At 25.9% G+C, this 72,089-nt stretch overlaps 2 protein-coding genes across 2 annotated transcripts; both read left to right on the forward strand.

Moving 5' to 3' along the window:
- The first annotated feature begins 16,923 nt into the window (after positions 1–16,923).
- On the forward strand, positions 16,924–39,086 carry LOC145834340 (integrator complex subunit 8-like). Its single transcript, XM_082941750.1, has 19 exons — positions 16,924–17,124; positions 17,277–17,504; positions 18,879–19,034; positions 19,297–19,480; positions 20,198–20,309; positions 21,825–21,946; positions 24,713–24,867; positions 25,455–25,608; positions 26,064–26,176; positions 28,273–28,393; positions 30,033–30,229; positions 34,052–34,131; positions 34,433–34,623; positions 34,909–35,045; positions 35,442–35,654; positions 36,795–37,001; positions 37,379–37,501; positions 37,741–37,845; positions 38,250–39,086. The coding sequence occupies exons 1-19, from the start codon at positions 16,960–16,962 to the stop codon at positions 38,508–38,510; spliced, it is 3,024 nt and encodes a 1,007-aa protein (XP_082797876.1). The 5' UTR covers positions 16,924–16,959; the 3' UTR covers positions 38,511–39,086.
- A 12,161-nt stretch (positions 39,087–51,247) lies between these two features.
- Positions 51,248–52,644, forward strand: LOC145834444 (GDP-D-glucose phosphorylase 1-like). Its single transcript, XM_082941877.1, has one exon. The coding sequence runs from the start codon at positions 51,348–51,350 to the stop codon at positions 52,407–52,409; it is 1,062 nt and encodes a 353-aa protein (XP_082798003.1). The 5' UTR covers positions 51,248–51,347; the 3' UTR covers positions 52,410–52,644.
- The last annotated feature ends 19,445 nt before the right edge of the window (positions 52,645–72,089 follow it).

Raw genomic sequence — 72,089 nt, forward strand, 5'->3', positions numbered from 1 at the left:
CAATGGCCAATATCCCAAAAAAGGTTAAGCTTGTATAAAAAACAAAAACACTGACTAATAAAGTTATTCACTATAGAATATTTGTACAAATTAATGAATATTTTCGAGATATGCTACGCAGACTAAAAAAAAGCCAAAAAGTCCTAATATTTTAATGGCTCTGACACCGACCAAATAAACTCGAGCAGAATTTATTTTAAATGTATCATTAGCTATAAAATTTTATAAAAAATATAAAGTCTATGCTTATTAAGAAAATAATACTAAATGGATTGTATTTAGAATGTTAAATTTCAAGTTTAATTTTTAAAATATCAAATGATTTTTGCATGCATTTTAAGTTTTATTATTTTTTATATAAAGTTAGGTTATTAGTATTTTTTTTGGTTGTTTATTAATTAAAACTTTGTAGTTTTATTTTTGAATTTAATTTGACGTCTTAAATACAACCCTTCTAGTATTTTTTCTTTAATACGCATTTTTTGTGAAAAGCCATTTTGTTCTGCATGGTAACATGACTATTTTAATTATAAGTTTAGTTGGTTCTAGTTTTAAGTAAGTTTTCTTATTTTTTTTTAATTAGTGTGTCTTTTAATAAATTAATGTTAGAATAATACTTCGCTTTTTTAAATAATTTTTACAGAGCTGCCTCACACTTGGGTACTCAGGATAACTCATGATATTTTGAAATTCTAGAAAATCTCAGGGTAACTGAGGATGTTTTGACTTTTTTTTTTGATTTAGGATTACTCAGGACAGTTTTGATTTTCTATAAATATCTCAGGGCAGATTTTTTCTAGATCCAGAGTAAGATTTAGTTGATCCTGTTTTTGTGCTTTGTTTTTTATTTAACCAATTTTGTTCAAGAATATTACTTTTATTGATTTCAGTTTAAATTTTTTAGCCTTGCGGCTAGTTCTCCAAAATTCTTTGAAATAACATTATTTTTTTGTTTAAATTATGAAATTAATGTTTATTATGATTTGAGTTTCTATAAAACTGTTTGAGTAAAGTTAGAATTAATAGTGAAGTTAATAAATATGCATTAAACTGAGTACTTTATGAGGTGAAATTTAACTTAGTAAATTGAAACTTTTTAAAAAAAATTTAACTTATTTTTTGTGTGTATAAAGTTGACCACCATGGTTATAAAACTATCGACAAGTTTTGTTCATAATTTCAAATAATTTAACCTTTTTAATTGTTTAATTGTTTAATCTTCGAAACAGTTTTTCATAAGTTGAGTAAACATTAAATGCTGAAGCATACACATATAACCTTCTTTTTAATCATTAAGTAGAAAAATGAACATGAAGTATAAGTAGCTTACGCCAAAGACAAAAAAAAAGTTTAAGGATAAAAAAACTCAGGATGACTCAAGGCATTTGAGGTCTATTTGGGCAATTTTTGGTCACTCAGGACTGGCAACCCGATTTTTATTATCATTGTCAGTGTTTTGAAACAACAGAGATTGAGCAGAGTTAGAGAAAAAAAATTTATTCACATCATTAACTGTATTTTCTGATTTAGTTAGTTGTATGTATTTTTCATCCAATTAACTCATAATTTAGAACTTCATTAAAAATAAATTATCATTTCTGAGATATAAGTTTGTGTGTCTATTGTTTTGCTTACCTAAAAAGATTTAAATATCAGTTACTGAGTCACTATTTAAAAATAACAAGTATCAGTTGTTTTAGTGAAAAAATTTTTAAAAAATTTATAATTAGCTATTATTATGTTGAACTTTATGTACAAAGAGAAAAAAGTTTGATAGGTTTACTTAATTTTTTTAATACTATGATAACTAAATAATTTTAAAATTAAAAAAGTTTGCCTTTTTTGCAAGATTTTGCTATATTTTGACATACTTGCCATATTTTCAAGCTTTGCAATATTTTTCCATATTTTTCATATTTTCCAATTAGTACTAACAGTAGTTAATTGTACAACAAATAACATTTATAACATTTACTTAAAAATTTCTTGTCCCTCATAAGAAATTTATTAAGAATAATAGTTGCTTTCCGCTTGTGTTTCAACTAGTGATGTACCGGACTCACTATCCGGGTCCGGCCGGATATTGCCATTTTTGTCTGATATCCGGATCCGGCCGGACTCTAATTTGAAAAAAAGTCCGGATCCGGTTCCGGCCGGATTCTAATTTGAAAAAAAAGTCCGGGTCCGGGTCCGGCCGGATTCTAATTTAAAAAAAAAGTCCGAATCCGGGTCCGGCCGGATCCTAACAGAGATCCGGCCGGACCCGGATCTTGTTAGTCAAAAAGATCATACTGAAAAGTATTATTTCAAAAACAAACCCTGTGTAAATTAATAAGAGTCATTTTCGTCAGTTAAAATTAAACACCTACCGTGATTGGCTCATTTTGTACATGTGACTAATTTACACTTTTTTACATTTAGACTATGAAATAAACATTTCATGAAATGCAACTCTTTACATATTTTGTAAAATTGAAAACTTTGGAATGAATACTTTCATTATTTATTGTTTAAAGTTGAGCTCAGAGAATATTTAGGGTTAATACGGTTGAATGTACGAGCCAATGAGAGTCATATGACGAAATGTTTCAAACTTAATACTGATGCAACAAAACATCAGAACATGACAGGCAGTTTATATGTAAGCAGTTAGTTAGTTTGGTGTGTAGCTTGAAGCAACAAAATATTTTGAACGTTTTTGTGAATGCTTATTGTAAGTAGTGTTTTGTTATAAAAGTGAATATTTCAACAGGTGTTTAATTGTTTAAATATTTAAGCCAGGTTTATAGTTTGTAGTTTATTAAAAATTTTACAGTTTCTTGTTTACTTAAAGTTTTATTTAATTTTGAGTTTTTTATTTTAAGTCTTTTGATATAGATTTAAATGGCTTCCAGTTTTTAAAGTGTTACCAAAGTAATTAATAGTCTTTTATATGCTAGTATTTCTTGTTGTGTTTTATATAAAAGATTCATCACTCAAAACTGTCGTGTCTGATTATTGAAAGTAGTCTCAGTTAGAATTTAGTATTTGTTAGATATTAATTAAATAAGGTAGGATTTAATTATGATGGGTAGTACTAATAAGTTAAGTGTACCACAATCAGTCCACAACTTTACTACCAAATTGTCAACCGTTGCTAGCTGTTCTACTGATTATTAGATTAAAGTAATTTTTTCAGTTTTTAAAAACCCCATTCTGACTCAGGCTTGTTTATACTCACTCTAGCTAGTTTTATTGACTTAAACAATGACAACCCCGCTAGTTTGAAAATTTTTTGGAATTTTAGAAAATCTTGGATTGCCTCAGGCTAGTTTAGTTTTTTAAAAAAACTCAGGCTAGTTTTTTTTTAGATTTTGAATGAGTTTGAGCTGATCCAGTTTTCAATATTTTGTAATTTTCTAGTGTATTTTGTTCAAGAACTTGATTTCAGATTTTTACTTGTAAATAATACCTAAATTTGTAAACCTTGTGGCTAGCTGTTCTACTTATTATTAGATTAAAGTTCTTTTTTTTTATTTTTTAAAAACCTCATTCTGACTCAGGCTAGTTTATTCTAGTGATGTACCAGACTCACTATCCGGGTCCGGGTCCGGCCGGATATTGGCATTTTTGTCTGATATCCGGATCCGGCCGGATTCTAATTTGAAAAAAAAGTCCGGATCCGGTTCCGGCCGGACTCTAATTTGAAAAAAAAGTCCGGATCCGGTTCCGGCCGGATTCTAATTTGAAAAAAAAGTCCGGGTCCGGTACATCACTAGTTTCAACATAACTCAAAATTGTTATTAATTCACTATAAATTTTTAGTTAATGAGAGCTTTTTGAAAATAAAACCATGCACTAATGTGCAGATAGTTTCCAATTGGAAAAACAAGTTAACGCAAACAATTACTATGATGCACTATCTCTAAACTAGATTTACTTAAAAAAAAATGATCAATGCAATGTTATTAAAATTGAGTTAAACTTATCTACTTGGTAAAAACAGTTTTATTTGCAGGCAGCATACTTTTTGTTTCAAGTTATAGCATTTAAAAATTCAGTTATACTAAATTAGTTTTCAACGCAAATTTTTGTAGCTTCATGAAAACTTGTATGAAATATTTCAGGTTTTGATTATTGTAGCTCACTAAAAACTGACCATGTCGTTTCACCTACTCGACCACGACATTAATATTGTAATATCATAACCTATTAAGAAACTAATGTTTTATTTATAAAAAGTAATTTTACACCACAAATAGTAAGATAATTTAAATTTAGAAACATTTAAATTTTTGAGTTAAATTTGTACTAAAGTGAACAATGCTATGCTATTAATGTTAAATTACACTATAAAAATGTAAAAAACAGGTTTATGTGCACTGTGCAGTCTATATTTTATTCTCTATGGTATAGAGTTAAAAACTTTAGTTTTATTAAAGTAGTTATCTACAAGCTGATTAATATTTAATTTTTTGTTATTAATATTTCCCAATTTGTAATCTATTCTAGTTCACTAAAATCCATTTCATTTTTACTACTCAACCACGAAATTATAATAATAGCTCACTACTTTTTTTAAACAGGTTTCAAACTAAAATAAAGTTGCTTTATCTTTTGATATAATTTAATAATGTTAATGCTTAAATCATTAAATTTGCTTATAGATATATTTGTAATTTCCTTAACATCAATAACTAAAACTAACAAACTACATTAGTTATAGATTTTAAACATTAGTGAAGTTAAACTCTAAGTTTAAAAAAATATATATCATTATTACAATGTCTATAAATTTTTTAAATTTAAAATATTAATATCAGTACTTTATAAATGAAAATTTTTTTGTTTATAATAATAGATTAATGTAAATTTCATCAGTTACTTTTATGTGTGTATAGCGCAATATTTTAGGTTGTGAATGACATTATTGCTTTTTTAAAGAATTTTTTTATAAAAATGTTTTGTAAAAAATATTTAGAAAACCTATAAAAGATTTTTTTACAAAACATTGAGAATAAATAACCATTTAAATATTTTGTAGGTGTGATAAGTGGTAAAAAGCTCTAATTGTATAAAATTTCCAAAAGTACAATATTCAGGTTTGCCACGGATTAGGCTAAGTTAGGACAAAAATTAACAATGCTATCTTCTTAATGTTAAAATACACTATATAAATGTTAAAAGCAGTTAGATGTGCACCATACTTTTATTTCAAAGAATTTATTTTAAAGTTGTATAGCTGTTATGTTTAAGTAGTTTACCACAAATTTTTCCATATTTTGTTTTTGTTTTCAATTTTTTTTTATTATAGTTCATTCAAAACCGACCATTTCATTTCTAATACAATAACTATAATATTTATTAATACTTTTTTTAAGGTAGCATCTAATGAAATTAATGTTGCTTCATCTTTTAAAAACAGTTTAACAAAATTAATACTAAAATCATAAAATTTTATCATAAGAACTATAAACATTTTCTTAATTGAGTTAACATTTATTTATAAAACTAAAGGATTTCATTAGCTGAAGATTTCATTAAAATAATATCTAAGTTTTTTTACTGTTCAGTGACAAAATCAGAATTTTATAAATTTATATTTTTTAGTGTAAAAAATTTTGATAAATTAATACAAATTTTAAAAATATTTAAATATTTTTGTCTATTTTTTTGATTGTGGACGAATTCATTGATTTTTTAGAAAAATATATTAATTTAAAGTTTAGTAAAAATACTATAAAACCATATAGGAGAATAAAACTATTAACAAGTACATAAAATTACATGTACTTTAAATTTTTTTAAAGGTATAGAGAGTTGGAAAAGCTTTTTTTGCTAAAAGTATAAACTTAAAAACAAGTACACCAAACTTAGTTAAACATGATTATTTTATATGTAATTCTCAATTTTAGTAGTACACTATTTAATTTCTTAAATAAGATTAATATTATGATGCAAATACATTTAATTTTTATTACTTTCAATTACTTTTTTTGAGAATTTTTACTCCAAAAGTTGATTGACTCTTTATATTATGTTTAAAACTAGTTTTAAATAGTTTAAAGATTATATTATATCTATTGGTTTTAAGAAAACAAATAAAGAGATCTAAAATTTAGATTCTAAACTACAGGATGAGGAATAATGAATTTATTCTTTCAAGAATTTATTTTACAAACTTAATTTAAAGATTATAATAAATTAAAATTTAATTTTTTTTTATATAAATTCGTCTCATTGAAATTTTACAATATTTCATCATAGTTTTTAATATGCTTATTTTTTAAGACTTTATTATGCAAACTATGTTTCGGTCTAAGACCTCGTCAGTGTTTAGATGAAAAATATAATAAGATATGTAACAGTCAGGGAAAATAGTAGTCCAACAATTAAATTAAAAAAAAAATTGTAATAAAAAAACAGAACGAGTTAAATTTTAATTTTACGGTCGAACTTATGGTAAAACTTAAGCTTTAGTTAAGTTTCGAAATCAATATAAAAATATAATAATAATAAGAAGAACCTATACGTAGGCTTCTTTTTTCTTCTAGTTAGTTTTCAAAATAAACAATAAAAATATAGTTAATAGTAGTAAAAATGCATTAAATTAAGATATATTATAATGAAGCTGATTATAATTTGTGAAGTAACTATCGAAAATTTAAAGAATTATACGCTTGTAATAACTAAGAAAATTTTTAATTTTTGCCTGAATGCTTTTTATAAAAACGTTTATTTTCCAGAAAATAGTAGCTAAATAGAAACTTTTAAGAGCATTTTAAAAACTAATATAACGAAAAACTTAAGACAAAGTTTTGAAGTGTACTTTTTTAAATTGGTGGCAAGAGTAGAAGAGTTAGTATCGTTTATTTAAGTTGTCCCTTTTGTCTGCTTTAGAGATCGCGACTTTTTCTAGTATTAAAGTACTGCAAATACTTTGTGGGTTTTTGGCTTTGCCTATATGGTGGATTATTTTCCAGTCTGTCTAACAATCAATGTTATTATTTTTAAGTTTCCAGATGTATTTCGACATTTCTGTGCCGTTTTCTTTGTAGTTTTTAAAATCACTGATATCGTTATTCAATCTTTTTTTGAAAGTCCCACCCGTTTTTTTTTTTTTTTGTTTTCTGATCTGATTGTTGCTTTATGTATGACATTTTCAATTAAGCGATTATTATTGAGAGGACATTTATTTTTTGTTCGACATTTGCAAAGTGTTTCGTTTTCTTAATCGTTTTTTTGTTTTTAAGTATTTTCGATTATGTTTTTTGATTAAATTTTTAGTATTGCTCATGCAGCTATATGAAATTTTATAACTATTTCTGTTTATTATTTTGTTTAACTTGTGCTCTTCTTTAAAATATTTTTCTGTTAGTTGCAGAAAAGGTTTTATCTATATTGGATTTTACTGACTGGCAGTAGGGTGGGTTGAAATATAATGTTTTATTGAACTTGTTTTTATATTTAATTTCTCATCTAGTAGTTGAGATCTCTTGATTTGTTTTCTAAAAATCAAATATGCATTAATATTTTATATTGAATTCCAAATATTTTTAAAAGCGAACATAAATACTGTATTTAACAAAAAAATATTACTATGCTTGCTCATCAAAAAACTTTAAATATGTGTATATATATATACTAGTATTAATATTAAATACTTTTGGTTTTATACTTTTTCATTACTGTTTTATAGAATAATGATTTTTTCTTAAAATATTCAGAATTGTTTCAAATAACAATGAAATAAAATGTTTTTACGACGAAGTTAAAATAAAACAATTTTCTAACTACATTTCGGGTATAAACGGTTTTAAAAGCGTTATTATGTACAACAAGCTATTTTATAAACTTCTAACCGATAAACCTAAACAAGTGGTTTTATTTTTTTTATTTTATTATGTTGTTGTTTTTTTAGCTACAGTTTTTAAACATTTGTTTTGTAACAGTTAATATTTTAGTAGTTTAGAGTAAAGTTGATACATTTAAGAAAAAATTTAGTATTTACTACTGAAATATACATCTCAGATAAAAATTTGTGCAGAAATTGTATTTGTTTCATAAGTTAGTTATCATTTAGTTTAAAGTAGTTAAAAAAAATTTTTAACATTCTTTGTTAGACTTACTTCTTTAAACTCATATGATATATCAGCAGAAAATTTGTAAGGTTTTAAAGCAATTACTCAGTTATAACGACAATTCTGAAATATTAATTTACTTTAATGAATTTTTGTTTTATGTTTGAATAAGTTAGTATGTGTTAAATAGTTAGTAAATAAACAAACATACTCTATAAATAAAAAAATTACAGCTAAATATAGTTTTTGTTACGTTCGATGTTTTTAAGTTCATAAAAAAACTGTACACCAGGGTTATCAAAAGTGGGCGATTTTTTCTATCAGTAGATTATAATAAGTAGGGATACAAAAAAGAAATGGGTAACTAATTAGTAATGTGGCGATACCAGTGAATGGCTGATTATTTTTTTATTTACTATGAGAGCAATTATGTAAATAGTTTTTGGAAATCTGCTAAATGCTAACATTTTATGTATGTCTTACACACTTATTTGTCTAGTTGTAGATAAACTTGTGTTGTAAATATTTTCGTTGTGCTTTCGAAAGAACTCGTTGACTTTTGAAAATATTCAAAATATTAACTAAAAACAGAAACAAATTTACAAAAAAATATTGTTAAGTAAATGATTTTTTTTAGTTTGCAACATAAAAACTTATATTTTAAGTTTAGTATTTAGTTATTAATCGCTTTTTTTTAAATTCTAAATATCATATTTATCTCTTACAGTTTATACTAAACAGCAAAGCATCATTAACGTGAAATATTTGTGTTTTTTATTTAGTTTTTCTGTTTGCATAAAACAGAAATTGGGCTCATTCAAAAAAGTAAAACATTACTAGGTAATTTAAATTTTATTTTATATAAACAAAAGAACGTTCTAGTATCTTAACCTACAACACTAAAATTAAAGCTATTATAAGTAAGTAAAAAGTTTAATTAAAATAAGTAAGTTGAAGTTTTAATTAAAAATTGCTAAATTTCCTACATCTAATTTTCTGTTTTATAATATATCTTCATTTGTAAAAAGGAGTTTTAGTAAAATAAAAGGAATATTATAAGTAAATATGACATTAAGTTCAGAAGTAGTAGTTTTAATATTAAATAGTTCACTTGCGAAATAAATTTACTGAGGTAATAAAAAGAATATTTCATTATTTAAAATTGCACTGCTTATGGATTTGTAAAAATGTATATTTGCTTTTTATTGCAAGCTAAATTGTTATTAACTAAATACGTCTTGCACTACTGTAAAAAATCTCTAAAGATCGGTAAAATCAAATACAAATAACATACTTGACAATTTAAAAACTTAATTTCATTTTTCAGAAGTTGCCTGAACTATTTTCGGACAGTTTCGACTAACCAATATTTCAGAATTTTTTTCAGACTTAATAAAATTGCAAAATGACATACCTCGGGGTCGCCACCGAAACATACCGTAACGCAAACGGCGAATGGATGCAAGTCGTCAATGTGACCGAAGGCAGCTATGAGTCGTACCACAACTCCCACACGGACGCAGACGGAAGCTTGGTCCAACGGAAGCAAATAGAGGAACTGCAAGCTTATTACCCGAAACTGACCTTTCTCTTTTCTAAGGTCGAGGCTTGTTTGAGAAACGGCCGTCGCACGTGCCTCGAAACGAACGAACCCGTTCGCAGCACGGTGGACGAGCTTGAAGTTGGTCCTGAACTGCTCAGGCAGCACATGTCCTGCTGGAAAAAGTACAAAGCCGAAGACCGTTGCAGGGACACTAAAAACGCGCTTGAAAAGGCAGGCGAAGTGATTTTTTTCACAACGAAAAAGTGCCCGGTGTGCCTGTCAAGCTACAAGGAAGTGATCGAGGAAGACCGTCACGTGGTCATACCACCGTGCGGACACCCGGTTTGCTGCGTATGTTACGATGGGTTGTTGCGTCATAACGGCGGCAAATGCCCGACATGCAGGGACGATTTGGCCATTGGGAGATCTGATATAATGAAGTTTGACGACAATCTTCGCCCTTTGCCGCATGAAGGGAAGCTTTATTATTAAATAATTTATAAAATGTTTTGCTGTTTTCAGTGATAATAAAACTTAATTTAACAAAATTAACTTTTTGCCTTAATGAATGACACAAAAGTATTTAAAGGCCATCGAAACTTTCTATTTTTTTGATAAAAATGAAGTTGGTTATTCAAAAATAGTTTAGATTATTAAGTAACTTTACTTAGTCAACAGGATCAGTACTATGAAATCTTTTGGTACTATATTGACACGGATAACTTCAAAAATAGTTTTAATAAGATAGCCTTATAATTTAAAAATCAAAACATATCTAATAATCACTGTTACTTTAAAAACAAAGTACAGGCTATAAATTTTTGTTGATATATTAAAACTAATTTTAATATAACGGATTAACAGTAGATAATACATACATGAGGTATTTTACAGCGTAAACATCAGGCTTATTTTTAAACTTTAGTTAGATAACTCAAATTATTTATTTTCCAATATATTTCATCAATTTACGTAAAGGAAAATACAATTTAATCAATAAACTAAGATAAAACACAAACATTATATATTGCATAAATATAATAACTAATCAATTAACTAAATTTAAGTGTAATCATCATGAGTAAAATTTAAAACTAAACTATCACAAAATGGCATTTAACTAAATAAGGCTAAAGTTTAATCAATTTTTTCACGTAAATTAGGTTTATTAAAATGTTAAGTTTCGGTCACAGACCTCTTCAGTGCTTATTTATAGAAAAATCTAGAAAGATATATGATAGTCATGGAAAACAGTACAATTTAAATGTGTTAGAATTGCTTGAACTCTTATTAATTCCAAAGTACTTGAACATTGTCTAATAATACTGAGTTTTGAAATATTAAAATGTTTTCCACAGCAAGTATTGTTTACTATATGTTCAGCTATAGCCGATTTTTTTATTGAATTTTAAACTGCTATGCCGTTTTTATCTTTATTGATGTACGAAATAATACATTTTGGAACATGCTTTGTTCTTGTTTTTAGATGACGGAATATTTTTTCAACTTAACTACTTTCACAGTAGCATTAAGACTTGTAAACTACAAATTTATTTTCTTCTGGTAACGTTAGGTCTTTTCCTGACCGTTGGTGTATTGGTTTAGACATAAAGAGAATTCTAAGATTTACTAAAAAATAGGTTCTGTTTGTCATGTCAACTTTATTTTTCTCAATTAGTTTTGAATCAGAACCGACATAATGTAGCTTTTAATAATATTGGGCATTTATTCGATCCAAAAGGTTTAGCTTTGTCTAACCTTATAAACTGCGACTTTATTATTCTTATACTAACGTTTCAAGTTACCTATTAAGTTAGAGAATTTTATTGTGTTATTTTGTTCATCTTCTAAAAACTACTCAGGTAAACATATTTTCTGTGCTCTACTTCATAAAGTTTTTATCAGACCAATTTTTCAGCGTTTGCTGCAAAAGGATTGAAAAATCTAGTAAATGTTTGTAAAAGTTGGTTTACTGTATACGTTAGTTTTAAATTTACCATCTTGTTTTACAACCAACACATCAAGAAAGACTAATTGACTATTTGCTTCACATTCGTTGGTGAACTTAATAGCTTCAAAGGCTTCATTTAGCTCTTGAAATAAAATTTCATTATCCTTTTCATAACTTTTTATTACAAAACAATCGTCGAAGTATCACATATACTTAGTGTAGTGTACTTAGTTTTAAATTTTGGAATTACTTTGAGTTCAATATATTTTAAGATATTAGCTAAAGTAGGGTCTATAGGAGATCCCATAGCGAATGCGTCCGTTTAATAAAACATTGTGACATTAAAACTAAATTCGACTTCTTTGTGGCATCTTTCATAAATTGAACAAAAATTTCTTCTAATAAAGGTTTGTCCATTTTATATATGTGAAGCAAATAATCAATTAACCCTTCTTAATGTGTTGGTTGTAAAACAAGATGGTAAATTTAAAACTAAAGTATATATAAAACCAACTTTTACTAATAATAAACTTTCAAACCTTTTGCTGCAAACGCAAAAAAAAAGTCTTACTTATCTAACACCAAAAACAGAAGAATTAATTTGATATACAAGAAAACTTCATTTAAAAAATTTTTTAACATCTACAGACCTTAACCTTATCGAAGAAGAAACTGTAAAGCTGTATGATCTTTATTTTAAATACTGCTTAGTATTATAATTTTACCCCAAAAGCTTGACCTTAGTACAAAAGATCGTTGTTAATCTAGAACTTAATTCGATTGAAACAAAAGCTAAAAACTTGCTTCTACTTTTTACTCGTACCCCTAAAAACTTACAAGTTCGCCATCAAGCTTTGACAACTCGAATAGAAGTTAAACTTGATTTCCTAGCAAATGCATCCAAAAGTAGAGCTCAATTGCTTACGTGTGAAAAGTTACAAAAGTACTATGAAGAGATAGGAGGTGGCAACCGTAATGTTGGTGTTTATAAAAAAGTCTTAAGAAAAGCATAGTGTCAAGAATATATATTTTTTAAGGTTTTATGCTTGTAAAAGACTTTATATTTGCTACAAAAAACTAAATAAATAACAAATCTAAATGTTAGTTTTCTTTTATGTTTTTCTTAGGTATTTTAGACCTGAAACTGAATTCGACTATGTTATAGAATTTATACTATTAAAGTAAACTATTTTATGTACAGTTGTCTTATAAACACTAGATACAATTTAATTTCCAATTTAAAAAACATATAATTTTAAAATGATATACACTTCAATCATTCATTCTCTTTAAAAATGTTCTTTTGTACACTACTTTAAATAATTCAAGATGCACTTTTTAAACCAAGTTCAGTTGCCACAGTTTAATTATTTGTATTCTAGAATCTAGAATGTAGGTAGACTGTCAGAGTGATAAACTTATAAACTTTAATCTTTTTTAGTCTCTATTGATATAAAACTGATGCAATTTAGTTTTATTTTTGTTGACCATCAATGTATTTTGTAAGTTATTGTAAGCCATAAATAGTTTTTTGTAAAGTATGTATAAATATCATGCTCATAAAAAACATGAAAAATAACAACCATTAAAATGTATCCAAAAGTTGTAAGTTCTAATGAAATTTGAACCAAGAATAAAAAGCTGCGGTTTCAAACTACCGTCTAAAAATAAGTAATCTTTAAAAAACTTAAACCAAAGTAAGTTAGTTATTTAATATAACTTAAATAAACTAGAAAATTAAAACTTTTGTGATTTTATACCATACTCTGTAATTATATACTATGACTATACTTTTTTTTCTTTTTTTGGATGTACGCATACTCTAGTGTCGGACCCTACGTTGTGCCCCTGATTTAAAACACTACTAAATATATTTTTCTGCATTTTTAACTTTCACAGAATTTGAAATGTGTCTAGATTCTAGTACTTAAAAAAGTGATACAGTTTTATGACTTTTAGTGCTTTTTGATTCGTACAGTAATGATTCTACATTTATAATGAAAAAATAAACACAAATTAGGAGCTAATATTTAATTAATAAGTTTAAGACGTTAAAAGTTTTGAAAATTTAAATTAAGTTGATCCTAATTTTTAAAATGAATCCAGGGACAAATTTAAAGTAAAGGCTAAGATCCGGTAGTTTACTAATAGGAATCATAAAAGCTGTATTTAAATCTTAATTTTTTTTTATTAAAAGCATCATCGTTAATTACAACTCATTATGATTTAAAAAATTTTTCAAGCATGACACTTTGAGTACTTAATGATCATTTTTAAATTGCCAGAGAACATCCTGAGTGGAAAAAAGTCTATTATACAGAATATTTTTGATACTTTAAGTTATCGCAAAATAATTAATTTTAGATTTTAAAAACAATTTATTGGCCAACTATAACCTTAACAGTATACTAAACTTAACAGTATAGTAATATAAACAAAATAAAAAACACTTTTTCAACTTTGAGTAGGTAAAGCTAATTCTAAAACCTTTATCAATCTAACTAAATTAGTGAGTGAACAAGGATTTTAAAACCAACTTTAATGTCAATTTATATAAAATTTGTCATTGTTACTATATATGAAATTACTATACTATCATATAACTTTTAGAATATATAAGCGGCGTGTCTATACTTTTTTGATTTTTACGGGAGTACATTTTACGTTCAATAGTTAGTTAATATTGTAGCAGCTTTTAGAAATAATTTTTAGAAAATAAAGTATTACATGTCATAAATTCAGCACTCATTATTTATTGTTTATTGAACGATAAAAAAAGCGCTTAAAAAGTTTGGTCTAAGTACCTGGCGTACAAAGGTTAAGAAACTTTTTAGTTATCGAGTAGTACCCGAGTTATTTGAAAGTTTAGAAAAAAGTACATTTAAACTTTTAATATATGTAAAGTTTTTGATTAAACAATATTTTTATTAAATAATCAAAGATTTTTTTGTATTATCTATAAGGGGGTGCACTGTGCACAAAAAGCAACTAGGTCCTAAGACCTTTTTTCTGAGTTTGTCGTTTAATAAACTTCTGTTAAGTGTAAAATAAATCAATTTTTGGTTTAAAATAAAATATTGAGATTTTTATTCTTATGTACATTATTGACAAAACATTGCATAAAGTATTATAAAAAAGATTTTGTAAAATATAAAATCAAATAAGGTTTTATAATAAGAATAACATTTTTAAAAAGACAGCGCTTCTTATAAACTGAAGATATTACTTTTAAGAACGGTAAAAAAAATATTGCTAGATTTTATTTAACACTCGTTTTTTTTTATGTTTTAACATATTGTATATACAAGTGTTTTTAAAAGTCGTATGTCAAAGAAGAGATAGTTTATAACTTGAAGACTAAACACAGAAGAGTGTTAAATTATAAAACATGTTAGTACGAGCCACCATTATTAAATCTCTTTAGTTGCAGTTGGGTTATCAGTGATAAGTGGGTGCACGACTATTCAAATTCGGACAATTCAAATTCCGACAATTCAAATTCTTAAAAAAAAATTGAAACAGCCACAAATAAAAAAGTAATGTATATTTATCAAATATAAAAAATACATATGTAGGTCATATTAATATCTACAAGCCATTTTTTTCTTTTCGCAAAACATTACATATTTTTTGAAATATAGGTTAAATAAAGTATAAAACTTAGTTATTTTTAGTAATTTTAGAATATCTTGAAAAGTATTTTAGATTTTGAAAATATGAAAAAAGTGGCTTGTAGATATTAATAAGATCTAAAAATTTATTTTTTGTTTTCGTCAAATTCGTATTACTTATTTAGATATAGTCTTTTAAATATTTTTTTAAGAATTTGAATTGTCGGAATTTGAGTTGTCCGAATTTGAATTGTCATGTAACCGTGATAAGTGAATAATAATGACAGAAATGAAAAATTGAATACCTACAGCCTTAAACAATGGGTTGTTGTGGAAGCTTTTGCTTTGTAAACACTTTTTGAAATTTATATAACAGTTAAAACTCACAACTTAACTATAAATATTATAATTCAAGATAAAGGTCTGGCAGCCTATAGACCAGGGGTCGGCAAACTGTGTTTCGTAGGCTACATTAAGTTTTTTTTTCAACTAGTTTGATATATTAATGTTCTCAAAAAAAAATCAAGTCTAGTGTTATCTTTAAAGAATAATCTATCTCCTAAATATTTTTTGTTCAAAAATTTATCTTTAAATATGTTTTTTAAAGCATACCAAAAACATTACTTTTTTGACTTGCCAACCCCTGCTATAGACCTAATAACAAGGTTCCCAAAAAACTTTGGATCCTAGGAATTTGACAATCTAGGCTTGAAAATCCTTGAATTTGAGAAGTTAAAAAAAAAAACAGGAATTTTTAAGAAAATCACTTTAAGATTTATGAAAACCAGCAACTTAATACAATTTTATTATTTAAAAAAATAAATTAGGATTTAACGCAAAAAACTGTAAAACAGATATTTATTTCTAGTTTTTTTATTATAAATTTATTTAAAGTAGCTTCATAACGTTTTTAATTGTTGCTTTACTAACTAAGACATTTTTTTACTTTAAGCCTTTATTTTTTACTAATTTATACCAAAAAACTTGTGCTTTTAAAAGCCTAGAAGAAATTAAGAAAACCTAAAAGAATTTTTTCAAAGTATTTGGCAACCCTGTAATAAGAACTTTGAAACTATCTAAATTCTAAGTTGAATGTTGCAAGCTCATCTAAACTAAGTGGTTAAAATATATATAAAAAAAAATCATACATTATTTTTGACCAAAAGTGATAGTTTAAAAAAAAGTTAAAATACTCAAGTAGCATTAAGCGGAAAAACCAAATTATTCAAAATCCATTAATACACATACCTTTACTTTAGTTTTACTTGCTAAATCTTTAAATTTTATATTTATTTGAATTTATTCATACGTCATAATTTAAAATTGTTTTTTAAGCTGTTTACTTACCAAAAATTATTTAAAATTTCATTTAAAATTTATCACTTGAGAATGAGACTCTTATAGTTTTGAGAAGCTTTGTGCAATAAAATATAAAACAAGAAGAATAATCTATTGATATTAAGTTGCAAATGGTATATAAAACGAATGACATTGTTTTTAAATAAAAAGTTATAGAAAATTTAATTGTCTTAATTTAGGTTTTGTTTTTTGATATTTATTGTATAGTATTGGTTGATATTAAGTTAGTAACAAGCTTCTTAAATAAGTTTTAATAGAAAAAAAAGTTTTTTTAATCTGAAATTTTTATGATTATAAAACAAAAATATTAGTAGAACTTTTCTAAATAAATATATAATCTTAATACAAGTATAACAATTACAAACTTTAAAATAAAGCAATGGAACTTTTTAGCTTGATTAAGTAAATACACTGTTGTAAACCTTCTTAAACATAATGTCATCAGTTGTTAAAGAACTTCTCAATGCTTACATAAGTGCAAAAAGCACAGTTCCAGCTTGGTTTGATTTTGTCTTAAATCCGGAAAAGTTGAACAAACATCTTAAAAAAGAAAATCCTGATCCTTCTGCTCTTTCCTTAATAATTTTGTTCTTTGACCAAGTTAGTTTGACAAATCTATATTAAATACTTAAGCAAATAAAAATGATAAATGTAGTTATTTTTACAAAGTGTAATTTACTTTTTTTTATTTAACTTAAACAATAGTTTTCAATCATTATAACATTTAGTATAGTAGAAACATCCTTTTTTAGGTTAATAAAGACAAAAAAGTCAATGAAAAGCTAAAGGAAAAGAAAGATGAAATAGTTACAGAAACAAAGCATTTTAAAGAAGAAAAAGCTAAAGTACTCAAAAAGCTGGCATTGCAGACTGCAGCCCACCTTAAATGGGATTTAAAAGTTTTTGAGGAAGGGCTTCCGTTAGCTATTCAACATCAGTTGCTTAATGAATATGTAATGACTTGCAATGGACACTACAATGTATGAAATTTATAGATTGAAAGTTTACTCTTTTTTTCTTAAAAAATTTTTACTATGAAAAATCAAATTAAATATAATTTACTGTTTGTATTAAAAAGCAATTAATGATAATTTTAGTAAGTAACATAAAATTACTATTTTTCTAATTTTAAACTAAATACACAATTTTTATTTATAAAATTTATATTTGTTAATTAGCAAAATTGAAAGAGGTCTCTACTAATAATAGTATTTGATTGAGTCTCTTGGTTTTTTTTGTACTTGTTCAGTTTGTGATGTAAAGAGAAAATAATTATTGTGTGATAAGCTCTTTTTTGTAATTTATTATTAAAAAAAAATTAAATTAACATTTGTCTCCATAATGTTTTTTTCTACGAAATAAAAAAATAATACATTATAGTTTTAAATAAAGTCTAAATGAATCAATTGTTTTATGATAAATTAACAGGGTTGCCAAAAAATCTGGAAAAACCTAGAATTTGAAAAAAAATTAAAAAAAACCTTAAATTTTGGAAAAAAATCACTAAAAAAATCTGAAATTCAAAACAATTTTATACAAAAATCAAAATATTTTTTTATTAAAAACAAATTTAAAGTAGCTTTACAGTATCTTTTCAATGTTGTTATAATACTTAGCACAGTTTTTAACCTTAAACTTAGCTTAAAACTAAGAATAGACCTAAAAACGTAAACTTATAAAACCTGGAAGAAATTTCTGAAAACCATTTGCCAACTCTTAGTTAAGAGTTTTGGCTATTTTTACAAAAAAAGTAATATTTGTTATATTAAAGGTTAAAAAAACTTTAAGATTTTTTTATAGAATATAATAGTTTCATTCAACTTTTGTTTAATTTTTTATAGAATATAATTTAAGATGAAGTTCTTTTTGTAAACACACTTGCCATACAAATGTTATGTTTAAAAAGCGTTTTTTTCATAAAAAAATTTCTAACATAAAAAAACTTTTTTTAACAAAGTACTCTCAAAAAATTAAAAAAAATTATATGAATTTCTCTTAAGAAATGTTGAATATTTTAATTAAAAAAACCTGAATTCCAAAATAAAAACTTAATTTGCGGTGAAAACTTTTTCTAAAATTTATAAAAATGTCTTAAAATAACTATAAAAAAATTAGGTAAGGATAAACTGTAGAATTTAAATTTATCTGTAAAATTAAAGAAATAAAAAATTTGAAGTATAAAATTCTTTTTCTTGCCATCTATCAATAAGCTATTGAACTTAAAGTTTTTCTCATATTCTTTTTAAAGTAAATACATACATAAAAAGTAAAGAATGTGTAAAACTAACTTATCGTAGCCAAGTATATATATTTTTTATCTTGTAAATAATTTTATAATTTAATTTTTTTGTTAGCCTCCTGAACCAAAAAATTTGGAAATTTCAAAACTACATAGTCATGCCTTATCTTCATATATCCTGTATTGTAGATTTGCTGTAAAAACTTCTTACAAAGCATTATTTGTGACAAAAAAGAACAAATCTAAGCACATAGCAAATTTGAAACCACATGTAAGTATACTATTGTAATTTTTAACCATTCTTTTATATTACAATACTAATGCGGTGAAATCAAACTACAAATTTTAAAGTATATTGTTTTACACAGAATAATAAAGTAATATTTAAAGTACTTTTCAGTTTTCACTACTCCATTATTTTTATTATTAAAGATAACTTATATTAACTTTATTAAAATAAAAGTACCAAACAAAATAAATAAATTACATGAAACAAAGAACAAAAGTAATTACTAAAAATTATTAAAACGCAGGTAAGTAGAGGACAACAAAAGTATGAAGACTCTAGAGAGATGGTCAACACTTTGGTTCAAAACCAGTTGATGCAAGCTGTGCCTGTTCTAGAAAAAGTTATACATGAAAAGCAGATTTTCCATTTACCAACATATCAAATAATTGAAAAAGGCCAACTTTGCTTTAAGGATTGTAAAAATTTAGGTATGTTTGTAAAAAAGTTTGATTCAAATAACAATTTTTGATCATTAATCTTTTTAACAATCATGTAACTGTAGGTGTACATTCTTTAAATGTCAAAATAAAACAACTTTAAAATTGTTTTGATTTAAATAGAACTATGTTTGTAAACTACCACTTCTTAAGTATTTTTATAGTTTGAATACTTGCACAACTTTTGTTAAATAGATAAAACTTAAATTCAGTTTTTTTTTTCATATCTAGATCATAGTTTATTAGAGTGATTTTAGATGTGTGTATAGAAAAGGGGTTAATTCAAAAAAAATAAATTTATACTTTTGTTAATTAGGCCTGGTTTTTAACCCTAAACATCTTGCTAATAGCCAACAAAACTTATCTTATTTTTGTAAGAATAAGAACTAATTTTAGTGCCTAGTGTTTTAATTTTACTGTCAATTGATAAAAGTGTTTTCCTTTTTAAATTTCTTAAACTTTTCTAAATTCACAAGATACTTTAGCCTTTTCTTTATAGTTTTTCCAGAGTTTAACTAATAACTCAAATTTCAACCTGTAATTAAAAACTATTTAACCTTATTATGTTTTTATAAAAAATCTCACTAAAACCGATCAAAAAATATGTTGAATTAATAAATTTAAGTTAAGTTTTATTGTAAGATACATATTCATTTTTATAAATAGTTATTCAGTTTTGATTGTAATTTTGTTTTATTGTTATAACAGGAACTGTAGTAACAAAAGACGAAATAGAGGCCCAGGTTTGCTTTGAGCTTGGATTAGTTCATTTTGCTCATCAGTTTTACCAACAGGCGTATGATATGTTTCGTAGAGTGAAGTTAGTAAGCTTGTGAAAAGTGCATGCTAAAGCTTTTAATATATGTACTTCTTATATATTTTTTTATACATATAACCTATAAGTAAAGCAAGTACTGAAAATTGACAAGTATTTCTAAATTTAACCTTCTAAATTGTTGTACACTTTTGCAATAGAATACAAATTTACCAAAAGCACCTAACTAAGTGACTTTTGCTAACGATTTCTAAACGATAAAAAACCATGTTCTATATAATGATATATTTTAACTTCTTAGTATTAACTTTATTATTTCATCTGTTTATTATTTTTTGTTTAATTTTTTTTTGTATTGTAGATTCATAAACAAAGATTAAGGTGTACTTTAACTTGCTATGGTCTAAATTCATCAAAAATGTATTAGGTTCATACAATAATTTTGTTATAGTGCTAACCTGCTTACAAAAATGGATACGTAAACATACTTCTACAAATTTTGTTAAAATCATTAAAAACATTTACAAGTGTAAATTACAGACAAATTATTGCTTTTCAATTCTTGTTAATAAGTTTACAAGACTTTTATGATTTTTATAAACCAATGTAGCTGATGATTTAAAAAAATAGCTTGAGATTGATTTTTTTTTTATTATTTGGATTTTGTTAAAAAAATCTCAATACTTGTAGACCTACTTAAAATAGATACTTTATGAAAGTATTTAACTATTTTTAGTGCACTTGGTATTTATAGGAAGTACACGCTTGGTAAAATAATATTTATTTAAAGAATTAATGAAACAAAAATATTCTAGTATGTTATGAGTTTAGGAACAAAAAAAATTTAAAAGCATAAAAATAAACGGATTAAAACCTATTTCAAATTTGTTTTTACTAAAAGATAATAAAATCTGTTACAAAAGACATTAAAAAGTCATAGTCTTACTTGACACAAAATCTATATAAGTTTATAAAGTTATAGACAATAAAAGTCTGTAACTGGATAATAATAAAGTGCTCAAACACAAAAGTGAGCGATAATTATAACAAGACGATCAAATACCAAACGTTTTTTAGTACAACTACAGTTTAAGTGCTTTACAGCAGATCTTCAAATACAATAATTAAATGACGATCTAAAGTACTTTATATATATAAAGAGGTAATAGGTAATAGGGAGGTAATTAGTGGTGGTTATTAATTGTTTAATTGTTGTACCTGAAGATTTGCTACAAAGCAGTTAAACTGTTGTTGTACTAGTAAACGTTTGTATCTGAACGTCTTGTTATAATAATTTTTTAACCTTGTTAACATAAAAAGCTATATGAATTTATTCTTTCAGGAATTTATTTTACAAACTAAGTTTCGGTCAAAGACCTCGTCAGTGCTTAAATAAATTATTTCTCCTGTAGTAGTTAAGATCTCTTTACTTTTTTTCTTAAAACCAAAATGTATAATAAAAAACTAAATTTGAGTCTCAAAAGTTTTCAAAAACAAATAACCGTATAACAAGACCTAATTAAATTTATAATGCGAAAGTAAAAATTGAAATTGTTTTAGAGATCAAATGCAAATATTGAAGGAGAAAAATCAAATCTTAGAAAATTCCAGTTTTTGTTATATTGACGAAAATGTTTTGTCAGGCTATTTAGTTGCTAGCGAAACTATAGCCAAAAAAACAGGTATTTGTTGTATTTCGTTTTATTCAAAACTTTAAAATTTCACTAATTTTTAATAAATATATTTATCCGTAATACATTTTATTATAACTTTTTATTTTGTAATTAAGTTATTTAGTACAAATCAAAAGCTTAAATGTACAACTGAAAATTTTTAAATTTTGATCTGTTTTAAGGGAACGGGTCAAAGTTGCACGAAGACAAAATTGCACGAGGGCACAAAATTGCACGGAGACAATTTTGCACGAGAGTAAAAGAAAAACAGAAAAAACACATATATAAAAAAATTGACCGAGGGTTAGGGGTAACAGTGATAGTAAAAATAAAAAAATAACTTATAAAAGTTATTAAAAAAAAAACAAGAAAAATGATTTAATAAGAATTAATAAATTACAAAAAAAGCTACCGACCAAGGGTTAGGGGTAACAGTGATAGTAAAACAAAATTAATAAAAAGTTAAATTTTTTAAAGATAACAAAAATTTTTTGAAAACAAAATTGAATAAAAATTTAACTCGTGCAAAAATGTCCCCTCATGCAAAAGTGTCTTCGTGCAATTTTGTACGCCCGTGCAAATTTGACTTTACCCATGTTTTAAAGTCTTTAAACATAGTTATAGTTACAGATTTAACTCAAAAATTATATATTTCTTTTTTTGATCTATTTAAGCATATTTACCAAATTTTTATTAAAATTGTTTATGTGTAAAATAGTTTATGTTTTATATCTATTATAATATTAGATCTTTATAATACTAAAACTAGATTTCTCAAAAAAATGATTAATTAGTAAATTTATTTATAGTTGTTAAAGTTTCAGTTAAAATAAATTTATTGTAATTTTTGTAGTCACTTCTTTAATAATTCAAATTTTTGTAATGTCTAACAAGGTAAAGGATACACAAATAAAATACTTAACAAAGTTCCCCATAAGTATAATTTTTAATCATTATATACATTTTTGTTTGGAAAACTTAGAGTATTTAACTACATTAATAATGTTAAAAACTATAATATTTATTACCACGGTAGTATTATAATAATATAAAAAACTTCTTCATAGTCAAAAATAAGTACTTAAAAAAATTTCTCCTCATCTTATTGTCTATTTTCATTGGTTTAAGTTAAGGTCATAAAGGTATTCTTGATTTTTAGCATTTAATCTTTTTTTTGTGTCTGTTTTTAGATACTTTTTACAATAAAAAATTCCACGTAACTTTTAAAATATAACAGTTATAAGTTAAGTAGTTTAGTATTACCGTTTTGTAAGGAAATAAAAAGACTATTTATTTACAAATATCTTTATTTAAAAGTTTAAACTAATCTTCTTTAGATTTTTATTGGTTGTTTAAAACTAGTTTGTTATAATTTACATTTGGAACTTTGAGAACTAGTCTCCAGTTTTGGCTGATTTTTTGAAAGGAACATTAAAATTTTTTTTCTTGTTTTTTTCCAAAATCTAAAGTTTGAGTGTTTAAAACTTGAAGCAATGGGGGGTCTAACAATTATTTTTGCGAAAATTAAATTGCTAAAAAGCATTAAGTTCAAACTACAAGCCAGTTTCTATAGATTTTAAAAATATTATTTAAATTTTGAGATATTTTGATTTTTGTAAAAAGTTTCCGATACAAATGTATGGACCGCAAAATTTTTTTGGTCAATTTTCTTGGAAATTTTAAATACCACTAAAAATCTATCTCCTTCATTTTTCAAGCAATATTATTCAAATTTTCAGGAAATGTTCCTTATATTATAAATAAAAAACGTTACTTATAAGTTTTAATAATTTATAAAATAAAAAAATTTATGAGAAAAATAATAAAAAAGATTCTTTTTTTAAGTATTTTTACTTGAAATCTTTTAAAGTTCAAAATAACGTTTTTTTTTATAATATAAAGATTAGACTGTAAAAGTTTAAAGAAGATTGCTTGAAAAATGTAGGATAAGATAGATTTTAAATGAAATAATCTTTTTTCCCTGTTTCAGTTTTCACATCCCATAGGGAGCCTATTATGCGGCCCGACTTTGACCTGTCATATCTCAAAAAATTATTCGAATTTTTAAAAACTGTAAAAAGCAACTTGAAGCTAAGTAAAAACTCTATAAAATAAGATCAACTTGTAAAAAACATGGCTTACCACTCCTACGGTCTTGACGAATTCTTAAAAATTTAAAATCCCCCATTAATGACTACACATTAGAAAAAAAATTTTTGATCAATTTCTTCAAAAAAAATATTGACTCGAAGAAGCTAAATTTGTTATTTTAGTACTATTTTAGTAAAGCTAACTAACTAGTACCAATTTTTCTTAAATATACTCTGATATGCTTGAATTTTCGAATATGCAACATTTTTGTTTTTGTTTATATTCTTCACGCATGAATAAGTTTTTAAACAACAGTATAATTAACTAACATTGTTATATGCAGTTTAATATTTTATTTTTTGCTTGAAAAGGTCGCAATCTCTTGCCACCGAAACCGGTCGCGAATAAAATATAAAATTTGCATAAATCTGTTTATGTAAAGCTAACTATAAATAATCTCATCCAATACTTGATGCTTGGGATTTTTATTTGAACTTAAATGTAATTTACTTGAAGAGAATAACTAAGAGTTACAATTTAAATCTTAGTTATGTATACCATAGGAATATGTATTTTATTTTAAACGGTTTAGTTTCCTTTTTACTTTAAAGCATAATTCATACGATTTAAATTTTTTTTAAACCGAAATCTTTGCTTTTTTGAGATATTCTATAATTTCAACAGGTGCCCCTGGAATTCCTAAAAGAAGTGTTAACGCATCGATATTTGAAAAAATAGAATCATTAATGGCTGAACCAAAAATTGATTTAGAAAGTTTAATAAAACTAATTAAATTAAATATAACAAAAAAAGAAGTTTCACCTGCATATATTGATCAGGTGAGTTAAATGCAGTTGTATCTATTAGTTTTAAGTATATTGTCAAAAGGATTTTATAAATTTGTTTTTTTCTTAAAGGAATGGTTGATGATTTAATAAGCCAAACTCGATTTGTGATTAAGAAAATGATATCCAAACAAGAAATATATAATATTTTAATAAAAAACTCTACAAAAATTTTAGATAACATTTTTGTTAAATAGAACAAACTTGTTAAGTTTAATAATACATGTTTGTTATAAGTTTTTACATGAGAATTTGTATAAATAAAATAAAGTAAACTTAAATTAAATATATATAACATTATTTTTATTAAACTTGTTCATCTTCTGCAAGTACAACTAGTTTAATGATTAAACAATGGATAAAATATGCGTATAATTTTTTTTACCTAAGTTTGTACAGTAAAATTGTTTAGAGTTTGATAAACTTGATAATTATGCCTTTAAACAATATACTTTTTTTAAATACCATAAATACTAAAATTAGATTGAAGCAGCCAGTTTTAATCAACTTGACTTACACAAAATTAGTTTTTGATAAAAAATGATTATTTAACTTTTCGAAGTCTAAACTAACCCTTTTAGGTTGAAGAAAAAGTTTTTGAAGTCTTTAAAAACAAATCAGAGCTCTTTGGTTTAAAGTGGCTGTGCATAATTTATCGTTATCTCAACCATGCACAATGCACTCCTGGAGTGTGGATGACTCCATTAAATCTGTCTGAAGTAATGAAGGTTAAAGGTAAGAAGAATTAAGAAGATTTGCTCTTAAGTTGTAATATCAGTTGTTGTTTTTCTGAGTAATAAGAATTTAATTGTGTATAAAAGTTGTAGAATTTTATAGTTTAAAATAAAGTGACTCACTTTTTAATAAATATATACTTGAATTTATAATTTATGTTTTAGTTTAAACACTTTTTTTTGTATTACGAAGTAATTATAAATAAATAATATAACTTCTTTACTTTTCTAAATAATTAATATTAACCTCTTTTATTTTATAAAAATCTCAGCTTTGCCGATGAAAGCTAAAAACATTACAATAGTTAATAAAAACAAGAGGAGAATTAAGCCAAGTGTTAATTTTTCAAAAACTCCTTGGACCCATCTTCTATAACATTAATCAGATTAAAAGAAAAACCTTATTTTATACATTTTCTTTTACAAATGTAAATAAACTTATTATGCTTGTTTCAGATATCTACAATGAAGTTGTTGTAATGAATCCCTTGCATAAGCACAACTTGAAGCTGTTTTATGAACTTTTTAACAGTAGATACAATAATGTGGTCGATTCTAGCACTGACGATGTAAGATTTTACAACTGTATCTTTACTTTTTTTTACTAGAATTTAAGAAATATATTAACTTGTTCTAACTGTACAATATGCAAAATCATAAAGTAATTGAAAATTGTTAAAATTAATAGTTTATAACATAGTTGAGTTTAGAATTACAATATTTTGATTAAGAAGTATCTATGTTGTAGGATAGCATCAGATATTTCCAAATTTTAACTTGTTAATTAAAAAATAATTAGTTCATAGTGTGCTTTACAGAAGTAGTTTGTTACAAGGGCATGCCAAAGGTTTTTTAAGTTGGGTAGCACCACAACTTTTGTTAGATGTTGGAACCTTTAGTAAAAAAGTTTCTAAAATATTGTAGGCATCTACTTAAATAATGTTAAAGCTTTTAATTATTATAATAAAAGCATGTATTCATAAGAATATTAATAAATTGTCAATAATTTTTTAGTCTGTTATTATATTATTTTATAAAAATATTTCATTTACAGTGTCTTACTCCATGATCTTATTAGTATAAATAAATCTGAAAAAATATTTAAGTCATTTAGTTTAGAAGATTGTGTCAGCACAACATTGACTTTTGGCTAAAATTTAAATACATAACTAAACAGTTTATAATTTTGAAACAAGTACTAAACAAGTTTTAGTTTTATAATGTTAATTGTGTAGATATTTATAGTAGACAGTTTCTCTTGGTTGTTACTTTAAGACAAAAGAAATTTTAAGTTAGAGACAATAACTAAAAGCTATTCAACTGGTATCTTTAAATTTGTAGAAAAAATAGTTGATACTGACTATTTGATTTAATTTTTTAAAACAAAACTAAATTGGAAGTTTGAAACAAGATACAAAAGTCCCTAGTTTAACTTTTATACTAAAAAATTATTATTTTTAGATAAAAAATGAAAACAAAACTTATTTAAACTTTAAAGTAATTCAGTTAAACTAATGAAAATTAAAAATTGTAATTATGAAATGTATACTAGATTTAATATTAACATTATCAAAGTAATTAACAACATAAAATGTTTTAGGTTGAATGCTAATTTTAGTAAGATGTTGAAATATCTATATAATGTATTAATTTCGTCGTCTAGCAGTTAGAATGACATAGTCAGTTTTCGTAAGCTCTAAGAATTAAAACATGAAAAACTATTAAAAATGTTTAAGGAGTATAAAGTATAATAATAAATTATATGCGAGAATCTGTTTTGATATAACCCAGTATTAAATTGCACCATAAAAAATAAACTAAGTTTGCTTCACACAAATTTATTTTCGACAAGTGTTAAATTAAACTTTGATAACCATGTCATTTAATTAAAACTGCAATATCTATTTCAAAAATAGTGCACAGTATTAATTTGTTAACTAATATTTATGTTTTTACGTACTTATAAACGTTATGCAATTTAGTTCAGAGCTATCTTTTACAAACAGACTCTCAAAAGTTTAAATGATATTTTGAAATAGTAATGTTTTATTTTTTATTTTTATTAGTATCAGCTGTTGTTAAGTAGTGCATATAACAAAAGTCAAACTTCTTTAAAAATACATAACATAAATATTTTTTTTAATGTTGCTAATTATATTTTTAAATTAAGTAAAAAAGAACAACCCAGAAGTATAAATTTTGTTTTCTCTTTTCTTATTTTTATCAGGGATCGCACAGGCTTTATGAAAACAGTAGAAAAACGCCCCTAGTAAGTTAGCTGAGTTGAAAAGTGTTCATAAAGTTAAAATCGAACAAGTTCCTAAACATTTTTAATAACCTCAACTGCTACAAACTTTTCTGTTTAGACCAGTGTCTCTCAAACTTTTTTGCAAATGTTCCCCTTTAAAGAAATTAAAAGAGCTATGGCCCCTTCAACAAGATTACTCAAAAACTACCATTAAAAATCTATTTTTTGCTCTTTATCTGCAACTCAAGAATTCCTAGTGTAAGTTTCAAAATATGATCTCATGGCCCCCCTGTGAGTCCTTTACTGCTCGTTGCCCCCTGAGTATCTGTCATGGCCCCCAAGGGGCCACTTGGCCCACTTTGAGAAACCCTGGTTTAGACTGGAACAAATGTCGCATAAGTATAACAATTATTTTAGCTTGAAATGGGTGAATTGCCAGTAGAAGAAAAAGGTGTTTCCAGCGTACAGAAAATAATATCTTCTTGCAACCCTGCTCAACTGAACAAACATCACTTAGGTGTTTCCAGAAACGAACGTGGTAAGTTAAGGGTGTTAAGGTTTCTAAAAAGTATTTCAAGCATTTTTAAAGTTGTTCGTGAGTTTATTTTTTGTTTATTTTAAAAATTCTAAGTTTTACTTGAAGGCTAAATAAATTAAACCTATTAAACTTATAATTCTTTAATACTATAATGAAATTTTATAGAAATATAAAGTGTAGTAAACTAAACCGAATGCTTTTTGTTATTAGTTTCTTTTACACTATATTAAAAAATGTTACAATACTAAAACGTTTAAAAAAAATTTACAATTTAAAAAAGTTGTGCATTTTAGTAAAGAAGTTTAGAGAACTACCATTTTTTTATAAAGGTCTTTATATTAAAACTTTCGTTTATCCGTTCTGCTTATTTATTACTCCACAAAAAAAATGAATTAAAAATTAGAAGTGTTTTAATTAGATCATATGAGGGTGGAAGAATTTAAAAAGCTTGGTATTTTAAAGATTATGAAAACAAAAAAAAAAGGGAGTCAACAAGAATATTTGTAACATAAACTTCTAAAAATCTACTGATTCGTGAATTTATTTATAAAACAATGTTTCACTCAGATAAAAATATAAGTAGTGAGAACCTCACTTATAATAGATATCTAAAATAGTAGATTAACATTTATACAGACACAGAGGGTTAGCTTGTGTTTACAAACCATTTTTAAACTTTTTTTTTTTAATGAATTCAAAAGTCAATAAATTTTTAATTTTTTTTTGGCGCAAATTAGATTTTAATTGTTACTCTTAAAATAAATTAAAAGTATATAATATAAACTGTGATGGAAATGTAACGATAAATTAAACATTTGTAATCAGTTTCATATTTGTAATCAGCCAAATAAGTTGTCATTACATAAGTATAAAACTATATTCACGAACATTTTTTCTACTTTTAACTGAAAAAAAAATATTTAATATGTAGTTAAACTATTTTAGTACACTTTTAATCAGACATTATAGTAATAATTTAAATACAACAATTTCACAAGCTTTACTCAAAAAAGTTTATATTGCAAAACAAAAGGTATTTAAAAAACATTTTACACGTTTTAAGTTTATAAGTTTTTAAGTAAATATAATATGAAAGTTACTTAAGCTAATTGGAAATAACAATTCATTGTTTTCAAAAGAAAAAATCAATAATAGTTTAACTAAAAAAGTTAAAATACAGAGTAAAGTTTATTGTTTAAGTATTTTGTCATCAGGTTTGCCAAAAAAACCTGGAAATACCTAGGATTTTAGAAGTTTTGAAAAAAAAACCTAAAGTTTTTAACAATTTTTTCATGTTCAGTAGTAAAGTTTTGATTTGTCACAAAAAATAATCATATAAAAATTTTTTTTGTCATCAGTAAAAATTATTAAAAAAAAAAACACATTTAAAGAAGCTTTACGGTATCTTTTCAATGTTTTTATACTGTTTAACACAGTTTCTTACCTTAAACATAACTTTAAACTAAAAATAGACCAAACATGTATGCTTTTAAAAACCTGGAGCAAATTTTGAAATCCTTGAGAAAATTTGCCCTAAAACATTTGACAACCCTGCATCCAACAACACTTTTTACTTCAGGAAGGTACTCAAAACCAAAATGGCAATAATCAAAAACTGTATTAACTTTTTATTTTTCAGCCAGCCTCAACAACCTGATAGAGAGCGTGCTGGACAAGTTTCCGCCCGAGTACGAGCAGGTCAAGCGCGATTTGCACCCGAGGCAGGGCGGCGAGCGGTTCTTGCACCAGAGCAAAATCTTGCACCTGGCCAAGGCGCTCCACTGCTGCCAGAAGCTGCAGCATTCCGACGCGTTGGCTTTTTTGTCGAGCAAGATGGTCAGTGATGTTGTTGTGCGACAAAATATTAGTGTTGTTAAATACAGTTTTGTGTACATTATAAAAAACTTAGTTCATAGTCTTTTATACATATGTTTTTTTTAAATTTTTTGTCAAAAAAAGTTAGGTATCAAATTTTAATATCTGAAGTATATTATTGAATTCACTATCGTATGCTTACAGATATGATCCAAAATGTTATTAAAATTAAAGTCTTTATTAGTGCTATAAGCTTTTGTGCTTGGAAAAAAAAATTAAGTTAAGCTGTTAACACTACATGGAAAAAAATGTGAACTAATTATAGGCATAAGGTTATTTTTAAAAGCAGTTAAAATTCGTTAAAATGTGAAAGCTTCAGCTATAAATTATAAGTCTGTGTATTTACAGTCTAGAACTTAGTGGTCTGAAATAAAATGTACATGCATACATATCAAAATCAATTGTTTTTGACATCTTTAAAAAATGCACAAAGAACCACTAGTAAGAATTTTTCGCACAATAGATAATATAATTTCAACATTTACTTGATAAAAAAATAAAATAAACTTTTTCAAAGTTTAAATTCCTTTATAGTTGAATAAAAACCTTACTAATTGTTATGAAAAAAAGAGCAACACTGATTATGCTTATAATTAAACAGTCACACCTCTTTTTACTTCAAGCTTTTTTCTATGTAAACTATAATATGTTATTGAACATTAGTTTACACAATTCATTGACTAAAATATTATTTTTTGAGGTAATTAAATAAACTCAGGCTGCAACAAATAGTGGCAACCCCTGTAGGGTATTAAAAAAAAACTTATGAGATAAAGTTACAATTGTTAAAAACTTTACGATACAACTGTATGAACCGCAGATTTTAAGTTGTTGATTTCTTTAAAATTTAATAAAGATAAATCCGATATTTTTTGAGCCAAACACTTCAGGTTTATAGATTACAATTTTTTATTATAATTTTAAAAATACTGAAAACTAACAGTTTTGCATAAAAAATATCATTGGCTAAAACATTACAATAATGTTTATTAACTTACTGTAAAAAAAACGAAGAAGATTTGTTAAAAGTAGTGATCTATATTATCCTGCTATATCAGATTTTTTTTGCTAATATTCGGAGCAGCCTTTAAAAAAAAGTAGGTCCGATTCTGGCTGGATACGGATAGCACTAGTAAAACAGGGTTGCCACTTTACCTGGAAAAGCCTGGAATTTGACAATTTAGGCAAAAAAAAACTGGAATTTTAACAATTTTCACATGTTCAGTAAAAAAATTTCGATTTGACTCAAAAAACCTGTCATATAAATTAAAAAATTTTGTCATCATCAAAATTGTTTTTTATTAAAACACATATTAAAAGTAGCTTTACAGTATCTTTTCAATGTTTTTATACTACTTACTTACCTTAAACTTAATTTTAAACTAATAAGACCCAAAAATGTGTACTTTTAAAAACCTGGAAGAAATTTGAAAATCGTGGAAAAATTTTGAAAAAGCGATTGGTAACCCTGGTAAAAACAAAATAAAAATCACTTTAAAAAACAACCACATTAAATTTATAACAAATAGTTTCCCAAACAGATTAGGGTTGCCAAAAAACCCAGAGTCCCGAAAAAGCAATAATTTGACAATTTAGTTAATTAAAAACCTGGAAAACCCGGAAATTTGAGGAAATCATGTTTTTTAAATATACAAAAAATCTATTTCATAGAAAAATAATTGTCATAAAATATTTTTTGTTAAAAAGCATAATTAAAAGTGGCTTTACAATATCTTTTAAATGTTGTTATACTATTTAAGACAGTTTTCCCTTAAATTTATTTTTAATACTAAAAATGGACTATAAAACTTGTTCTTTAAAAAACCTAGAATAAATTTAGAAAACCTAAAAAAAATTCTAATAACTTTTGGCAACCCTGACAGACAAAAGTTAAACATAAATAAACTAAAAATATAAGATACTTTTACAAATTATAATTGGTGTATATTAATTGTTTTTTTGTTGCTCTAAAATCTACAGAAATTTCAAATGAAAAACGCAAAGGTATTTTTAAACTTGCACTTTATTGGCATATGTAATCTCTAATTGGATCAATAAAATCGCGTTGACTTGATACCGAAATAAAGGAAAAATCTAAGCTAGAAACTTTTATAAAACAAACATAATTTTCCGTTTTATAACTACCACACGTACACAAAATAAAAAAACCATAAAACCAAAATAGTAAGAATAAATTTAATTGGTTAATTACTGTATTAATTTCTACTTATTATTAAAAACATATTTTGGGTAAATTTTGTTATCTTTAAAATAAGCGTTAAATACTACTTAACACAAGATTGCTGGAAAACCTGGTATTTTGAACCAAAATCTCTAAAAAACCTGGAAGTACCTTTAATTTTAAATTACTTTTACATGTCAAGTAGTAAATTTTCTTTTGATACAAAAAATCTATCGTATAGATAAAAATTTTTTTGTCATCATCAATTTTTTTTTAAACACATTTAAAGTAGCTTTACATTATCTTTTCAATGTTGTTATACTAGTTAACACAGTTTTTTATCTTAAGCTTAGTTTTAAACTAAAAATAGACTAAAACGTGTAATTTTTAAAACCTGGAAAAAATTTGCCAAAAACATTTAGTAATCCTGCTAACATATTTGTCCAATAGTTCATAAAGTGATTGATACATAGTTTTTGTGTATAAAGTTAGCATGTAAAAATAAATTTTTCAAAAAAAAAAAAACTATGTACAGTAACCTCTCGCATCTTTACGCACTCGTGACGTTACGCACTCTCGTTTACTAACGCATTTTGGAATTCTAAAAAAAAATCAAAAAACAAAACTTTTGATTTTTTTTTAATATTGCACAAGTTAAGTTTATTGTATATTTTTTAATTTAAAATATGTTTTTAAATGCTAACTCACCTCTCTATATCTTAAGACTTTGTAAATTTATGTTCCTTGTCTATATGATAAACAATTATACCTCAGTTTATCAGAAATTTTGTTAACAATAAAATATTATTAAATTTCTTTTAATTACAATTATATTTTTATTTATTTACAATTAAAAAAAGTTGTAGTAACATAAACTATTTTTATTATACATTTTTCATATATTTTATATATTTTTGTTCAAAAGAAGAAGTCCATTACAGCAGCAAATACATGTTTTTGTAAAAGACTATAGAAACAAATTTTAATATAGACACCACACCATTTCTTAATTGTAAACAAATGCTTAATTATAAATTTAACTTGCTAAGTAGTATAGAATATAAATGTAAAATATCTAATAAGTCACATATAAATGAAGAAAAAGATAAAATCTACTTATTATTAAAATTTTTCTACGAGTATTATTAACTTATTAAATTTAAATCTTTCTTTTTTATGTATAGTTTTATCTTTTGTTTTCATATTTTTAAATATAGTAAACAAATGTTAAAAGTGGGAAAGTCCCCAATCTGCTTTTAATTAGAAGCAAAATCAAAAAACAGCCATTATAGTAAATATATTTGGTACCTCTCGTATCTTTACGATCTCTGATATCTTTACGCATTTTTTTCTAAGGACACAATGTGCGTAAATAAGCGAGAGGTTACTGTATATAAATAATAAATTTTATTTCTTATAATTTTATATATGTTGTATATATGACTTAAAATTAATAAGTCATAACAATGATTTAATTTTTCAAGAAAATCTTGTTGTATAAATTCATTACTTTAAACATAAAGTATTATTAGAGAAAAAGTTTATTTGATTATCTTTTGTTATTAGTGTTTATGTATAGTATTTTTATCATTTTATTTCAGGAAAGTAAGCGTTTCGAGACAGACTATTTTTATCAGGAGTCACTGAAAATAAAACTGTTAAGATATGAGTATCAATCAAAGTAAGTTTATGAGTGTAACATTTTTTGTTTATAAGCTCATCAAGCAAAATAAAATTTTAAAAATAAGTTCTTGTAAGAAATGGTCATTTGAAATAAAACATATTTGTACATTTAATATTATAAAAGCACAAAATATCTACACATTCTGCAATAAATTATCAATGAATATTTTTTTACTTGTTAAGTTTTATAGACTATACAGTAAATTACTTTTATTTTTGGTAGTGCATAAGTTTGTAAATTCATAATTCTTGCAGTTAATTGCTTTCATGAGTTTAGTTTATCAGAATTTTTTAAACAGACACGAGAATGATAATGGTGACAATTTGTCGGAATTTCAAAACGCTCAAACAATAGCATCTTTAGTTGAAAATTGTAAAAGTTTTCTAATGGAATCTAGAAACTCAAATTTCACTTTGTCTCCTAACTTATTTGAACTTTCATATGCTTTCCTCCTCAATCAGTCGGAATATGATTTCTTGGAAAGTTCGAGTTAGTATCTAAAAAAAACGCTTTTGTAGAAAAGTAGAAGAAAGTTATAAACTGGTATAGGATTATATGCAACCTAATTAAACAAAACTAATATATTTTATATCTAATTTAAATAAGTGCCTAACTATATTTTTGTATTAATTGTTATAAGATTAAGACAGTGATAGTAGTATTTTTTGTATCTGTAAAATAGTTTTTGGCGTAAAATTTAAGTAATTGTACAGTTGTTCATTAGCTATTATGTCAGGTTGTATAGATGAAATTAAAGATTAATTATTGTTTCAGACCACCGTCCCCGTGATAACGAAACAATAAAGTTGTTCGATTTTGTTCAACGTTTTTCATCTGTTATGAGATTTATTGAAAACCACAACAGTCAGGCTGGAAATCAAGTTACAAAACTGTGGACTCATGTTAACGAAGTATGTTGTTATAAATTATTTACATGCACTAGTAAAAACCTAAATTTTATTTCAAAATAGTTTAACAGAAAGTTGTATTTTATCAAATAAAAAATGGTGTCATGCTGTATTATCTGTGAAGATAATGATTTAGTTATTTAAGTTGAATTAAACGGGAAGCTTCAAGACATTGTAATTTAATTATTCTTTATTTTAACGTTCTAACCAGTTGTATAGTATTTAGATTTAAACTAATTGCAAAGTATTATCTTTTTATTTGTACACAACGTTTAAAACAATGAAAAAGAAAATAATGCAATGTTTTAAAACTTAAAGTGCTTTGTTCAAGCTACGCACACAACTACGATAACAGTTATTTTAATTTGCGCAACAAAATGTCAACCACGAACTTCGCAGATACTGACGTCGCCCGCCATCAAGCAGCTGACGTGGAAGCGGGAGGGCAAGAGGAACATTTGGATGACGTCACTCAATGACATCAGAAACAAGAACGGGGGAGCGGGGTTGGTGGGGGGCGACGACACCCACAAGCCGAACGCGAGAAGAACGATCAGCCCGCTGCAGCTCCGAAAGTTCACCAGGTTCATCAGGAACCCTCTGGCTTTGAAGGTGGTCGTTTTCGAAATGGTGTTGTGTCAGGGTTGCCGCACGCTTTGCTAGTTTGAATTTTTGAAACCAACTCAGGCTAAATTTATTTAATTTTGAGAAACTCAGGTTGATAAAGTTGATTTTTTTAAAGCTCAACTGCGATCTAAATAAATTGGTGTTCAATGTTTTGTTTGAATATTTGTTAGCTTATGTTCTACCACTTAAAAGTTTATAGTATTGATTCCCAATATCAATAAATTTATAGCCTTGTGGTGAGCTACACTTTGATATTATATTTAAAGTTTTTATTTGAGTGCTGAAATCAAGATGTATGACGATAACATAAACAATTCAAATTAGGAAAAATTAAATTTAAATTTCATTAAAAATTATTTAAGTTAACGTTAAATATATAACTTTTCACTGTTTTTTATAAAGATAAAACGTAATTTGTTTTTAATGTTCACTTTAGATTTTAGAATAAACTCAGGATAAACTACGGTGATTCAGACTAGTTTTTTTTGAAGTTTAGCAACCCTGATAGAAGTAAATTAAATATAGAGATGTAGAAAAATAATTCTTTTTATAGTAAATAACTGAACATTAAAAAATATTTTAAAAAGCGTTGATGTGCAATCAAAACTTGTTGTTTTTAAAAAAATAAATAGAATGACAGGGTTGCCAAAAAACCTGGAATCCTGGAAAAACTTTGAATAACATATAATTTGACAACTTAATCTAAAAAAACCTTGAACTGAGAAATTATAAAATAAACTTGAAATTTTGAACAAAAATAACTAAAAAACCTGGAATTTCAAACAACTTTTACATGTGAAGTTATAAAATTTTGATTTGACACAAAAAATCTGTTATATAGATAAAATTTTATAGTTATCTATTTTTTATTTAAAGTCATCCAAAGTAGCTTTACAATATCTTTTAAATGTTGTTATACTAACTGAAACAGTTTTTTACCTTAATCTTATACCTAAAATAGACCTAAAAACTTCTACTTTCGAAACCATGGAAGTAATTTCTCTAAAACTTTTGGCAACCCTGGGATGAAAAGTATTGTAAAACAGCTTTATGATTAGTTAATTTTAACGTAGTTCGATAATTACATCACATTCCTAATGTTTACGCGAAAATAAAAAATAACAGGTGCTAATGTCGATCTTGCTGAGAATAAACAAGCTGAAGTATTCCGAGGGAGTGTTCTTGATGACGAACATGGAAAGTGTGAACAAACTGTGGCCGCAATACGTCACTCACGATGGCATCAGCGAAATTTCATTCAACAATTTGCTGCTTGAACTCTCCGCTCACGAATTGACCCCGGCCAGTGACAAGGACTTCTTGCGTATAGTTGTGAGTTGTTGTATGTTTTTTTAATCCACTCAGCTTTAAAGTATAATGAATTGTTTACAAATTTTGTTCGCATTTTTTTATTGAATGAATATACAGTTTTAGGTTAAATTTGTAATGACTTATTTTTATTTACATGTATGTTTTGTTCATTAAATACAATTTTAATATGGTCGTGTCGTTAGTTGTAGTACTTCTTTGGATTTGTGGTTTAAAAATGTACTATTTTCAATAGTATTTTGGTAATGAAATATTGAGTTCAATATTTATAAATACATAAGTAGATAATTGATACCTTACAATAAAAAAAATACTGAAACTAAAAGTTTTTTTTGCATAAAACGTATATATTAATGAGAATTTGTTTGTTACATATAAAGGGAGATTTGAACTTCAATCAGTCGCAATACATGCAAGCACTCAAGTGTTACATTATGTTCGGTTCAAGCAAAACTAATTTCTTCACTCAAATAAGCAACATACACCTTATATACGATGATCAGGTTAGAATATTTTTGAAACTGTTTTATGTTATTGTTAACTGTGAAATTTTTAAAAAGTTATTCTTAGCTACTTGAAAGTAAATGTAATTAAAAATTTAATTTGAACTTAATCAAAGAAAAACATCAACAAAAGCTTAAAACTTTCACTTTTAAGTTTTAATTGAACAAAAATTGATATATAAAGACATAAAAAGTTTGTTTTGTTGTAAAATTTTATACAATTTTTTAATTTTTTTCAGATGATTGAAAAGATGGTGAAATGTTTAGAACAATTAAAGCATTACACCCAAGCAGCTGTTATGTGCCAATTCTTTCTAAAAGTTGACTACACCCGTGCATTTAATGTTAGTTATAGAATTTTATACCTCTTTACGTTTTCTTGTTTAATTAATTGCTTTTTAACTTTTGGCGATCATATAAACTAATACTTTTTGGTTAATTAATTAACTAAACAGTTTGTTTTAGAAATTTGTTAGAGCATACTTAAACTAATTTTTCGGAATATTCTTCCGTAATAATATGGCTAAATAAATCTTAAATCTTTGGAGTGTTGAATAAAAATAACTTAGATACCAAAATCTAAAAAACAGAAGCAACACATGTTTGCTAATGTTTTTAAAGTTGGTTAATAATTTAATTATCGTAAATCGAAAGCAGACTTAATAAAAGTAAGGCAAGCATTTTAAAATAACATTTGTAATTTTTTTTTTTCAACGAATAAAAGCAGCAAACAAATATTAAATTTCAGGCGCTGCAAGAAAACAGGAGCCGATGCGACGACGCTCCCTCTCACTACCGCCACCACGTGCACGACATGGAGCTGCTCGAGCACGCCCACTACTTCCACCACCAGTCGGGCGAAAGCGGCCGTCTGAAGGCGCTGACGAGCACCGCTCTTTCCAGGCTGCACCTCAACACAGCGAATTACCCGTCAGTGAGAAACAGGGTGGCAAAGTTGAAGACGGCCCTGTTCTTCCAGCACCTCATGAACAAGCACATGCGGTTGTGAATCGGGGTATTTTTTTGTGTGAGGACTGTTTTTTCTTGATCACGGTTTTTAGGAAGTTTGGACGTTGGAGCTTAAGAGAGTTTTGGTTTTTTGCGGCGTTTTTTTGTAAAATCGTATGTGGAACCAATGGTTGTTTGATAAGACTTTATATAATACTGATCCTTGAACTTTTTTATGTTTTGACGTTGGTTTAAAGACTAATTTTAATCATATTTTTATGTTGTTAGTAAAAAAACATTTTCAATATTTAAGAGATTTGGTTAACGATTAATAATTATTTGTTGTTAATAAATAATTAGTTGATGAGTGTATTAAGATGAAGTTTGGTTATAATTTAGATAAAATCACTAAACAAAAAGTAGTTGTAGAGGCACATTTTTTTTACTATGCTAAATTTTTATTAGCATTTTCGTTTTTAAAAGGGTCTTAATTTTGTTAATACAATCTTAAAATTTCATTTTTGATAACTTTTACATATAGTTATATCTTTTTATTTTGTTAGCTGTTACGTAAATGTTTTTACAAAAGAGTTATTCGAATAAATATCTTTAACATTGTCAATAAACTTAACTATTGTTCCAATATTCGAAGGTAGTCTGCCTTTTTTTTATAAGAAGTTGGACAGCTTTGAATAATTTGAACATACAAAAAATTGGTTTAAAAAACTTATAAAAAATCTGTCTCCATTCTTTAGAAGTAAAAACAAGAGATTCAAAGATATTTTGTTTTATTAAAACATTTTCAATTCTGCTGAAAATTGTTTGCCTATAGAGAATTATAAAAATGATTATTATTTTTTATTTTGGATGTATATAAATAAGGTAATAACATTTAAAGTTATTAATAACAGTACTTAAATTGTAAAAGTGTTAATTAATTCACTGTAGCTTAAGACTTATTAATATATGTCTAAAAATAAGAACTAAATAAATTATAAAATTTCTTTGAATCAAAATAGACAAACTGTATTTTAACTTTTGTATTTTACTGCAAGTACGGTATCTAGAAACAGCAATTGTAAACAAAGTTTTAAAGTATCCCCTAAATAGAACTTAATAGTGAAAAACTTTATACAATGTTTTTATAATTTATTTAGTTATTGTTTGAACACATTGTTTAATTAAGTTTTTTTTTTCACCATCGTCTAAAAAAATCTAAATTATTTCTTACTGGTCTCTCTAAAAATTTTACATTATATGCATCTTCTTTTTTTTGTATGTTTTTTTTATGAAACTTTTTGTAATGAATAGTCGGTCAGTATGTTCGTAATTTGCGTTGACTATATTTTTCAAATGTTTTTTGTGTTTGTTATAAATATCAGCTAGAGACAAACATTTAACTTTGGTTGATATTGGCAGCTATGTATTATTCGCTCTATACCTTTTAGATATTGAAATCAGACTAAGTTAAACATGTTTTTTAATATTGGTGTTTTCTAAATTAACTTGAAAAAAAATTAAGCAAGTAAAAAGGTTAACAAAAATAAGACTTTTTAAGAGTAATTTCAAAGAACAGTTTGTCAGTAAATTGATGATCATAAAAATTTATCAGTTAGAATAATAACATTCGATATACTAGTTTGTTAGAAGTAATCTTTATTCAGCAAAATATTTTCAAAATACAACATATAGAAGGTTAAGTTTGTAAGTTAACTGTACATAAAGTTGTTACTAATTTTCCTTAATATTGTCTATAAATGTACCTCATTTTTTATTGTTATATGTATAAGAATAAAATTATATTTTCATTGTAAATTTTAGATTAAACCTACGATAGTAAAAAAGTTCACAATTCTTTAATTGATCCAAAGCGCGCTCAATATTTGAGCAAAATAGTCATGTTCTAAATAAAACTCTATTATGAAGACAGCTATAAAAACAAAGTCAAGTGTTTTTTCTTTGAATTTTTTAGGTGGAACAACCGCTCTAGTGCCACACCCGACGCGTCACCCCTGGTCTACGCTATTTAGTAAAAAAAGTTCATACTCTAAATAGTTTTATGTGTAACTTTTAACAATTAACTTAAAAAAACTTATAAGTTCTTAATTGATCAAAAACTTTAACCAAAATTGCTATGTTATTAAAATATAATAAATAGTTGTTTTTAGTTTTAATACTTTGTCTCTTTAGTATACTTAGTTTTGTATAGAAACTCATACAACTGCTATAAAAATTTTATATAAACTTTTAATTTTTTGAATTTTAGTTTAGAAATTTTTATAAATAAGATGTTTACAGCCTAACGTTAAGAAAATTTAAAATAGTAGGATTTTTCTGCAACTATATTATGTACTTTTCCATATTTTTTATAAGTATATTTTCCTGTAGTCTTTTTTCTTTATTTTGTTTTTTCAGGAGCTTTATGACCAACAAAATGTTTACGAGCTTTCAAATAAAATTTAAGTTATGTGTTTCTAAAAACATTGCTATAAAACACTTTAGGTTTACTATAAATCATGTTAAACTTTTTAGGTCGAGTGAAAAATTAAATTGGGCAAAGAAACTATTGAGACTTACTTATGTGCTATGAAATACAAGCTTCATCAATGATTTTTAAAGAAATCTTAACTCCGAGAGAATTGTATACAATTACAGAGTAAACTATACAATCACAAAAGTTTTAATCTTCTAATTTAAACAAAATTATTGTAGAACTAACTTACTTTGCTTTGAGTAATATTATTTTTTAAAGACTACTTAGCTTTTTATTCTTAGATTATTATTTCATTAGAACTTACAAATTTTGGATATATTTTAATTGTTGTTATTTTTTACGGTTTTATATGAGTATGATATTTATACATACTTTACAAAAAGCTATAGATGGCTTACAATAAAATAATAAAATGCATTTGAAAGTCAACAAAAATAAAACTAAATTGCATCAGTTTTATATCGATAGGGACTAAAAAAAGATTAAAGTTAACGCTCTGAAAGTTTAGATTACAAATAATTAAATTGTGGTAACTGAACTTGGTTTAAAAAGTGCATCTCGAATTATTTATAGTAATGTACAAAAGAACATTTTTTAGCAGAGTTGTAGATTGAAATAAATATTAATTTAAAATTGAATATAATTTTTAATTGAAAATCAAGTTGTACCTAGTGTTGATAAAACAACTGTAAATAAAATAATTTACTTTAAAATTATTATTTTAATAAAATGATAATTGAATTGAGTTTCAGGTCTAAAACATCTAAGGAAAACATAAAACACCACTAACACTTAATTTTGTTAGATATTTTGTTTATTATAGCAAATAAAAGGCCTTTTACAGGAATAAAACTAAAATAATATTAAAATCATCTATTCTTGACACTAATCTTTTCTTAAGACTTTTTAAAATTACCAACATAATGGTTGCCACCTCCCATTTCTTCATAGTACTTTTGTAACTTTTCACACGTAATCAATTGAGCTCTACTTTTGGATGAGTTTGCTAGGAAATCAAGTTTATCTTCTATCCAATTCGTCATAGCTGGAAAGCGAGCTTGTAAGTTTTTAGGGGTACGAGTAAGAAGTTGAAGTAAATTTTTAGCTTTTGTTTTAATCGAATTAAGTTCTAAATTAACAACGACCTTTTGTACTAGGGTCATGTTTTTTGGGTAAAATGATTTTACTAAACAATATTTAAAATAAAGATCAAATAGCCTTACAGTTTCTACTTCGATAAGGTTAAGGTCTGTAGATGTTAAAAACTTTTCAAAATTGACGTATTCCTGGTTATCAGTTATTATTTCTCCTATTTTTGGTTTTAAATAACTAAAAATTTTATTTCTTTTAGATTTGTCTACGTTATCATCTTTGACACCACAACTGTTGGCTTGATCATCATGCACAATTACTTTAAAACCAGGTATAAGGGACTTTAAATTCTTTCTGAACACTCTAAAGTCTTTGAAATACCATAAAAAGCGCTTTTTAATTTCATAGACTAACGTTTGACCAGCTGCTCAGTTTGTTGTCCTTCGTCAATAAACTTATTTTCATCGCATCTTTGGTAGTTTTTTTTGCACTTATCAGCAACACGTTCTTTGTTATTTTTATTATAGCTATCATCATTATTTTCTACTTCACCATCTATTTTATGTTTTTTATTTCTATTTTCGTCATCACCACCTCTACCATCTTCTTTGTTAGTATTGTTCTTAGAATGCTTATTAAACACTTCACCTACGTCACTTTTAATTATATCGCAATCATCATTTGTATCAATTTCATCATTATAAACTAACATCTGTTCACTGAGAATAACAGAACTTGTTTTCTTTGAGTATTTCGCATCACAACTTGCACTACGATTTATCAACTGCTTAGATACTTCTGCTCTAGATTTAGGCGAAGAACGAGCATAAGCCAATGCTCCAGAGTTTTCTTCAACTGCGGCAATAAAACTGTCAAAATCGAAAAGATCTTTATTTGCCAACTGATAATCGTCTGGCGTGTAATCAATATAGTTTTTATCTTCTTTTTTAATTTGATTTAACCTCCTTTCATAAAAAGAAAGCACTGTAGAAAAACATTTCGATATAACAAAATCTAAATCGGATTTTAGAAGTTTTTCTGAATAATTTGCAATTTCCTTTACAACCATTATCTTTTCTACAGCCAAAGCCAACAAGCTCAGAGAACTGTCTAACGGTATTTTCAAGGTCTAACAGTTTTAAGGTCATCTTCTTTTCATGTTCCTGACGGTGTAGAGGTGCTAGTTCGTTGATATATTGGTAACGTTGACAGACTTCCGCTATATATTTCGATATTTTTTGAGCTTTATTTTTAATGACAGCAAACTGATATGGTGTAAAGAAGTCTTTATGAATAGTAACTTCGTCAAACAGATCATCTACACCAGTCTGATTACGGTTGCTTTTAAGTGTACTGTTTGTATCCATGATCATATTTAAACTAACCTAATAAAGTATTTATCTACTTAAAAAACTTATTAGAGAGAACCTTTTTTTTGCTGTTAAGTTACAAATTGAACTTTTAATACTTTAAGACTTTATTTAAAGTACCCTTTAAATAAAATAAAAGATATCATTATTATTAGATAACTTTGGAAAAAACCTGGTAAATATCTAACAAATTTAAAAAGTTTTACAAATTGTAGAGTATAAATGTTTTGCTCTTAGTTGAAAACTGCTTAGTATAAATAAATTTTTAATTTGATATACTATATTTTACAAAAGTAAAGAAAAATTAATTCTTCATGTAATTTTTTTAATCAATATAAATATTAATTTTGTATTTTAAAAGCGCAACGAAAGTATAAACATTCAAATTATAAAATAGTTGTTAAAGAGTAAAAACTTAGCAATAAATACTTTTTGTACATTGCAAGTTTACTCTGCATTTTAATTGAGAAGTTTAATGGTGAACACAAAAATTTCAAACAAACAACTTGCAGTATATCAGGCAACAAGTTTAGAAATAGTTACTTTATGTAATGTTTTATTACTTTTAATCCTTTTACAAAGTTAAATAAGAAATAACTATCAAGCATAAATAAAAACATAAATTTGCTTAATATGCTCTTAAAAATTTTTTAAATAACTTGTTGTACTATTTCTATTTCTTCTACTTTAACTATAAAAAGATATCTTTAAATTGTAAAACAAAGACAAACATTGAAACTTTTAAAAAAATCCACAACAAAAAACTAACAAACAACAATAGTATAAACAAAGACGATTCATGTAATTGCAGAAAAAACAAACATGTCACTTAGAGGAGAATGTTGGGCAGAAAATTTAATTTACCAGGCAACAATAAAAACTGACAATTCATCAAAAACATACGTTGGGCTAAGCTTAAAAAACGTACAGCAAAACACAATATCACAATTAATAGCAAACCAAACAACAATAACTACCTACAGTACAAACAAGTAAATGAACATTTCAAACTAACACACAAATTAAAAAATGAAAACTAGATTTACAAAATAACTTGGAAAATACTAAAAAGGGCAAAAAAAATTATACCATGAACAACAAAATACAGTTTGTGCTTAAAAGAAGCTTTATTGATACATGAATCTGATACAAATTGCATTAACAAAGTAACAGAATTAATGAACTCATGCAGACACAGAAACAAATTTTTGTTAACAAACTGGAAAGCATATAAAACTTAAATCAGATTATAATACTAGTACAAAATAGGTTTTTGACTTTTTCATTGAGTTTTTTTGATATTTGGTTTAAATTAAAAATTTTAGACAGTTCTTAATTCAATTTAGATAAATTTTTAGAAATGTTTTTTTTAGATAGTTCCTCATTCCATTCAAATTTTGACTGTTACATTAACTTATATGAATTAGATTTTAAAATTTACTATTACTTTGTGTGTTGTTAATGTTTGTTGATACCTGGCTTAAAGTACCAATTTTAGATAGTTTTTAATTCCATTTAAATACATTTCTTGGTAAAAATATACTTAAATTTTTTTTAAGCTCTTAATTCATTTTAAATATTTTTTTGACTCATTAATTAAATTAATTTTGTTTTAAAATTAGTACCAATTAGTACTAGTTTTACCTTGTTATACACTGATAAGCTTGAATTTTCGAATATAGAACATTTCAGTTTTTGTTTAGATTTTCATGCATGATTAAGTTTTTAAATAACATTACAGATAAGCAACATTGTTATGTGCAGTTTATTATTTTATTATATTTGAAAAGGTTGAATTTTTTTGCCACCGAAACCTGATTGTAAACAAAAAATTTAACTTGCACATCTTAATTTAAACAAGTTCCTTACATTTCAGTAAACTGAGCAATCTTTTTGAGTTAAGACAAATAACTGTATATTTAAAAGTTATAAAATTTGTTATAGATTCCTACTTTTGTTGAAGTTAACTCTTACTACACATGATTAAGTTTTGTATAAAAGTATTGTTAGTTATTATCTTCATAGTTAATTTTACACCTGCTTTAAAAATAGATAACTAGTAACTATATGTAAAAAAGCTAAACTGTGCTGAGTAATCCTGAGAAGTTTTGTTTCTGGCGCAAACAACTTATTAGTCATATTTATTTTTATTCTTAATATTTAAAAGAAGCTTATTATGCGTATGCTTCTGCATTTGATGTTAAATAAACTTTTGCGAAATCTGTTTTCAAAGATTAAATGTTTTAAGTGTAAATCTAAAACAATTTAAAACTGGCATTTTATAATCAATAAACATCATATTTTAAAACAAAATAGGTTGTATAAAATAGCGAAGTATTGAAACAAGATGAACTAAATCTCATTCTAGATCTAGAAAAAGTATGTTCTGAGATTTTTATAAAAAGTCAAAAATGAGTCATTCATAGTTAAAATAAAAAAGCCAAAATATTCTAGCTTACCCTGAGTTATCTTGAGATTTTCTAGAATTTAAAAATATCCTGAGTACCCTAAGTGTGTGGCACCCCTGTAAAATCTATTTAAAAAAGCAAAGTTCTATTCTAACATTAATTTACTAAAAGACAAACCAATTTAAAAAGTATTTAAGTTACTAAATAGTGAATTACTTTACTCATTTTAACTTGCTTATCTGCACATTGTACATTAATTTTTTTTTTAGGAAGGTTTACCTAAACTAGAACTATACTCGACTTGCATAAAGCAACTACTATGCTTAATAAGCTGTTACTCCTAGCTCTTTTATTTACAACTGACTTATTTTAAATGTCTCCTGTTAATTTATAACCTATTTACAATAAACAAAATGGCTTTTTATGGCAAATACTAATTAAGGAAAAATACTATGAGGGTTGTATTTAAAATGTTAAAATAAATTCAGAACTTCACATTTTTGCTAAGTAAAATAAATATTAGTTTTTTCTTTTTTTTTTTTGAGTAATTTATTTATACTGCATATAAAGGACAAGTTTAGACTAAATTTTACGACTTGATTGTTAATAAATATTTACTAGGGAAAAATGTTAAGACGTACTAAAATAAATTATTTTCTAGCTTGTTGATGTCGCCGACATCATGTCAGCGTCTAAATACTTTGCATTGAAAACAAAAATAAAAGCTTTAACATCTATCGACAAACATAATGCTAAAAATTTTAATCACAATTGAACAATATACTTTTCTGTATGAGATAGAGAAATAGTTTCTATGAAAAATAATTGATACAACATTGGCTCTGGCTGCATTAATAAAAATTTTAGACATAAAATTAGATGACTAAATAGTACAAATTATTAAAATTTTGTTTTAATCTATCATATCATATAACATTTGTATAACAAGCACTTTTTGGAAAGTCAGACAACAATAACCTATTATAAAATTATTTTTATCAGGGTTGGCTATATGTTCGTTTTCTAAAGCTTATGCAAAATAATAATAACATGCGTTATAAATAAATAAATTAAAAAGATAAACTATTTTCAATTAAAAACTTGATATTTATTTTTGCGTAGTTAAAACTTTTTTTTTGAGAAAGTTTGAACATATTAAATCAAAGACTAATTTGTGAAACTAAAAACAAGTAGGCCTTCTCAAGGAGCTCTCTTTTTCCATTAATTATATCTCTAAGAAAAGATCACAGGAGAAAAATATTTTTAACTTTGATATAGTTTTAGACAAAAATTTAAAACAATCTACAAATATACTGAGTGTTTGAACGAAAATAGTTCAAAAAATTAGATTGAATAATTTGGGGTTAGGATGGGAATAGTAAACTAAACAATGCATAAATTTATAGAAAATTTGTGTCTGAAACTTGAAGAAAGTTTAAAACTTAATCAAAAAATAAGCCCCTTCAGTAGAACTTATGACTAATGGTTTTAATATGTTGTTAAACAACTTTGAAAAGTAATAATAACTTAGATTTAAAAAATATTTCCTAGACAACAAAGTAGATTTACACATGTCTTATTTTACTATTGCGAAAATAAAAATAACATTTTACTAATAAAAGTAAAAAAAAGGTACTGATTAAATTTTTATACAACACCAGCTTATATTAAACAAAATTAACAGGTTTTTAACATTGAAAAAAAAAAAGTATACCAAAGTTCGTGTCAAGACTTAGGCTTCTTAATTTAAGACTTTAGTAATTATCTAGCACAGGGGTCGGCAGGTCAAAAAATGAACTTTTTCAATGTGCTTAGAATACATTTTTTAAAATAACTTTTTTGTACAAAAAAAAGGCTATATATTATCCTTTAAAGATAACACTAAAACTTGATTTTTTTTTGAAAACAAAGTTATATTAAGATAGTTACAGAAAAATTTTAATGGCCTGGCCACAGTTTGTGTCCCGTAACATAGCATGATGTTGCACCAGTATCAAGCTGAAATCATACAGTTAGCCTTATATTTTCATTTATATCTGATGCGTGTTTTAACAATTTTTTATTACATGTACATCAAAGTTGCCACATATTTTGATCGTATAAAAAATGGGTAGGTGTCAATAGTGCACAAATGAATACTTTTTTCTAAGACAATTTTGCACAGTATCAGTTTTGCACAGGATTTCACTTTTACACAAAGACACTTTTGCACGGATCAAGTCTTCTCTTTTCAAAATTTTAGTACTTTTTTAGTACTTTTACTGTTACCCCTAACCCTTAGTCAGTAATTTTTAATTTTTCAGTTTTTTTTTATTCAAACAAAAACAAAATATTGTACAAAAATGTCTATGTGCAAAAGTGATCTCTAGTGCAAAAGTGACCCTTTGAGAAACAATGTCCCTTTGTGGAAAAGTGATCCTTTGTGCATATTTGACTCTCAATGCAAAAATGACCCTTTGTGCAAGACTGTCTTTGAGTGTATTTGACTTTTCCCCATTAAAAATACCTAACTATTCCTTCTACAGCAATAAATATTTTTAAAGGTCAAAAAAATTTTACTACACCTATTTAAGTGTAATTATCTCCAAATAATATCTTACTTTTCACAAAATATTACATCTCAAGACAGTTTTTATTTGAGAGAACTTGAATGTTGCCACCCACTCAGCTTATTTTTCAAAACCCCATCTAAGAATTTAATACTATCACTATGGTCAACAAGAAAACTGTTACACTTAATTCATACTTAAAATTTTTCTATTAAAAGCAATTTTTTTTAGTATATAAAATGTTTATATATTAGCATGACCAACTTGAACCAACTCCTGTATAAAACACTAATCAAATAACCAGGGTCACTATGTTGGTAACATAGGTAGGCATTTTCAGTAAACAATGATATATTATTTTTTGTAGAGAAAAAATGTGATACATTTATACAAAAAATTACAAAAGACCCAAACAAGAACCCTGTGGTATTCCAACATTCACAACTGCATGCTCAGAAACAATTCTCAGACTACTTTTTTTTTGAAAACCTTAGTTAGTTTTTTGTTAGAGCTTAAATTATATAGAGTCTGTAAGTATTTTATATCTGTTATTCCTGTTTAGTTTATGTTTTACCATTTAAATTTATACTGGTGTTATAAATTGTAAGTCTATATTAACATAGATCCCTGAACACTTTTCAATTTGATATGTTCATTTGAGATATGATTTTCTTATTAAAGTTTTTATAACTTTTGTGAAAAATGATCCAACTGTCAACATTTTGTTATCCTCGCGATTACTAAAGTAACAACTTTGAACTTAAATCTGTTTTCCTTGTAGGAAGTAAAGTTAGTATAAGTGAATTTTTTTTGATTAGTTTAAATGTTTCTATGTTAAAGTTAAATATGTTTATTCCTGCTAGTATTATAGTAAAGGTCTGCAAATTTTCAATTCTACTGACCATATTTACCAAGATTATTTTATTTAGGCCCCATTTGTTAAAAAAAGACTATGTTTTTTTAAATAGTAAAAAGAAAGTAACAAAAACTCTTATAAGAAAGACTGTAATAAAATTTTAATCTATAATGATAATAATTATGTCTACTCAATACTAAAATAAAACTAACTTCAAAAAAATATTTTATGCCAAAGTTGTATTACAGCTAAATTATCCTGGCCAGGTATTTTTGCTTAACATGCAGTAGGTTTTCGATGACTATACTAAAGTATTTCCAAAAATTAAACCAACATTTTTAATTTAGATATGCTAAGTTAAATAAAAATTGCATGCCACTATGATAAACTTTGAATATTTTAGTGCTCTTAGCAGGGTAGCCATAAGACATAATGAATTTTGAAAGTGTATTTGTTATAATAATGTTGTCTAATTTCTATGTCTAAATTACCTATTAATTAATTTACTAAAAAACTTAATGATTATTCATCTATCTTTAAACAGAAACATAGACTTATTTTAATATTAATTTACAAGAATTTTAATTTTTTGTTTTAATTTGACGTTTTTACAGAAACTTATTAAAAAATTATTTTACTGGAATTAATATCAACAAATGAATATTATAAAGTAAACCAAGTATTACACAAAAAATGTTTTTAAATACGGTATACTTATTATATAAAATCATTACCAAGGTTTTGACACGCTCAACTCACGCTAGTAAAGAGTTTTTTTTTTATTTACTTATTTTATTTATTCTTTGTAAAACACAGGCTAGGTTTGATGTTTATTCGTAAATTTTAATGTAGTTTCTGATGAAGAGATTTCATTTTAATAGTGGTTTTATTTCTACATGCTTAAGTCATTTTGTTATAACAATGACTTTTTTTGATATTCCAGCTTGATTAAAGTATTTTTCAGTTTTTGATTTTTACTATCTTTGTTTTTAACTTTCTTATTAATCAAGGCTAGTTTTTGGACATTCAAGCTGTATATGTGGCTTTGAGTGGCAACACTGCCAGAAGTTGGAGAGTATCTATTTAAATTTCAATTAGGTAATTAAAATATGTGTGTTGATCAAATAATTTGAAAAAATCTTATGACAAAAACTTAGATAAATTTAATAAAAAAACCACAATTTTGATGGAACAAAAGTATATTTAAATGTATTGTTGATAAAATAACCTTTAAAACTTTTTTTAAGCGTTAATACTACATATTCGTCTTAAACTTAATCTAACTATAAGAATAATAAAAAATAAAATCCCTTTAAATATTTAAGAAATCAGAAAACCAGGGATAAAATTCAAAAAAATCTTAGACCTCTCTTTATACAGGAAATGTCAAACAAAAGTTGTTTATTGTTACTCTCTTAAACTTGCATACACTTTGTTTTGGTTTTTAGAGTTTGTCATATGTAGGCCTTAAGAAATTTTTTTTGTTGTTTTTTCCTTAAACAATGATTACATTCCATTACTACTTCATTGTGAAAACATATGTAGATTAATACATACAATTGTTAAAGTGAAGTATGCTATAATATCAAAACAGTTTACTTTTGTAGCAGCTCATGTTAATCAGTTGTTTTAACAAATAGAAACTGTATTAAAGTGTTTATTTACTGCATTTTTATCAATGTTTTTGTAAATTGTTTAGAGAAAATATTAGATTGTATGTATTTAAAAGTATAAACTAGTCTTATAACTTTTTTATGTAATTTAAAAGAAAAATACATTGATACTTATATTGAAATTTAATTTTCTTCACTAAAATATACATTTATGACACTTATATCTTATAAAACAGAATTTAAAAATCTAGTTTATCTTAACAATATACTCATTGTTTACTTAGCTTATTGTTGTTTATTTTTAGCAAGTGTTTTTTAACAATTAGTTAAAAATTTCTCAATTTATATCAAGAATTCAATAAGAATCGTTTTTTGTGTTAATTTATAATGAAATTTTGTAGATTTAGTTTAAAATATTTATAAAAGTATTAATCATAAAAACAGATAAAATTCTACTTTTACGTCTTCTAAAAATTTGTTCATATTTTTATTTACCCAGTTTGTGTGTATCAAAAAATGACTCAAAGTAGCTTAAAACTTAATGTGTCTGATCAAATACTGTTTGAAGGACCTATTTCATGGAAAAATCATGAAACAAAGTTGACTGAGTTTGATAAAATGCTACAAAGTACTTGGGTGGAAGCAGAAAAAAATCAAATGTTTAATTATTCATTAAATGATAGTAAATACAAAAGTCTAATTGATTACAAAGATGGAAATGAATACAAATGCTGGACTGTTTTTAACATTAATAGAATCAATAAGCGACGGGCTCCATTAAAGTTTTCAACCATGAAGCAAAAATATGACCCTAACAATTTTAACTTTACCAAAATTCTTAAGGATGAAATTTTGTTTGAACTCGTTCCAAAAAGTTTAAACAGCTGTTTAGGTAGCAAGACATGCTCTGTAATAATCAACAAAAGTCCAATAGATAAGTATCATGTCCTTTTAGTTCCCGAATTAATTGGTGAAAAACCACAACACGTTACTTGTGATTCATTGCTAATTATGTTTGATGTTGTCCAAATGAGCTCACAGCCTAGCTTTAGACTTGGCTTCAACAGTTTGCATGCCTGGGCCTCTGTTAACCATTTGCATTATCATGCAATGTATGGTGAAAATGAAGTGTTCTTAGATGAAATGGAAAATGGTGAAGAGCTAGATGAAAATTGTTATTTGTCCTGTAAAAATTCAATAATGCCACATTTTGTTTTTCTGGTGCCAAACGAGGTTACAGCCAGGAAAAAAGTTGCTAGAAATGTATGCAAGCTAATTGATAAAGTTTTATGCAATGACAATTTTCAGCTGATTCCTTACTCTTTGGTAATAACAAGAGGAAACACAAAATATAAGACTAGATGCTTTATATTTCCTCGTAAATCCAGTGAAGTTATTGAGTCTAGTGATATATTTAATGTTGCTTGTATTGAAGTCAGTGGGCATTTGAGTATAAGGTCTGAAGATGCCTTTGACAATTTGAACCTTGACACAGTTGTAAAAACTTTAGAAAATTCAAAGATAGAAGATACACTTTTTAAAGAGCTTGTTGATCGTTTCAGAAAAACATTAATATAAAGCTAAATATTTTAGTTATCATTTTAATTACTAGTAGTTATGGTCTTGGTATAGTACATTTTTTGTACACACTTGCTTTTGTGTTTATTGCTATTCAAGTTTTATATTAGCATTACCTATTATTTAAAAGTCTTAAAATAGATTATCCAATAACAAAACATTAAATAAACTAGCTTCTGTATTTATTTTTATTTAGCTGGCATTAATAAAAACTTTTTTATCAGTATTATTTTCACGTACCTAAACTTAGTTAATAAAAAAGTTTTTAAGTTATTTTTAAGAGTAATCTATTTGACTAAAAAACTTAAGTTTAGCAATTAGATAGCAGCTTGTACCAAACTTGTCTAAAAGAAATAAATTCTAGTTCCTTTCATTTTTTATTTCAATTGATCAGCTTTTAAATTATTTTATAAAATATATGCAGACTATCACTTATGAAAACTGCTTTTTTTAGATTTTAGTTTTTAATTTTTTTTCAGTTCATTGTTGTTAATTTGTTTTAAGTTGTTGTGTAATACCTTTGACCTACAATATTCCAATATTTACAATTAGTACAAAAGTTACTTGCTTTGTATTGACTTACTAGCCTTTTTTTTAGGTTAAGTAAATTATTTTTTTATGCGTCGGTTATGCATTCAGAAATCTTACTTAAAAATTCTTTTGGAATGACTTTGCAATTTTGTACATCTATTTTTTAATCTTTTTTTTGATTTATTGACCTGTTATGTTTATTTATTTTTTATTACTATATTTAAAGCTGCTTAAAAAATAAACAAAATTTCAAAATATCTTGTAGTTTTATTAAAAATAAAAACTATACTTTATAATAAGCAGATACTATTTTAGTAAAAAAATTTAAAAACTGTCGAATAACGATTCAATTCGGTTATAAATTGTTAATGCAATAAAAACTATAAAGTATATTTTAGTTAAGGTGCTTTATAATTATTGAATAAAGAGCAGATAAATTTTTAAAAGTTTAATAAAAACTACTATTTTACTTTAAACTGTTCTGACAATTGTAGTTTTTACAGTGTGACTTAGTTAACAGGTAAAATATGCTGTCTAAAAGTTTAAAGGATATGATATAAATTTAATCTACAAATGTTCATAACTACTAATTGTAAGTAGTGTTAGCTAGTAAAATACTAAACGAAACAAGTCCGTTGGTACATTAAACTATTTTCAAAACTAAATACGTTTCTCTGTGCTATCACTAGTACAGCTCTGAAAAGAGTAGCCACACACTCAGGCTAGTTTGGATACAATTCAAAATCTCAGTCTAGATTTTTAACTTAAAGTCTTTTTTTCTAAAACATTTTTTGAGTTCTTTTGTTTTTATTTTGGTATTTTTATGTATTTAAGCTTGAATAAGAGTGTTTTTTTAATTTATTGTAAATACAGGCCTATAAGTGTAACTTAAGAAAAATTTTAGTTACTCAGGCTTCCTTTTTTACCTTAAATAATGTCATTCCTTAAAAATTTCCAAAAGTTTAAGCCCTTTAATTAACAAAAGTTATTCATGTGTGTTCTGTAATGATTAATACAAATTTTTATCAACTGTATTGTCATTTTTTAAACACTCTTAATCTAAACCAATTAAAATTTACAACTATTATATTTATTTTCTGTCGTGAAAATTTTCATAAAACTAGATTGCAGCTTTAACATTGTTTTCTAAATTATAGATCTTCATAAGTAAGCTGTTTATTAATATTTGTTACAATTATTATTAATTTTTTTACTCAAAAATATCGTTAATATAATAGAAAGCAAATATTTATGTTCTATTCTCTAAACCTAAAGTACTTCAACTTGTGATGACTATAGAGAAGAATTACTTCGTTAATTTTTAGTAAACAAATTACTTTAAAAATTGTTGTTGTAAAACTAACTTATTGTTTTAGATTTAAGTAAAGGCATTAAAGAATAATTTTTGTAATGAAAGATAAACGTTTTGTTGTTGTTTAAATTATTTTATTAGTATATTAAGGACATAATTTATATCTCATGTTCTACTATAAGATTCAATCTTTTAAGTTTGATTATCTTCGAAATTTTCATTAGTATAAATAACAGTAATTTAGTTGGTTTAAAAAAATAACTATTTAATACTACTAAAATATACAAAATTTGTAATATAAATAATTGTACGTCATTTAAGCATAGTTAAAATAATTTACATGAAAAAAGAGTTTGAGTAAAGCAGTTGTCATTTCAACCAACATAACACTGTCTATCCGTTCACATGGTATTTAGACTTTTTCCAATCAGGTTTTCCAAACTCTTTTAGCAAATCGTCAACTTGGCGGAATTTAAATAAAATTTTGTCGCACTTTCATGATTGGTTGTATGGTTCACCTAAAATTTATTGTAATAACTAAGCTATCTTGCTAGTAGTAAACCTAAACAGTTTTTTATTTCTTTAAAATACGGATACTTTTTCTATTCCTAACTAAACTTTTTTTTTTAGTTTTTGAAGTTATTTTTGTTTCTACAACTTTCTTTAAAAATCTTTAGTCTATTTAGTTAACCAATTTAGATAATTATTAAATAGTATTTAAGAAATAAACTACCGATTTTAAGACGCAACTTAAATTGAATTTATTTGACTGTGAAATGAGCTCTTAATAACTTAAAACTACGAGATTTTTCCGCGTAAAATATTTATTCAAAATGTATAATAAAATATACTTTTTAAGTTATAAGCGACTAAATTCTTAATATAAATTATATAAGATCAGTTTTAAAACTTTAATTAACCATTTTAAAATCCGTTTAATAACAACAGTAACCTCTCGCAAATCTACGCACTCGTTTCACCAAGCATTATATAACAAATTAAGTTTATGTATGCCTTGAGTTAGCAATGTATTTAATAAATTTTTATATTTATTTTTAAATGCTGACTCATCTATAAATATCTTAAGACTTTGTACATTTATGCTCCCTGACCGACGAGTAGACATTTATTTTGCCTTAGATTACCATAAACTTTGTTATTTAAGAAAAGTTTTAATTAAACTTGTGAAAGCAACATGATAGTCTGACTAACAATAATGTAAGTTCACAACACCAAAGTATGATTAAGTGCTCTTGCACTATGCATGATTAATAATCTAAAGATAAAGTTCAAGAGAAATTTTCCAGAAATCTTTTAATCTTAGCAAAGTAAGTAAACAAAATAGAACAAAAACTTTGTATGCACACAAACAGTTTCTTTTACAAAACTTTTCACAAAAAGGTGCAACTTCAGTAAAAACTACTTTTTTTAGCTGAAAAAGTGATAAAGTCCTTAAACTGTACTATAGCAAATGCATTGTAATAAAGCAGCCAATATAGTAATATGTTTGTTACCTTTTGTTTAGTAACGTTATTTCGCATTACCCTTTTTGCTGTAGACAAAACTTGCGTAGATTGAAAGAGGTGACTGCAAGTATTAAAAAAGAAAACCGTTATAATGCAAGTGACTAGGTCATAATCCTTTATAAATAATTTTTTAAAAAGCTAAGAAAACTTTTTTTTACTAGTGATTTTAATAAAAGTTTGAAAGAGAAATACCTTTTAATTCAAAGTTAATTATGCATTTGTGATATAATTTGATGATTGTTGTTGAATTTCTGTTTTTTACCACAACAGCATTTTTGTTTGCAAATTTTCTTAACATACTCAGCTGTTTTTGATTTTTAGTAATTAGTTAAACAAAAATTAAAATTTAGTATTAAAACAAAATCAAGGATATTAGCTTTTTTTCTTAAATAAAATTGTTGCTGTATAAGTATGTTAAAATTTAAATAACCAAAACATTTTAATACTAAACATTGGTATTATTTTTTTACTTCTGAAGGTAACATTAACCTTCTGCTTAAACATGAAAAAAGGCAAAGGGAGTAAAATATACTCCAGTTATATAACAAAACATATCTCTTTACAAATTAATCACATTAGAAAAATTACAAATATAAAAAGTTTAAATCAAGTAATAAGGGATTATTACTAAAAAACCACAACTTAAGATTGTTTATGTGATTTTACAGTTAAAGTTTTATCTAAAAGTAGCTTTGAGTAATTTATACTGTTTAAGCATTAAAACTATATGTTTTTTTTTTCATATTATACTTTACCTCGGTAAAAAAAAAGTAAACTTAAACTCTTCTTTTCTCCATTTATCGTTTATCGCCTATTGACAAATTAATGGTTGTTTATCATAAACTTAATGAGAAAGACTTACGTAGATGCACCAGTTGGTATACTCTACCGGGTAAAACGTCGAGAAAACTAAAAACTTCTTCATCTGCCTTAGTTTCTTTACAAATCACGTTTAACTTAGTTTAAAATAAATTTCTGAACTCTGAAGGGTTATTGTTCAATGAACGACAAAAATAAAAGAGCTCAAAATATTTGGTTCAACGATATTGTGCTAGAGACGTGTCTAAACTGTTTTCACCGGAATTACACAATTTTTTTTCAATATTAGAGCATTTTAAGTACTAGCTTGTAATAATACATTTTAATAAATTACATAACTTTCTACTATAAATTGTACAAAATTTGTCAGGTACACAAAAATGTTTAAACTGTAAACAGTTTTAAAATACCAGCAAAAAATAAATGCAAAACCAGAACAAGCAATCCAGATCTTTAACTTTTTGTAAAATTATTTAAATATAAACCAAAGTCCTGTTTTTATTGACAATATGAAAGTTTTTTTCTTACTTTGTGAAGCTAGCATGTATAACAAAATCTTTTATACTTAAAAAATTAAAAAGAAGTACTAACCAATATTAGTAAGTAATTTATTTCTAAAATAGAAAAATATGATTAATGGAATGTAAGTAAATTACTTAGTCAAAGAGTTCCAGTTAAATAACTTTACTAAAAACCAAATTTAAAGGCAATACTGATTATATTTTTGAAAACAAACTATTAGCAAACGTAAACAATATTTTTTACAACTTTTGATGAATATAGATAAATATAAAATAACGGTTTTTTAAAGTAACAAAAACAATTTTCCAAAGTTGAATTAAAATGAAACCCTTCGAGTTGTAAAATTTTTCATAAATAGTTTTTTAAAACTTTCGTATGGCTAATTTTAAATGAAAGCTTTCACTGTTCAAATTGTGCACTTATTCTAATTATAAAACTTTTCCATAGATTATATACTTTTTTTACAAAAAAACAACTTATAAAATACATTAGTTTTGACAAAATTATTTTAAGAATATGAAGTAAACTTTACTAAACATCAAAAAGTTAACATTCAGGTATTAATTTTTAGTAAAATATTAAAAAAAAAATCATGTTCGATTTTTTTTTCTACGTTTATCAATTTTTTCAGGGGTCGCACATGAACAGAAAACCTATTAAAACACGCCCCTGAAAAGAAACAAAAAATAACTATAAAGAAACAAATAAAAACTTATTTAAACACTGTAGCTGTTGGTATTTTGTTTGTATATGTAAATACTGATTTATGAATTTTGCATTCCAGGATAACAATAGTTTAATGAAACTTTTTATAGACTGTGTATAATTACAAGAAGATTACAATTTTATTCACTAAACTAGGTCTAACTTAGTAAAATTATAACAAAATTAGATTTAAATGACCGACTAAAGCTAAAACTATGTCCTTAAATGTTGCATAAACTATAGTTAGTTTACAAAAACAAACAAAAAATCTAAAGTATATACAGAAGTAAGAATAATATACATACAATAACGAAGACCTTACTAAATACTGGTTACAGAAATTAACAGTACTGTGATATCTATAAAAAAGTTTATTTTGCAGAATTTTAAAATCAAACGGTTCTTTATAATTAAGTACTTAGTTTAGAATTTCATAATTTTTATTAACTTTGTAAAGTAAATTAGAGCAGAAATATATTAATTCATTTAAACGTTTTAATTTCAATAGTAGAGAAATTATATAACAAAGTATAGTTAAGTTTACTTTTTGTAATATTTTGTAGAATTACTGGAGTTTGTAGAATTATTTATAGTATGTATTGTTAGATACTGGTTTTTGAAATTTTTTTTATATAATAAATGATTTAAGAAAGTAGTTTATATAAGAGGTATATGGTTAAGTTTACTTTTTTTATGTAGAACTACTTAAGTTTCAAAATAAATAACATATAATTTTTAATTAATAATGATAAAGTTAAAGTGTTTTAATAAGATTTTCCTTTCCAGTAATTTACTACACACTTGAAAACTGTTTGCAAAAAGGTTTTGTTGCATGTGTTTGCATATCAAGCAGTGAGAGAAAAGTATACCTAATTCAGTTCAAAATATTTCTTAATAAAAATTACATTATTTCTTTTTTAATTTAAATAAGTATTTATTCAAATAGATAATTATTATCTTCCGCTGAAGTACACCTTCTGAACACAGCAGCTACTTAATAGAAAGTTTGTTGCTAAGAAATACAAGTTTAGAAAAAAAACAAATGTGACAAACTTTTTTTATTTTGGTTTTAGAATAAGTACTGAGAAAGAAGTAAAAATGCATACTTGTCAAAATATGCGTAATCAAAATGCGAACTTTAAGCTAAATCAGTCAAAATCTTAAAAAGACAGGCTAAATTTACAAAAACTAACATGGAAACCCTGATCAAAGTATACGCCACGGCTAGTGCTTACACGCAGTGTATATAATTAATCAACTCAAGCTAGAGCACAAAAAAGTTGAAAATCTTAAATAAAACAAATGTTATATAACAACTAAAAGGACAAGCATTAAATACTTTAAAGCTTGTAAGCTGTTTAAATATTTTTCAAACTTCAAAGTCTATGCCACGAATAGAGTTTACAAAACTTTAACCACAAAACTTTTTTATAACAATTAAAAGATTATAAACAAAACGACTATAAGAAAAATCAAGGTTATCTTCAAAACTAAATCAATTTAACATTAAACTTACATTTAAAGTAAGGGTAATTGAATAACTTGATAGTCACACAAACAAGCGTTTCCAAAAAATTAGCCTTACTTAAATTCTGTTCAAGTTTAAAAATAAGTAGCAAACTTACTAAATAATAATTCTAGGTCAATTAACACAAGATATAGAATAGTTTTTAATCATCTCGATTCTCAATTTTAATATGGTTGGATATGAAATCGATTCGAACTACAAAACTAATTTACTCTTGTGAGGTAAAAATTTTTTTTTTGTTGTCATGGAAACATTAGTGAACTCAAATTAAACTTTCGACAGTCGAAAGATGAGACAAAAGTTACTAATTTTGAATGGGATTGGTATTAATTTGTCTTTGTTATTGCACCTGTATTTATTCATAAGAGATTTTCTCATAGTTTAAAGTTTATTCGTTGTGTTTTTCTCAAATATTAATTAATGTGATATGATGAAGACCTAGTGTAGTTTCTTAGCTTTATAGATTATTGTTATTTTCTTGAAAGATTAAACAATTCACTTACTTTTGTATATTTGAATCTCGTGTAAAATTTCAAGCAGAATTTTAAAACTTTTCTTTTAAGTTTAGTTGATGTAAGTTAAAAAACGATATAAGCTACTAAACTTTTATTTTTAATTATTTTATTTTTTCTTTTTAGTTAAGTTGAAACTGAAAAAGTGTGTTTAATTAAAAAAGTTAGTTGTTAAAGTATTTTTATTGTTTATAACCGTAAAAAAAATTGTAATTCTCAAAATATAAACTATAGTTAATTATTGTAACATTATAATAATTTAATCTAGTACAAACAAAAGTTATTTGTATTTTACTAATTTTGAGGAATAATGCAATAGCAAATATATATATAAACAATGATAAATCAGAAAAAATAAAATTAAAGTTTATAAAATATTAAAAAAAATTAATTAAATCATGTATTTAGACACAATATTTGTTATCAAAGTTTTGTTTATTTGATAAACAATAAATACATACGTTCCTACTCAAATTTTACCAATTAGTCATAAGAACTAAAAAAATGGTTGTTATTATAAGTTAATTTCAGGTATACATCGACTCACAGTAGTGACATAAGTTTATTGCTTTTATTTTACAAATGCCCGAGCAAACGATTCAACTACACATTTATATATTATTGCTGAACTTTTAACATTACCAAATAAAACGACGGACCAAGTATCCAAGAGCTAAAGATCCTCCTACGTAGATAATTGCACGAGCGGTCGAATCGTCGGTTGCTAGGAAAATTGATTTTTTTGTCATTTTTTCTCGGTTACTTTCACCAGTCATGCCGCTTATCCACTTTTCGATGCGGCGGACGTCCGTCCCGACCATTCTGTCGTTGGCGAAGCAATTTCTGCCCACACCCTTGCACCCGCGGCTGTGAACCGCGAACACGAACCCTTCTTTCAACGGGTCCTGACCTTTTCCGAGCGCGCAAACGACGGGCGCGCCAGAGTCTGCAGGCGACGACTGTGGGCAACGTCCGGTCTTGCAGCCGTAAAAAAACTTCGAGAGTCCGCTTCCAAAAAGATCCACGTGTCCCTGCCTTGCAACGGCGCTTGCCGCATCTTTCAATGTGAACTGCAAGTTGTTGTTTCCGTCGTCGTATATGTTGTCGTGCGCCCAGCCTTGAACAACGCATCTGACTTCGGAAACGTCAAAGTTCTCAAAAACGCCGGATTTCAGACGCCTCGCTGGCTCAACTGCGGGATGTGACAGATCAAACGGCTGGCTCACCAAACTGATCAGAGCCACATCTTGATCATCGTGCTTGAAAATGTTATCGTCAGAGTAGTAGGATACAAATTTCTGCGCGCCGGCAATTATGACCAATTTTTCCATTTGGCCATAAATTTCAATTCCGTTTTTTGATGTTTTGAATCCGTCGGTCACAATGTGACCCGCGGTCAGGACCCAGTTGCGGTTTACGATGGTACCGGCCCCGCCAAAAGTTTCAACCTGAAGATCGTCATAATCGTCTAAGTAGTTGAAGTCCACGCGAATTCTCACTAAGTACTTCAGCGTTCCTTCCTTTACCGTTGTTCCAGCTCGGAAAGCTGAATCGTCTTTTTTTTCGCTTACAATGTCGCTTATCCACTTCGCGACGACGCGGACGTCTGTTCCGTAGCTCGGGCCCTCACCAGTGCATCTCTTGTTCTTATCCTTGCACCCGTGGCTGTGAACTGCGAACACGTACCCTTCTTCCAGCGGGTCCTGACCTTTTTCAAGCGCGCAAACCACCGGCCCGCCGCTGTCTCCACTGCTCGTCTGCTGGCAACGTCCGCTTCGGCATCCGTAAGAAAAAAAAAGGTCTTTCTGCTCCAAAAGGTCCAGGCGTCCCTGCCTCGCAACGTTTTCGTCGTTCGTTCGCGCGTACTTAACGTTTCCGTTTTCGTCGGTTTCCGTCGCGCTCGCCCCCCACCCCTGAAAGACGCACTTCACGTCCCTCAAGTTAAAGTTGACGCCGATCGGCAGCATCCTCGCCGCTTCGACTTGAGGGTCCGATAGCTTCATCTCAGTTCCGTAGGTATCTGTGCAGATGAGAGCCACGTCGTAGGTGCTATATACACTATTGTACAGTTCGTGTACTTTTACATACCTTTTTTCTATTCTAATCAGTTGCCTGCGTTCGCTGAGATAATCTTTTGTGCCGGCTGTTATCGACACGCTGTCAAACTCGTGATGTCTTTCCGCCCCGTCCGTAAATTCACTGAAGTCTGCCACGTTGTGGGCCGCAGTCAGGATAAAGTAGTCGTTCAAAATGGTGCCGGCCCCGTGGTAAGGCACAATTCCTACTCCCTGTCTATTGAAGTACATTTCCAAGTGGACCAGGTACTTCAGCGTTCCTTCCTCGGCTATTGTTCCGTTGAGAACTTGAGCCTCAGCTCCCATGAGTTGTAAGAGAAGAAAAATAACAGCGAGATAAGACCCCTTTTTTACGCTCCAATGCATTTTTCACTGAAATCTGGAATTATGTTTGTTGAAAGTGTTTATTGTTGCTACGAAAAGATAGACTATCTAATAAAATAATAAATAACGTGACGTAATAGTCTAAGGCTGTAATATCTCAAAGTTTTTTGCTTGAAAATTACTTTAAAATGACTTTAAACTGTTTGCTTTAATATTTAATTTAAATTATGATTACGATTTAAATAATAAATGATGACTATTATGTAAGATATCAGATTTTGAGACAGTAACAAATATTAACTGCAAAATTGATTTTCTAAACCTAAAGTAAAGGTTTTATATAAATAGTTAATACCATTAATATAGCTTGCAGTTATTTACTATATTTTAAAAGTATTTCCATTATAGGTTCTTAAAAAGTATCTTTCAGTGAGTTGTATCAGTTTGAAATGTTTTTAAACATTTTTTCGTTTAAATTTTAAATAACTTAAGAACGATACATTTTTATAAAACCGTTCACAAGGAAAGTTTTGACTCAAAGCTCTCTATCAAAGATGAAGTTTAGATGAGATTAGAACCTTAAAAACTTCCTCAAATTTAGCTGAAAATAAAAAGTATACCTTGTTACAAATCTGATTTCAAACGAAGAAACTATAAAAAAATGACATGGTTATAACTCTTTATATCAGTTAGTTCCTTACCTATTCTTGCTTTTTATATTTAGTTAAAGATGTATATATAAAGTTTTAACAAAATTGTCTTTTTAGACAATTTAAATAATGTAAAAGTTTGTTGACATCATAAAAGTCATTACCAAAAACAAAGACTTAAATTTTAGAACAAGAAAATCTGCAAGCACTGGTTTTTATAAAAAATAAAAGCAATCTTCTAATACGGAACTGGTCTGACATTAAAACTAATTATTAAACTTAAAACTTGGAAACATTGAACAAACTTTTACAACTATTAGAATTTTTACAAAAATGAAAGCTTGTTAACTTTTTAGAAACAAAAACTTTTCTTAAGAAAAACTTTTCAAGCAACAATATAGATGATTACTAAACAGTAAGCTACCTTATTTTCATCATAAAATACTAATGATTTCTATCGCTTCAATTAGCAAAAAGTACAAACGAAAGTTCAAATGCTAACAGATGCTTTACGTTATTCAAAAATGCGCATAAGTTTTTAAGTTAAAAATAAAATAGTTTGTTAGCCGCAACAAGTATTACCTTTTATATTTAAATTTTTCAGAAACTTTCATTTTTCTGAAGAAAATTTGGATTTTTATCTAAAAGAAAAGAAGTTGTTTATTAGAATTTGCGCTTAAGACGAAAAACCAACTAAAAACACTTAAATTGAAAACTTCGATTAAACTTTAGTTTTATACTAATTTGTACCAAATAACTTCACTATTTTTACTATCACTTTGAGATCTTTGAGTTCATTAAAAAAAAAACTGATATACAAAACGTCAAAAAGTTAAGACAACAAAACCAATATCTAAATTGAAATTGTAACGAACATCGCTAAATAATGAGTTTTTAGAATTTAAACAATAAACTTTGTTTTTATATAATGTTAAGCACTACTGCCTCTTTTAGAAAAAAATGTTTGCGTTTAAAATTCCTTAAAAAGTTAACATTATCAAAATAAAAAGTTCTATAGATGGTATAACGAATTATTTAAAAAATACTACTAATAATATCTAAAACACGTGCTGTATTCCTTTTTGATAATGATTAGACTCACAAATATATTTAAATAAAATAGTTTTTCATATTAACAAATTAAACAGTATCCTTCTTTTATTACACTGACATATGTTTCTGTGTCTTAACGGATTAACACACTTCAACTGAGCTCTGTAAAAAAATAAATACTGCAAGGAAAGAATAGAAGCTAAAGTAGGTATATACATGGGTCCATTAAAAATAAAAATAATTGGTATAGATTAATAATAGGTAAAATACTTACTGTTAAATCCGACTGTTATAAAACTTTATAATATTTGTAACTAACAAGTCGAAATTTAATAAAGTAAATTAAAATACACAACAAAATAACAAATTATAATATAAACTACTTACATGAACTGGAAGAAAGCACTAATTCTAATTACTGGTTACTAATCATTGAAAAAAATATATCTAATAATTAAGTCACACTATATATGAACATTAGGGCTAGCTAGTTAATTTGTACTACAAAATTGTATAATTTATTTATTATGTTTGGAAAAAGTAGTAAAGCGCTTTAATTTAAAAGATAATATGTAATCTATTGTAAATAAAAAGTAAAACAACAAACATTAGTTATTGAATTAATATATTAAACAGCAGTCAAGGCAATAAAAGTCACAGGAACTTGAAATAATGTATATTTTATTTATTGAATGTTTAAAATGATTAAATCTAAACTATAAAAAAATTAAAGTTAGATATAATTGGAAAGCAGATTGAGTTTATAATTTATAGTTTATAAAAGTACAAAAATCAAGCTTGTTATTAAGCTTACAAAGTCTTGACCAATAATTAAGTTACTGCGACATACATAAAAACCACCAGACTTAAACTACATATATATTATAAGATAAGTAAAATTATTAATTATTTTTTATGAAGGAGCAACCGGATATTCAAATTAAAGACCTTAAACAGGTATTTAAAACTTTTAATAATTAAACTGTGAAATAAATTACGGGTTTGTGTTTAATATGAAGTTAAAATGTAAAACATAAAACAACAAGGTGGTTATATGCTAGTAGTGATCTGCCGAATCCAAAAATTTTGGATTCTGCCAAATCCGAATCTTATTTTCAAATTAGTATTCGGCCGAATCCGAATACTTTAATAATTGGAAACCGAAAGATTTACTCTTTTTGTTTTGTAAATACAATATATTGTCGCTTAATAAAATATACATATAAGATTAAAAATAATAATTACGTATTATATTATTACTTATTTCGTAAAAAAAGTTTTAACAATATTTTTAACGTGTTAGTAAATAAATACTTTTAAAATAGTTTATTTTAAAAGCAAACAAAAAAACGAATGTCTTGCTGAAAAAAAATTATGCTACATATACAAAACTTAGTTTCAATATCTTGATGGCCATGCAAGCAACATTAACAACTAAGTTGTACTTTTGTTATGCAAAATATATAAATTATAGACTTTAATAAATGCTTAAACCAGAAAAAAACACAAAAAAAATAAAGCATTTTACGTTTAAGAGTTAGTTCTTATTGTGACCATAAACGAATTAGAACATAAACTTTTGCAAGTATTCATATTTATAAAACGAAGTGCAATTAAAAATAAGATGGAGCCGTAATAAATTGAAAAATAATACCAACTGTACTAAAAGCCTAAAAAAGAATAGGACTTACAATTGTAACAAAAGTTTTTTAGTTCCACTTAGGATTACACTTTTACCATATCAAAAAAGAAATATATATTAACTTAAGCAACTGTTTAAACATATAAAACGAACTACAATCGCAAAAGATGTCTAGGTTATACTACAAAAGACTATTCTTGTTTTTTCAAGTTGTGATGGAGAAATAAGATAATTTTGCCGGTCTTTGGAAGCAATAGATTGCTCGTACAAATTCCAAATTTTAGAAAATAATCTTTCAGGATACATAGAAGATGGTGTGGAAGCACGATCCTTGCAAAACTGGCAGGATAAGGGTATTTTGTTTTGTTAAAGTTCCACCAGTTTAAGACTTTATCCTCTTCAGTTTCTGCATTCAAACTTTCTGTAGTAAAAAAGCCCTTTATTTCTGCAACAATTTGTTTATCAACAGAATCCTGTTGCTCGTCCTCCTGTGTAGCTGTGTTTTATTCTATTTTAAACAAAGAATAGTAAGTTCAAAACTTCTTCGGATCAAAATTCACAGAGTGCTGTGGTTTTGGTTTCTCTAGTGGCAGTATAGGAGAACCACCACCTTGATTAGCCTCGAAACATATATGCTTTTTATCATTTATTTTTAGCTGCTCTTTAACATTATTTTTGAGGTAAGAAGGGAAAGCTGAAAGTCGATATCGTGGATCAAAAGCTGTTGTGATTAACAGTAATTTGTTGTCATTCAGGTTTAAGTTGCTGTAACTGGTATAGAACCTTCTTCGCAAGCCTCTCCTATACTTTTTGGTAAAGTTTTACAAACATTTGGTACTTCTTCTGAATTTCCATAAAAGTTAACAAACTTTGTCAGTGATTTTGCATGCAGAATCACGTTTGAGAGTAATGCATTGTTTTTACTACACTCCTTTGTTACAAGAAAAAAGGTTCGAGCAGAAAAATAATGTCATCAACCAGCTGCCATTCTTCAGGTGTAATTTTCGAATCTTGATCATTTTTATAGTTAGCCACATAGTATCGGACACTTGATTTTAGTTTTTTTAGTATCACTAGCACAAGATATGTTTAGTTCCACCTTGTATCCACATCTTGAACAATAAGCAAGGCTTTTTGTTATGTTTTTGCGTGGTCAAAATCTACCTGGATCATAAATAAACTACCAACAATATTTACATTATTCAGAGTTGCCACTCCTTAAGTCAAAAAAAAACTGTCCAGAGTCACTTCGAGATTTTTCAAGTCTTTAAAAATAATTAAACATCTTTTCGACATCAATGAAAATCAAGTTCTTAACAAAATTAGTTATAAAACAATGTATAAAAACATTGAAAAGATACTGTAAAGTTACTTTAAAAGTGTTTTTTAATAAAAAAATTGTGATGATGTTAAATTTTACATATGTATATATATATATGATAGATTTCATTGTGTCAAATCAAAATTTTACTACTTAACATGAGAAAATTGTTTAAAATTCCAGTTTATTTAGTGATTTTCGTTAAAAGTTCCAAATTTTTCCAGGTTTTTTGTCTAAATTGTCAAATTCCATGGTTCCAGGTTTTTTGGCAACTTTGTAAAGAGAATTATATAACTTTAATTATTTTGAAGTTTTGTTTTCATAATAATCTTTAACTACAAAAAATAGAATATCAAATAAAATAATGGTTGTTTGTGGGCCAACATCTAAAGTCTCAGTTGGGTCTGGTTGACTGTCTGAGGGTAGATCGTCAACCTGACCTTTTTGCCCATACTTTTCCTGCAGACGAGGTGACTTTCTGGCACGTTTGTGCTAAGGACTCTCTGCGGGTAGCTTGGTATTTGTAATATTTAAATTGGACATAATAAATATAAAATGCTTTTATACTTACTTATTATAATGTGTCAGTGAATTTTATCTATCAGTACTAAAGACTATTCTAGACTACTTAATATAATTTAGGCAAGATAGTTTGGGTGATATATTTATTATACAAAAGAATCAAAAAACAATATTACAAAATTTCCTACTCAAAAAGTATAAGCTGTTTTTATAACTTTAATAAATCACTATGCAAAAGTTTTTTTGATGAAATGCTGCATTATTAATTTTAAGCCTTATTTCTCATAACTGCAATAAACTCTAAATGTTCTCTTAATATTCAGAGTTCAACGATGAATAATGCAAGTAGTTGCAGTTTACAAGTTAATTAAGGTTTTATTGTAAACATTTTTTTTAGAACATTGTTTAAAAAAAATATAAAATTATTGAAGTTATAAAACATATGTCATAAACAAAATTATCAATTTAATAAATGATAAAATATTATCAAAAAGTATATAGCTAAAAGTATGCAAGCATCTGTTTTAATGTTACATATTTAAGTTGCATCTTTTTTCTTTTTTAAGTTACAGCAGTTCATTGCAATGAGCACACATAAAAAACTAAACATATGTAAATCTATGCTAAGTATTAAACTAGGTGAATACAGGTTTCCAATTAAACTTGGAACTTCAAACATAAAAAAATATGAAGAATTATAGTCGAAGAGTAGATTGAATATATAAAATGTCGGAGAATAGAAAGTGACATGTGTGATATAAACATATAAAAGTAAATGAAAAATACTATATTTTTACTCAGAATATTTAGTTATATATTAAGTGAATTTGTGTGTTTATGTAAAAGGTAAATGAAAAATGAAAGGTGAGAAAGAGCCAAGGTGTTATTTGAAGAAGAACCTTTGGTTGTGTACACAATTGTTTGAAATATCACGTATTTTATTTAGTAATTGTTTACTACCTTCTGCTAAAATTTCCATTCGTTCAAGGTTGCATATTTGGCAGATCTTGCTTGCGCTACTGATGTTATTGTTGCCGTGGTGAAGGATGCTCCATTCCATTTCTAGCTTGATACTATACCTGTCAAATACTGCCAAACGAAATCTGATAATCTTGTGCTAACCTTTTTATTTACATGCTTAAAACTATAATTTTTCCCAGTGTACCTATTTTTAAATGAGCTGCTGTCGAGAATACACAAATTATTCTTATTATTATCATTTTTATTATTATTTTTTATTATCATCACTTATTATTATTTTAAATAATTGTAAAATTAGCAAGCCTAATATAAATAATAACGATAACATTAATCGAAATAATACAAATAATAATAGACCTATAACTAGAAATATCAGTAAAAGCCTACCTAGAATTATTTAAAATAATAGTAAGTGATGATAATAATAAAAATAATAGTAATAATGATAATGATAACAATAAGAATAAATTGTATATATAAATTAATTAGCTAGCCCTAATGTTCATATATATTGTGACTTAATTATTAGATATATTTTTTTCAATGTTTATTAACCAGTAATTAGAATTAGTACTTCCTTCCACTTCATGTCAGCAGTTTATATTATGATTTGTTATTTTATTGTGTATTTTAATTTACTTTATTAAATTTAGACTTGTTAATTACAAAAATTATATAGTTTTTTAACAGTCGGATTTAATATTAAGTATTTTATCTATTATTAACTACTAACCTATCAAAATCTATAGCAACTATATTTTCTTTTACTGAACACATGTATAAACCTACTTTAGCTTCTAATCTGTCATTGCAGTATTTATTTTTTTACAGAGCTCATTAATCCATTAACACACATAAACATATGTCAGTGTAGTAAAAGAAGGATACTGTATAGTTTGTTAATATCATATATTCCAGTGAACTTGTTTCACTAGGATCTTTTGTTTACAAATGCTTAAACTTATATTTTGAATAGTTAAAATAGTTTTTAGTCATATTGAATCTCAAATTTTTTTTTTTGTGGAATTATAAATCGATTTAAATTGCAAGAAAAAATATTTGTTTTATGGGATCGTTTATTCACCGTCATGAAAAGGTTAAGATACTCAAAAATTTTAACTTCCGTCGAGAGTCTCTAAAGGTGTAATAAAAGTTAATCTTAGTTGTCAACTTTGAACGAGATTGGGATAAACTTGTCTTCTTTATTGCACCTGCATTTATTTGTACGAAATCTTTCACAGAATTTAAGTAAACTTTTTTAGTTTAGGCAATTTTTTAAGATAAAAAGATGTAGACCTAGTGCAGTTTTTCTTTAAGAATAAAACTTTTTTTAAACAAAATATATAAAAATTACAAACTGCATTTATTTGCCTTAAACTCACCAGTAAATCTTATAACAGTTCTATAGGGTTCTTTTTATTATTTCTATATAAGTTAACAATATGATGTAAGGCTGCTTTATTTATTTTTTTGTTTTTTTTAGAGTCCATTAAATGGTGATTCAAATTAATAAAGTATCATCTTAGTTTTTATGAATACTTTGTTCCGTAGTATTGTGCTCAAAAAATTCTTCAGTTATTAAGTCACATACCGGAAACTTTATTCTTTAAAAAATGGTGAAAGTTTAACATTATTTATTTAATATACATAAAATTTATTACGAAGTCTATACAATAAACAATACAAACACTAAGCTTTAAATTTAAACATATACTAGGTTTACTCACGTAACTAGATTGTTTAAGGATTTTTAAAAATTATTTCAATATGAAATTTACATCCGGACCGGTGTTTTTATAATTAAGTTAAAAGTTTATTTTAAAAAACATTAGATGAAAAAAAGTTTAAATAGAAAATATTCGTTTGCAATTAACTCGTAAGGGAATTGATCGCACTTAAAAAAATTGGTAAATGATGAAAAGATTATGAAACAACACTCGCTTCACTTATATCGATTAAGTAACATCAGATAGGTTGATCTATTTTAGCAATATATGATAATCTGAAGTGGAACAGTGAATGACGGACAAACTTAGTTTTGTTTTATCTACGTTTACCACAAATGTTCTTATTTTAAAAACCGGTTATTGTGAAGTCTAATTTACAAGCGTGATTAGTTTTGAAACCCTCGTATAACTACATTTAAGCTCGTTTATATATTTAGATATCAATTTCATAAACCTTCAAGAAACTTCCAATTCTATTAATTTTTCGCTTTTAAAACATTTAAAATACAACTTAAAGATCTTAATTTTGTACATAGTTGCAATTTTTGGTTAAAGCATTTCGTAACAACAATAAAAATGAGTCGTGAAATTACAGTTAAATAGAAAAGTTATGTATTTATTATGGTTCTTATAAATTTGAAAGCTCTAATGTTTTTGCAACCGCGATATACATTTAAACTCAAAATCAATAAAAAATTTAGTCGTTTGTTTGTTCTGTTTTAGTTTTTTTTTGTTTTTGTGGAAATAACTAAAACTTGTACAATATTTATCTTTTTTTACAGCTTGTAAAAACAAACTTGTATTTTTCGTCGCATAAGTTTTTCAAAATTTTAAACTTCAGATTTAAGTTCAATTAAAAGTTCGAAACTTCAAGTTTTTTATGTTTTAAAGTGTTCAAAAAAAAATCAAAATTTTCTTTGTTTTTTTCATTTATGATAAAAATTTCAAAATTCACAGATAAATAAGATACAAACAGAAAATGAAAATATTTAGAAATTCAAATAAATGGTATGCTCAAAACATTATTATTATATTGTTTTATTTTAACGTTTATTTCAAAGTTTTTGACTCCAGTTGGCTTTTTTTAGTTCTTATTTTATCAAAGTCGAGCTAAGCTGAAAATAATCAACTAATTTCAAATTATAAATTTTTAAGAAAAGTTAAAATAAATAAAATAAAAGTCTTCTAAACTTGATAAGGCAAGTCAAAAGTTAAGAACAGTAGAACAATAAAAATATTTACATACAAAAAATATATTCCTTGCACTCCCACTGTAGAGTGCAACTACCATGAAGTTTAACTACAGAAAGAGTACATCGAATTTATTGACAATTAATCAAAATGCAAACTATTTGTACATTAAAACTATATTATCAAAGTACATGTGTAAACTTAACTACAATCGTAGCGAAGTTAACTTATTATCTTCTACAAAACTTTGGGATATGTCATAAATATGTGCTGTGTGCACTATAGGTGTTTTAGAAATAATTGCAATTGCCGAATCCATCAGAGTAAGATTAATTTAATGCATGTGATAACACATGAAAACAGCGTATATGCTATATAGTTATGTTTTGTCATAGTTAAATTATGTATTATTAATAAAGGATTAATAAATTCCAGTAAGAAAAAAATAAAGAAAAAAACTTAAAAAAATTGTTAAAAACACTTAATTAAATTACTTAAACTTTATTTCTTAACTATACTTTAAGCGAAGTTATAAATAGGGTTACATGAAGTCTATTAATAAAATATCCTACATGGTATGTATAAATATGTAAATTATAAAACTATTAATAAATTATTATACAAATAAAGTCCAAACTAACCCAGATTATTTTACTGAATATGTACAGTTTTACCTCTAGCCCGCACTTGCCAAAAAGGTGAAAATTAGTACTTGAGAACAACTAAAATAGAAATTAGT

The sequence above is a fragment of the Thalia democratica genome, chromosome 4, assembly GCF_965202585.1.
Source record: "Thalia democratica chromosome 4, ktThaDemo2.hap1.1, whole genome shotgun sequence".
Classification (NCBI taxonomy): domain Eukaryota; kingdom Metazoa; phylum Chordata; class Thaliacea; order Salpida; family Salpidae; genus Thalia; species Thalia democratica.

What these genes read in the sequence shown, in the direction of transcription:
- LOC145834340 (XM_082941750.1), top strand. Translation starts at nt 16,960, where the DNA reads ATGTCATCAGTTGTTAAAGAACTTCTCAATGCTTACATAAGTGCAAAA. An exon ending in TGTGGACTCATGTTAACGAA is followed by an intron (nt 35,046 to 35,441) that starts GTATGTTGTTAT and finishes CGAACTTCGCAG; the next exon opens with ATACTGACGTCGCCCGCCAT. An exon ending in AGGACTTCTTGCGTATAGTT is followed by an intron (nt 37,002 to 37,378) that starts GTGAGTTGTTGT and finishes TTACATATAAAG; the next exon opens with GGAGATTTGAACTTCAATCA.
- LOC145834444 (XM_082941877.1), top strand. Translation starts at nt 51,348, where the DNA reads ATGACTCAAAGTAGCTTAAAACTTAATGTGTCTGATCAAATACTGTTT.